The 59,216-nt window shown below is 32.2% G+C and overlaps 2 protein-coding genes and 1 long non-coding RNA gene across 3 annotated transcripts; 2 read left to right on the plus strand and 1 right to left on the minus strand.

Moving 5' to 3' along the window:
* Positions 1-6,608: 6,608 nt before the first annotated feature.
* LOC111637712 lies at positions 6,609-24,224 on the plus strand. The gene is made up of 7 exons (XM_023383275.1): positions 6,609-6,671; positions 17,080-17,330; positions 17,433-17,556; positions 19,252-19,339; positions 23,468-23,556; positions 23,970-24,140; positions 24,199-24,224. The coding sequence occupies exons 3-7, from the start codon at positions 17,439-17,441 to the stop codon at positions 24,222-24,224; spliced, it is 492 nt and encodes a 163-aa protein (XP_023239043.1). The 5' UTR covers positions 6,609-6,671; positions 17,080-17,330; positions 17,433-17,438.
* Positions 24,225-29,566: 5,342 nt separating this feature from the next.
* On the minus strand, positions 29,567-33,586 carry LOC111637713. The gene is made up of 3 exons (XM_023383276.1): positions 33,265-33,586; positions 31,643-32,521; positions 29,567-29,649 (listed from the first exon to the last, which is right to left on the minus strand). Exons 1-3 carry the CDS (start codon positions 33,584-33,586, stop codon positions 29,567-29,569), a joined length of 1,284 nt encoding a protein of 427 aa, XP_023239044.1.
* Positions 33,587-35,766: 2,180 nt separating this feature from the next.
* LOC111637711 lies at positions 35,767-36,264 on the plus strand. The gene is made up of 3 exons (XR_002758735.1): positions 35,767-35,874; positions 36,025-36,111; positions 36,171-36,264. It is a non-coding gene; the product is annotated as an uncharacterized LOC111637711 (long non-coding RNA).
* The last annotated feature ends 22,952 nt before the right edge of the window (positions 36,265-59,216 follow it).

Raw genomic sequence — 59,216 nt, forward strand, 5'->3', positions numbered from 1 at the left:
GATTACTCCCAAAAAATTATACGTGTTTTGGAAATGTTGAGTGGAATTAGTCTAGAATCGGTTAATTTTATAGAAGAAAACCTTTCGAACAGCCTTAGTCCGTAAAGTTCCCACCTATCGGGCTGCGATTGGCTCACTCCTACAACGTAATTTTCGGTTAGCGTGGAACGTATCTAAGCGTTATAGGGGGGTCTACTGTATAAGATTTGGGAATAGTGCAGTTGCAACTGAGTTTGTAAATTACGTTTATTTGGTCCCATATGTTATTATAATTATTATTATTGTTGTTATGTGGGTTTATCTTGTAATTTAAACAAGGAAATTTTTTCTGGTGCTATGGTTGTACTGCAATTGTGTGATATAGATTTGATTCTTTTAAATAAATTTTATTAATATGGAATTTTAAAATGAAATATAGTAAAAAATGGCACCACATACAATTTTATATTTTTTGCCAAGAAAATTACGAAACTTCTTGCTGTATTTTTATATTTTCTTACCGTTGTAAACATTCATTTAATTATTTCAGTAGAGCCTCGATTATCCGACCTAATTCGGGACTGGGGTTGGTCGGATAATTGAAAGGGCGGATAACCGAAAAGTATGAAAAATTCTTTTATTAGTGTAGTATATTATTATATCCCATGTAATTAGGATATTAGTATATCGCTATTAACCTACTTCGCGTTGAATTTTCATCAATGTTAAGCCTAACAAAAATGTTTTTAAAATAATAATCGTCGCTATTGTATCGTTAAAAATTAGAAAGTTAAGCCTCGTTTAAATACTGGCTTCCTTTCATGGTCGATTCAATGTTGCCAGCTAAAACACGTAAAAATAATATTAAAGTAGCCAAGACATAGCCAAATATTGTAGCGCCACATCAATAGCGGACATTTGAAATTTGCCGACTAGGAAGGTCGGTTAACCGAGGGGTCGGTTGATAGGGGTCGGATAATCGAGGCTCTACTGTATGTCTATATTTATGACCTGCATGTGTATTCTGATTGTGAGAACTCGGAATACGACGAAACAAATTCACGATGTCTTCATACCTATCTGGATGACTGTTGTTTTTTATTACCTGAGAACGTCTCGATTTACTGCGAAAGCGACGCTTTCCCTTTCCGTTGACCTCCCGGCCGCGCGTTATCGAATTTAATATCGTAATTAATGGGCAAAAAAGAAGCGGTCGTCGCCCGTTTCACCACGGATCCCGTGTCGCTCTATAGGAACACCGAATACGATTTCCTGCCGATAACTGATTATTATTATCTCCGATTCGCCTCCGTCACGTCCTCCGCCCAAGGAAATTTCCTACTCCTGTCCCGGATACACTTTTCTTCGAACTGTTCCCAGTGTGGTCCGAACTCTTACGTATAAAATACTCTAAAGACGGTCGAACGATCATCTCGTATACAAGCGGCTTTCTGCAGAATCCATGTATTTATAACAACGCAAGATTTCATGTAAACTCTCTCTGTCGTGGACACGTCCATGACACTCTCAAATCCAGTCTTAGTATCTTGCTACCGTTAACCTGTAAATCTAGTACGAAAAATAAACGGGTATTTGGTTGGTTAACCAAGTATCCGAGTGTCTTGCTTCCAACGCCATCTCACTCGCCTCCAGCCGAATTCGATCGCGCGGTACGCGACCGCTCGCGTAACCTTCTTTCTAACCCAAATCTATTTTGCTGTCGCGGCTTCCGTTTCGCACGAGACGGTCCGGACGACGGTCCAGAGTGGTGACGACCCTTTGGTCACACGATGTATACTCGTTTTTCAAATCACATGCATATTTGATCGGTAATGAAGTGTTTAAATAAGAAGTGAGAAAAAGACAATGCTCGACATTTTTTTTGTTGATAAACTGTACAAGTTAAATTTGAATTTACGCACCAGGCATTAGGCTGACAGTTTAACTCTCGTCATTTAAAGTAAAATTCCCTAAATTTGCTTATTTAATTCTTAGATTTTACAGTCTGTACAAATAATCTACAAGAGCGAATAGAAAGAAATAGTGTATATTAAATACGTAATTAGTGTAAAATATCTACCTAAAATGCATTTACTAGAAAAAAAATTATTTAATTGCGCGGTGATTTATTTTTCCCAAATAAGTTTTGAAAGAATACCAAGAGTAACAAGTACTTTAACTACAATTTTCTGTCACGCAATTCAATTTTCTGTCACGCAATACTGTATTACATTTGGCAGCCAAACACTTTGCCCATGGATAGTGAAATAAACAATTATATTTTAAAAATTATAAAAACAATGCTTATAATTTCTATTTTAATATTTATATTTAAACGATAATCGAGTCACTTCGATACCAAAAATAATTACAACATCGAAAAATTATTTTGTAATTTCTATTGTAAAAAAAAAATAATCCTTTAATAAGTTCCAGGAAAGTAATTTTCACTTAAAAGTCAATTTTTTTATAAGCGGGAAATAAATATTTATAAATTTTGTCACGAGAGTAAATGCAAAGCGACTTACTAGTTGCTCATAGAAACAGAGAAAGCTCCGAAAATGCAGTACGAAAGGTTTCTTCATTTCTTCTTACTCTTGACGATATTCTTGTGTTACGCGAAATGCAACAATACAAATCCAGAGGACGGCGAAGATGATTTCCGACAAACGTCGATGATGTTAGAAAATGCGGAGATGAGAATCAAAACGGCTTTCAAGTCTATCTTAAAGCCAAGTCTTCCTTACCTGATGAGAATTTTCGAAGAAGTGAACGTATCTTCACCTTGCGCGAAATCTTCCATTTTCTTGCTGAAAGACTTGATGAAACTGAAAGAATGGCCTCTTAGAAGTAAGTAATCTTCAAGGTTTTCAATTATTACAACTTAAGCTAGGATTTATATACTCAGGTATTCCTGGTATAGCGCGAAAGAAGGTTCCTTAAAAATCGAGTTCGAAAGTCTGAGAACGTGGAGTTTAACAAAAATTTCGTACAAATTTTACACGATATCAATACTTTATTTTATATGACGGAAAAGAAAACAGTCATTCAATTCTATTTTTTCTGCGATGACACTAGTGAAAGGAAAGTTGAAAAGTGGTCGCGTTAATTATTTTATATCCTGGCTGTTATAATATAATGCATAACTGCGCCATGTTATAACCAAGGATAGCATTTCAGAGTCTAAAAGATCAACGAATGGTGCAAAGAAGTGATTTTAAGAATCTATCTTGAGTAAAACTGTACATTTAATTACATAAAAAACGTATTAATTCTTATTTGAAAATTAAAATATGTAAGCTAAATGCAATTAAATACAATATACATCATTTATTAGATTTTATTTTATTGTTTAATTACTTACTTAAATATAGGCTATACCAGGTTGAAAGTGGTTCATTTAATTAAATTAAACAAACAAAATTTTTTATAATATATTACTGTATTTAATAAATTAAAGATGTAAAATATTCTTTAACTACATTTTAAATAATTGTGACCGAAGTGTCGTCACACTATCGGAGATGCCCACGTCAGGACTAACATCACCGCGGTACGTGCTCGAATTCGAAATGTAGGACGTCCGAGAGACAGCGTGTCCGAAAGAAGTGCACACTACAATTGAATTATAAGAGAATAATAGCCGTTTATTTATTTACATTTAGATATAGATATCCATAGGATAACGCATAGCATTTACGTTATAGCTTGTATATAGCGTAACAAAATGGATAAGTCTATGCCTAGCGTAAGATATTTAATAGATTTTCTACATGGCGGAAAAAGTACTATCGAAATTGGACCCTAGCCATGACATAGAGAGAGAGACAGAGACAAAGTTTACATTTCTTCACACGATGATAAATACATTGATAAATTAGTAGTAGTGGTTTGAGTAGCACCGAACACATAATTAATTTTTCAGATAAAAACTTTGTTGAGTAAATTAAATTAAGATTACAAATAAATTTGTCGAATAATAGTTTTTTTTTCAATAGTACAATTAATTTTCATGTTGGATATTTCTCTTAATATTCGGGTACATGACAATTTGAAATAATATAACATCGAAATTATTTTGAAAAGGTAAAAAAGTATTATCCAATCGTAGATAGCCAGAAGTTCTATGTCTAAATAATTGTAGTGCCAGTTTAAAAATTTTTTTTCTCCATTCGTCCACCTTTAAATAAAAACAATTCATTATACGTTGAAAAATAATTTAATAAGTTTTGAAAATTATTACAGTCAATCTAACCAATTATATCCAATAGTTTTTCGTCTATAAAATTTAATCCACGAATGTTTTTGCTAGTCAAATCAACTTGTCATTGATCTTTCGCCAATAATTGATACTTTTTAACAGAATGTAGGCTATATAAATGTCTATTACAGCTTTTATAGGATCGTGTAATGCTTTTATAACCAACTGTCGATAACTCGAAATGCTTCAAAATTTATTAACATCGAATTCTGTAATTTATACAGTAATACCCCGACTTACGCGAACCCGGAGTTACGCGATTTTCAAATCTCGTCGATTCGTCTTTTGTTTGAGCGCCACGCAACCCTCGATTACTCACTCCCCCCACACTATTGTTCAGCTTACATGTTCGGATGTGTCGCGCGGAATCCACACATAGCTACAATTTATTTTCTGTTATTTGTTTCTGTGTTCGTTATATCTACGGAGACTCGAGAGACTTTACTACGTCATCCAAACTAAGTAGAACTGATTCTTCCGCATCAAAAAAGAAAAAAAAAAACTTTATCTTTGGAATGTAAAGTTAACATTGGGTACGTTCGTAAAGTCGAACGAGTTAAACGAGAATAACGTCATCGTTATTCCTATTTCGTTAGACTTTTCGAACGATTCGTTACTAACGCGTTAAACTCGTTTGACTTTACGAACATACCAATTATTAATTAAAGACTTCGATACAAAAATAAAAATTTGTGAATCAGCAAAAAAGTTTGATATACACGAATTGTCGGTCAGAACAATTATAAAAGGCAAAGAAAAATTCTCGAAGCTGTGAAAAATGCTCAATGTTTAAATTCGAGCATCATTCGTAAACGTCACGGTCTTATCGCTGAGATGGAAACGATGTTAAAATTATGGAGTAATAATCAAGTAAATGTGAAAAATTGTAAAATAATATAGGCCTAATTTGTTATATACATGTATATTATCTAAGATTTCATTAAACATTTTTTTCTAAATTATTGTTTTCTTTAGTCTCCAATTCCAATTAAAAATTATTTGTATGTATTTATATGCGAAATTATACCCCGACTTATGCGAACTCGACTTACGCGGTTACCGCTCGGTCCCACCTATCGCCTAAGTTCGGAGTATTACTGTACAAGTAAAAATTAGGATTTGTATTATTGTATATTTAATAATAAAAGAAAAAAAATTTCAGACATGAATATTTTATACTGACCACATAGAATATTCATTAATATACCAAATGTCTTGTATTGCTATTTTTGATATTATATCACGAATATATTCAATTATTTCATCCATTTTATCAGATTGTTAATGAGAAATCAAAAAAAAAATTATTATTTTGAAATTTATATTGTAATTGAATCGAAATAAAACTTATGTTTTTAAAATGAAAATTTAGTTACTAAAATGAAATGAAAGTAAAAGATATAAGAATTTAACTCAAGTCGTACAATAGCAATAATAATAATAATACCAAAAAAAATTTTAATTAAATAAACTTTAAGAATAAATTTTACAACAATAAGGTAATTTATTTTAAAAAACAACTTATTTAATTAACTAAGTTTAAAACATAATAAAATTCTAACACTATCTGTATTACTTATATATTATAATGTGTACAATATGATTAATTTTAAAAATATTTTAAAAATTAATATGATTACATTTATTTATTTAATATTAACTTATTATCGATAATATGATCATTTTAATTAATTTCTTTATATTTAAATTTATATTACTGAGTATTTATTTAAATATAATTAAGAAAGAGATTGAAGAATATTAAACTCGAAGAAAACGAACCTCTGTAATTTCTCAAAATTTTGATTTTCATATGATAGACATAAACTGTATGTAAGAGGGAGAAGGAGACTTTTTACGGTCAACGACCGAGACGGTCTCCGCGAAATAATTGTTAAAATATCAATAAAAGAATTCCCTACCATTTGTTTAACGGTAATTCGATAGACGATAGTGTCAACAAGACGGGAATAGGCAATGTTTCTCATCCTCTCTTCGGTTCCACGTGACACGTGGCTACAGCAATAAATCGCCTTGTTCGTAAAGGGCGACATTTGATATAAAGATGATAGAGATTGTTAACCAGTTTCCAGAACTTATTGTCAGCTGGATGCCTATTTATGGGTGAGAGCTGTCAAATCTATAGAAATTTATATCATAAAATCGCATCTTCGAAATACCAAGATCTATAAATTAAACAAACTTCTCAGTGGCCAGCAATCCGTACTAGCTAGATCCAGACATCAACACCCTAACAGGTATGCGTATAAATAATTAATAGTATGACAGTTCTCACCCCTTCGAATTTGGTGTAAAGAGAGCTCACGACCCTTTTAGCGGGCGGCTTAAAGACATCAGAGAACGACTGGTCAACTTCCATCCTGCACCTGACCGCTGACGACGAACGATTAGAGAAGTAATTCATAACTCAGTAAGTAGAACTCTCTCTTTCCTCTCAGATGGATTAGGACTAGTTAAAGATAAATACAAACAGGGATAACAGCCTTTCCTTTGTCGGAAGTACGTACGGCGTAAGCCCGCTAATCGCCTTCTACAACTTCCGTTTAGAAGTATTATTATTATTTGTAACCGTTAGAATAGTATTTTTTATTAAATCTGTATATTTTAAATATGTGTGTTTACTCGTACATGGCCATCACCTTATCGACTTAACCGCGACCTCCAACTCGATTTCTCTTATTTGTTTTGCCCTTCTAAATCGTCATGCACTGACTCTGTGAGCTGGACTCACATTCCCGTTGTCGGAAACCGGTTTAAGCTCCGACACTTAAACACCGATTCTCACACAAATGTTAGATTTGTTTTTCGAAAAAGACGGACTGATCAGTATTTTATAAAATAAGACACCGATAAGTTTTAGTATGAATCTCTAACCAGTGTTTTAAACGCAGTATTTATACTATTGCCCGACATCAAAATAACATGATATTTAAAAATGAATGGAAAATACATATATAAATAATTAAATATGTGTTTTAATTGTTTTAATTTACATGGATATTAGAAAAATTTATATTTAAAAAGTTCTTATTGCAAATTAGCACAACTTAATTTTATAATATAGAGATGATTACTGATTTCGAGGCAATTACGCTTAACGATGAAAATCTCTGTTTAACACACCGTACAGGGACACCGGGTTTGTAGAAAAACATTCTAAAGAGTTCGTTAAAATTGATTTTTATAATGAGTCTATTATTCTTTAAATTTTAACAGTTAGAGATAATAAAAAAATCGGCGAGATTCGACAATTATTTGCACGGTTTATATGAATTATGTGATAAACAAAATTTTAAGAAATTACAGAGATTCGTTTTCTTGGAGTTTAATATACTTAAATTTTTTTTATTATATTTAAATAAATAATTAGTAATATAAATTTAAATATATAAAAATTAATTAAAATGATAATATTATTGATAGGAAGTTAATATTAAATAAATAAATGTAATCATATAAATTTTTAAAATATATTTAAAATTAATCTAATTACTGAATAAAATCTAGTATCCTAAAATAATAAAATAACACGCAAAGAGAAATACGGATTAAAAAAACGCATTTTACAGAAGCATGAAAGGTAGGCCACGTGATTCACAACGGTGAGTCACACTCACGAAACGCAACTAATGTATCTCCCAAAGCGTGTGTTTCATATATTCGTTTTATATACACTACTTTAATTACTTCACTACATAGTGGCCCCCATTTTGATAGCTTTATTATGAGATAATTAGGCCTAATTGCTTATTATGCGCATCGTTTGCAGGTAGGTTAAACCTTATCATTTCCACACGGCTCAGATCTGGCAATAATAAACCAATCACCTTTTCTCAATAATTTTTAACGTTGGTTACAAGTGAATATTAAACTTAGTTTTCTGTGAACTAATGTTATTTAGTAAGTTTATTTTCACATTTAGTGTACTTTCTGTTTTAATTCAACTTTTAGTGAAAACTGTACGAAAACAGAAGAGGCAGTGAGAGTGACGTCACACTGGATAAATATTTTACGACGTTTTTAAAATTTTCTTTTCTATTGTTTTACTATACCGGCCGTTATGTGTACAAAAAGGGAGAGTTTTGTAATCCTGTCAAATTTGGCTTTCTTTCTTTCTTTATTTTTCAAATCTTTTTGTTTTGAGTTCTCCTGAATGCAAAAGTCATGTACGTAAGTTTGTTGACTTTTAGGGGAGGATCGTTAATCTAGGATCGTTCACGTGTTGGTGTGACAGGGGAGACACAAATGACAAGTATCTTACAAAAATTCGTTTCATTTAACAGGAAATAACTTACACGATGCACAAAGTTTTTTAAAAAATTGAATTGTCGAAAGTTCTAAAGTGTCGAAGATGTTTTTCTACCGTCGCTCAAAGGTTGGGCCCGGGGCAGCGGCAGATAAGGAGATTCCTCGGTGGTACGGCTCTGTAGATGGGCACAAGGTGGAGAAACTCTGTCTTTCGTGGGTTGACACACAGCGTCTCTTTTCTTCCGACTTCGCTAACTGAGTGTCGACTCTTCGAGTGTGTCCGAACCTTGACGATCGAGAATTATCAATCTTCGTTCTCCCCTTTTTTCTATCACGATTGGTTCCACGTTTGTCTCTAATCGAAAGACGAGCCCTGTTCGGGTCCCGACAAGGTTTGTTTCGAGGAATTTCCCTACACCATTCGCTAACTCTGGACAGAAGGTGTTGATTGGACTTTGAACTTGCCCATTGTTGTCTAATTTATGGCGTCTTAAAATTTTAACGACCTAATGCGATATCCTTTTATAATTAACTTTTCTCTTTTTTCAAAACTTTCTATTTTCTAATTACAGTAGAGCATCGATTATCCGAATCGACCGAGAGTCTAGAATTGCTAAAACTCGAATTTTCGGATAACCGATTATTTACGGGAAAAAATATTAACCTTTTCCATGTTAAAATTGGTTCAAATCCTGGCGCATCCTTAAGTACTTTCTCACGGTCGCGCTAGTGCTGCCAGCTAAAACACGTGCACCAACAAAAATAATATTGGAGTGGTCTGAGATACAGTCGACCCCCCTATAATTACGGTCGCTATAATTACGATTCCTATAAAACTACGAAAAAATTGTGACCGGTAACCGTAAAAAACAGTAAAAACCCCCTATAATTACCTCAAACGTCATCGTGCAGCCGAACTACTTTCCCGCTGTCCGTAGCGCCACGCTACGGAGAGATTTCTATCGTCTGGACAGTATTATATAAATTATATATAAATTAGGTACTGTATATATAATTATATATTAACTTATTGTAACTTTGTTATAATTAAATATATAATTTCCGCCGTCTAGTCTGGCGCCACGCTACGGAGATTTTTACGCTAACTATCGTCTGTAGAGTATGTAAATTAGGTACCGTAAGTCTAATACAGTACTGTAATTTTATACATTTTTTGTGAAAGAAACATTTCTTATTCAACGGCGATTAAAATTATTTATATTAATGATGTCTTCGAAGTTCAAGGAACTATTCGCAGAAAAATAAGTTATTAGAAATCGGCCGCGGTTTGCTGAGCTGTTCCGCGATGAAAACAATGTTGACCAATGGCAATGTCGAATGGTGACACTCGGTAAGTAATCCTACAATTTTTTATTTATAGCGTAGTTTATACGGATTATTTCCAAAAAAAATATACGTATTTTGAAAATGTTGAGTCGGATTAGTCTAGAATCGATTAATTTTATGGAAGAAACCTTTCAATCAGCCGTAGTCCGTAAAGTTGACACGTGTCGGGCTGTGATTGGAAGGACTCGTAAGAAATCGGATTCCTAAAGAATGGAACGTATCTATATCTTATAGGGGGGTCGACTGTATAGCCAAAGATTGCAGCGCCACAGCACTAGCGAAAATTTAAATTTGCCGACTGGAAAACTGGCGGCTAATTACAGAACGATTCGGTAGCCGTAGTTCTGTTTTTTACCACGAGATGTCGCTACTTCTTGACGCCAAGAAGCTTGACAAGCATAATTCTAATTTACGGTCTGTTGTGACATCATCGAATCACGTGACAAAACTCAATCGGTTTAAGTTTACCACAGTCAAAATTAACTTATTACAGTACAAACGAAGTTAGCTGTTGTTCTTTTCTCGAATGGCAAATTCGTCTTTTGTATAATATTCAATGTTTAAAAGAATACCATTGTTCATTACTTGTATCAAAATATTTAAAATTATACAGTATATTATAAAAGTTATTCTACAGAATATGTAACTTTCGTTCTTAAATTTTTTTACTCTCAAGATTTTTCTGCTGAATTTTCAATCTCTTACTCGAAATTCTTTTTTGTATTATTTAATAAAATTATTTATTGCTTTTTAGAAATAATTTGAACGTTTTATATTAAAAAAATTGCTATATTTTATTTTACAATTAACGTTTATCTTTGAAATGTTCCATAAAACCAAACTTAAATTTTTTAAAGGCATTTTTATTTGGTTTTCATCAGTTCTTTAAAAAAACCTAACCCTGGAGAGTATCAAGAGTTAACTGTATATCGTGTAATTTGAGTAAAGTCTTTTGAATTCGTTGTTTAAATTTATCAACAAATTGTCATCATCAGTAAAATATTAATGAACTTTTTGTAGCCTCATTTAAAAGATCTGCAATGATTTATTTAAATGTTAGCTGAGAAAAAAAGCTATTCATAAGAAAGATGTTTTCTTTATGAAAAAGATTTATTTAAAATTATACATTTCCAACATTATTACAGTCGACCCCCCTATAAGACGGTAGATACGTTCCGTTTTTTATAAAATTGATGTTTTAGGAGACCTTGCCAATCACAGCCCGACACGTGTGAATTTTACGGACTACGGCTGTTTAAAAGGTTTTCTTCCATAAAATTAATCGATTCCTAGACTAATTCGACTCAACATTTCCAAAATACGTATATTTTTTGGGAATAATCCGTATAAACTATGCTATAAACGAAAAATTGTAGGATTACTTACCGAGTGTGCACCGTTCGACGTCGCCATTGCTTAAGCTTGTTTTCGTCCCGGAACAGCTCAGCAAACCGCGGCCAATTTCTAATATCTTATTTTTCTGCGAATAGTTCCTTGAACTTTGGAGACATCATTAATATAAATAATTTTAATCGCCGNCGTGTGAAGTTTACGGACTACGCTGATTGAAAGGTTTTCTTCCATAAAATTAATCGATTCTAGCCTAATCCGACTCAACATTTCCAAAATACGTATATTATTTTTGGAAATAATCCGTATAAACTACGCTATAAACAAAAATTGTAGGATTACTTACCGAGTGTGCACTATTAGACATCCCCATTGCTAAAGCTTGTTTTCGTCGCGGAACAGCTCAGCAAACAGCGGTCGATTTCTAATAACTTATTTTTCTGCGAAAACTTCGTTGAACTTTGAACACATCATTAATATAAATAATTTTAATCGCCGTTGAATAAGAAATGTTTCTTTCACAAAAAATGTATAAAATTACAGTACTGTATTAGACTTACGGTACCTAATTTACATACTTTACACACGATAGTTAGCGTAAAAATCCTCGCCTAAACTGTCCGTAGCGTAGCGCTGGACAGAGGAAAGTATATATATAATTATAATAAAGTCACAATAAATTAAGTTAATATATAATTATATGTACTGTACTTAATTTATATATAATACTGTACAGACGATAGTAAACTCAATTTACCCGCCTAAACTCTCCGTAGCGTGGCGCTGGACGGCAGAAAGTAGTTCGGCTGCCCGATGACGTTTTACCGATTTATAGGATTTTTTTACCGTGTTTGTACGGATACCATAGTAATTTTTCGCCGTCATATAGGAATCCGAATTATAGGAACCCGTGTTATAGGAGGGTCGACTGTATATACACAATCTGTTATTGAATGTTTTCCTTTTGTAAGTACTGTACATTTCTGAATAGAGTGTAGTCACGATCCCGTGTGCCAGAGCCGCACAAATACAATTTATAAATTCCATGAATTTTTAGACAGTATGACAGAATTAACTTTAGTTGGTTTTCATCTCCTCTGTGGCTTTCCATTCGTAAAAATCTGTCAAATATAGTACATAATATATTTGTTACAACTGACTGAGCTGTTAATATCCATGAAAACAATTATTTTAAGATAAATTAATTAAATACAGCATCTTTAAAATTTCAGAACAGAATTTACTTACCCTTCGTACGCGTATTTTTTAATTTCAGCTTCTCAATTTCACACGCAAATCCATATACCTGTACAGTTCTTTTTCCAAATGTTCACGTAATCGAAGGAAAGTAGAAAATCCTTCGAAACGCGAGGTCTTGCCACAGAATATAGACTTTTCCTTCACCAGGATTTTTTTATGTTCTAAACTTACACGCTTGTTAGTAAGATTTCCTTTTGAGGACAAGTGCTTCTCGCAATAACAAGTATTTTTTGATATATTTGACGGAACATTTTCCATAACGATTTCTTAGCAACATAGCGAGAACACTTCAAAACTAATTATCGATGATAAAGTATGGTTTTAAAGCTGAAATATCGAGAAAAAATTCCAAGCACACCGTACAGTACGAGGTATACGCTACCTGAACGTCGCGACACTAGCGGCATCTCGTGGAAAAAACCAGAACTACGGCTTCGGAATCGTTCTATAATTAGCTGCCAGTACTGGAAAGCTTTCGATTAATTGACGTTTCTGTTAATCGATATTCCGATAATCGACGTTTTGTCAAAGGTCCATTTCTACAGGAGGACGCTTGTTTACATTTATTGCGCCGTGTCTTACATTAATACTATTTTTAAAAAATTAATATTATATTTCAAGACAAAGTTCGTCCAAACAAGGACCACCATTTATTAGCTCTGTGTTTCATACAATATAATCCTGGCGACCGACCTTCCTTTTTAGCCGCCAAAACGTTAAAAAGTCCTTTTAGCCTAAAAAAAAGAAGGTCGGTCTCAAGGATTATATTGTCCGAAACACAGAGCTAATAAATAGTGGTCCTTGTTTGGGCGAACTTTGTCTCGAAATATTAATTAAATTAAAAGAACCATCGGACGAAAGAATTAAAAATTTTTTTCTCGTCTAGGTTTCATATGAGAAGAGCAAAGAATCCGATCTTTGATCGGTTTTAACAATGGAGGCTTTTTCCTCTAGTTTCGTTAAAATTTCTATAATCAATCTTTAACTTTAATTCGTATTTTTCAAACCTCACGTGTATGAGTGTTTGTGAGTTGATGTATATTTAGTTTTATATCTCAGAAGACGGTAATAAGTAATGAAATTTGGCATAATAATACTAAATTAAAGATTAAATGAGATTCATCACACTAATGGTTACCTCTAGTGTGCAGAAATATAGGAGGATACGTCTCATACACTGACAGAAATCGGACCGAATAATTTAGCTTGTTATTATCATTTAAAATCAGTTATAAGATTCATCACTTTCCTCAAAATCGAGAGTTTTGCTATATTACACTGATTAACAATATAAAACGCTTTGAAAATAAGATTTCATGACAGCCGGAAAATTTTACAGTGGACCTTCCCCCTATAACACGGTAGATAGGTTCCGTTCTTTATGAATCAATTTTGTACGAGCTCTTGCCAATCACAGCCCGACACGTGTGAAGTTTACGGACTACGGCTGTTTGAAAGGTTTTCTTCCATAAAATTAATTGATTCTAGACAAATTCGACTCAACATTTCAAAAATACGTACATTTTTGGGGAATAATCCGTATAAACTATGCTATAAACAAACAATTGTAGGATTACTTACCGATTGTGCACCGTTCGACGTCGCCATTGCTCAAGCTTTTTTTTTGTCGCGGAACAGCGCACCATTCATTCATTCATTTTATTCAACGTCTTAATACACATTTCCTGGCCCGCAATTAGCATTACCAGGAAGATATTAAATATACAAGATATATAACGATAATTCAATGCATTGTATAACATAGAATACATAGTATAATTATATGCAATAAATAAACATAATATACAGAAATAATTAATACAGATTATATGTAGTACATAATGGAAATATTAACAGTAAAATAAATATAATCAAATATATACAAATTAAATTTCATGTAATAGAGAACAAAGTTAAAGGTACAGTGTCATAGTAAAGTACAAAGTAATTGAACAATATGTTCAATATTAGAATATATCATAATTACACATTACATATTTCAATTATATTATGGTACGTAGTATCACAGAAATCACATATGATGCATGACATCTTAAATATTTTAGCTACATATGAAGCATTAACGACAATCAATTATCAAACAGAGAATTCACATTTAAAGAGAGAAGTGCTAAACATAGAAGATAATGCAGTCAATACAAAAGTATATCAACAATGTAGTCATCACGAATATATATCAACTGTATAAAGTCATCTGTTGAAGTCTAGCTTTCTCTTTAATATAAACTGGACAATTTTTATCCATGGTGTTATGATCGTTATTGTCTAAATTTCCTCGGGAGCAATTAATACACTTGGGTGGATTCTGCTTATTCGGACAACATTTAAATAGATGCTTCTCGTTACAGTGACTACATATATTTTCTTTTTCAGGGCAACGTTTAGCAAAGTGATGGAAAGATAGACATCTGTAACACTGTATTACTGGAATGTAGTCATAAACACGACATGAAGACCATTGTAGATAAATTTTCCCAGCTTTTATCATCTTTTGTCTGATCTCTGGAGTTACTTCCAGTACCCAGGAGACATTTTCAGTATTCTTCTCATTTAATGAGAACTTAATGTGTACCTGTTCAGCAAAGATTCTATCAGTAAAAGTATCTAATAGATATGCATTCTGCTCAAAAATTTGTAAGATTAGATCTTCTTTAGCTACACATTTAGGTACTGATGCTATTTTTATCAGAGGTAATCTTTTTTTAGGTAATTTTGCACTTAGATTAGGAATTTTTTCTGCATTCTCTTTAAAATATTTGACTTCATTTTTGTGTTGTAAATCCACAGCGATACCTCCATTTCCTATTTTTCTAACATTTCGTACTCCTATACCTAACACTCCAGGATTCAGATTGTCTGTTAATTGCTTTTTTGTCTCCTCACAAGTAGCCTCTTTCTTATTGCTATAAACTAGTACTGTGTATTTTGGCGGAGGCGGTTCACTTACATTAAGAGTTGGTTTTAATCCTTTCTTTAGAACATCCCTATAACTCGAAGGACAAGAGTCGTTGCCTCCACTAAAATCATCTGATATGTTTTCCCTATTGGTAAGCATGGTATATTGAATATCCTTCATAATTTTGCTAGTTTCTTTATTTTGAGTTTCTGTAAATCTTAATAAATCTTCCTTTGTTACTAATCCAGATAATGTTTCATTAATTACATTGTTATTGTGAAGGGTTACCTCAGCAAGTTCGACTAATCTCGAGAATTGTGTTAAGATAAATGATAAGTGGCAATCAGCTCCAAATTTAGCGTTCGGAAATCGGCGAGAATATTGCCTAATTTCGTCCATAATACCATTAGTAGTTTCACGAAACTTCTGCATTATAGATTCCATTTTAAGTAAAATAGTATAAATTTTATTAGAAAGCGAGAAAAACCCAACTTCCGGTTAATGTTCTAGAAGCTTATAGAAGTTGAGGTCAATGACCTTTAACAGGATGTTGAATTTGATGAAATCTAAGAATTGCCGTAATTTAAAAACTATTAGTCCGATGATAACGAAATTTTCTGAGCAGGTTACGTTTAGGGTCTTAAGAGAACTGCCTGAGTATTTTGTGAAAATGGCCCACCGGAAGAAAGTTAACTGAGTTCGAATTTAGACCGGAAATAGTCGATAATTCCGCAAATATTAAGTCCAGAACAATTAAATTTTAAAGTTTTACTCACATACATAGTGCTAATAAAATAGCGTACCATGATCCGGATGATCGGTCAACTAAGTCCGGTAAACCGAATTCGTAAAATCCAAATTTTCAAAATGGCATAACTTCTTAACGGAGTATCCAATTTGAAAAATTTCGACGGACTCTTGTTCCAGATGCAAAACGCATTCAGCAAATGTATAACACTAATATAAAATAATAAGATGCACACAAAATATCATAAAAAATCTCAGCGCACCAAACGGCGGGCGATTTCTGATAAGTAATTTTTCTGCGAAAACTTCGTTGAACTTCGGAGACATCATTAATATAAATACTTTTTATGGCCGTTGAATAAGAAATGTTTCTTTCACAAGAAATGTATAAAATTATAGTACTGTATTAGACTTACAGTACCTAATTTACATACTGTACAGACGATAGTAAACTCAATTTAACCGCCTAAATTCTCCGTAACGTGGCGCTGGACGGCGGAAAGTAGTTCGGCTGCCTGATGACGTTTTAACGAATTATAGGAGTTTTTTTACCAGGTTTGTACGAATACCATCGCAATTTTTTCGCCGTCTTATCGGAATCGTAATTATAAGAACCCGTGTTATAGGGGGGTCTACTGTACTTGTGCAACCACACTGTACTTTATCTTAAATCTTTGGTAATCATCATTTCCTCTCCTCCCATCGAATCTAAATGTACAAATTACGGTTTCAGACACGTTTAAAAATTTACTGATTTTCGGTTTATTGTTAGCACCGACATTTGGGGTTTCGCTTGTGTGCTAGTTTTCTGGAAGGGGTTAACAGCATGTATCAAAGGTTCTCTGTACTGTGAGTCTTCACGGAAAAATATAATTTTTTGTTTCGATTTACTTTTTCAAACAGGTGATACATAAAGATAACTTTAATTATATGTATTTGCTATTTTCAGTGATTGATTCTTTTGGAAAATTACCGGCAGGAATGTTAAAAATGACACTGTGGATATCGGGAGATTATGACCAGTGTTTGGACATAGAAATTCCTCAAAATAAAAAAGTGATTACCGATAAAGGAAAGGAGCAGATTCGAGGCAAATACTGTGCCCTGACAGTTGGAATGCAAGAATCGATGAAACGTATTGCAAAGTAAATTCATAAGTTCGAAAATAATTCATTGATTAAACTAGCAAAAGAGATTATTGTAAGTATTAAACTGTAAACAAAAATTTTGCGACGGATTAGTACAGTTTAGTATAGTGTGTCAGTTAAATTTATTTATACAACGAATTAATGAATTTTTTAGAAACCAATGAAGTATGACGACTTATTGAGAACAGAGTTAGCCTCTACACGAATAAGAATACGTTTGGATGCGTGCATTCCGAGTACATGTAATAATAAAGACTTAAAACACGTTGGGAATTGGAGTAAGTCGTTTGATATTTTGTAATTATGTTATTGTAAATGACCGATATCTGGAAAATGACGATATACTCCGGTGAATGTCAGCATTCACACAGTCGTTTCGTGTATGTACGAAATATTTGCTAAATATCATTATTTTTCAGTTACACCAGCAAATGTCGACATTCAGCATGCACTGATGGTGAATGTTAAATATAAATATTTTTATTAAGTTAAGACAAAAATGCAACTTTTTAATATGTCAAAATTGGAGAAAGCTTAAGTATCAGCAAATGTAAATAAACTGCCGAGCCTTAAACGAACAGTACATTGTAAATCATTAAACAAAATAATACAATAATAAATTTACACATAAATTATGTGATTAACGTTATACAATCTTATTTATTGCAACAACTTCAACTGTTATGGCACTTTAAATTTGACAAGAGTCCCTCGCTTTTACAACTGCATTTATTCGTGGAACACTTCTTTTTGCATTGACAGCGTGTATAGCCTTGCCCTCCACTTTTAGAATTAGCTGCAGCTGCTTCTCTCGGCGATATTTATTGAAAAGAAATCTCATCCATGGTAAATAACTTTTCTTTACAAATCACGAACTGATTATGTTATTACGTCATTACAAACTGATCTGTTAATGGTGTTTTTTATTCGGATATCGCCGACGCCCCCTCTCATCCTCCGACACTCGACCTGACAAACCGATCCCCACCTCACGGGATCAAAAGAACAAAACGCTATCCTGTGCAAAGTGGGCGATTTCCACCAAACCGTTTCCGGGAAAAGAGGTACGATCTTTTCTTACCTCCGGCTACTCACAAAGGATTTGGCGACAGACCGTCGCCTCTCTGTTGACATCGGCTTCTCCGGTGTCGTTTCGACCTTTATCAAAGCTTATCTGTGCTTGTCGACATACACCGGCGATTGTTCGAATGTATAATGATATAACCAAATATTCGGTCATTCACTGAGATATTTTGTATGTATCGACGGTCTTTCACAGAAACAATTATACGAAATACTCTTGTAAATTCGAACATGCGTTAATCAACTATTGATTGAAACTTAAACAATTGTGTTTATTATATTCAGCCAAAACAAAACAAAAAAAATCGCTTTAACACAAAGCATAATAACTTTGTAGAATTAATGCTTATATACACTATGTATTTTAACGTCGATATAAATACGGAATTTAGAATAAAGAATTTTTAAAATTACCATTCACTAATTTGTACTCTTTACAATAACGAGTTCGAATTAACAAGAGACAATTGTATAATATTAAAAAAAAACTAATTTTATAAGGAAGTAGTAACTGTAAGACGTGGAGTGCCCACCAATGTCAGGTTCTGTTAATAATTTGTAAAAAAAAAACTGACGATTCTCTTCAGATGTTTCAGATGAAAGTAGAGGAAGAAAGTTTTTATTGAAATTCCTGTCGATATAGAGAAGCACCGCTTTGATAGATCGGCTTTCTTTTCTTAAAATACTTGTCCTTCTGTTAGTTAAATTTGATTGCACAATATTTCAAACTTTATCCAACAGACAGCCAAGAGAGGAAAGAAATGCATTTGAACGTAATTTTATCTGATAAATTGAAAATGAAATACACTATAAATTAAATTCTCATTCCGAAAAGTTAATAATGAGAACTTATATAATTGTTTAATTACTTTCATTATTTTACTTTTTAGTATTCGGGACAGCGGTAGACTTTAATGTCGAATATTGCAAAATCAAAGATGAACGCATTGAATACACTAACGGACAATTGATATCGTTGTGAGTATATTTTTATTAAGCTAATCATTCTAAATTAAGAAAATCAAAAGTATTAAAATAACTTAAAATTAAAGAAAAATTCGGCAAATTTATAAATAATAAATTTTTTTGTAAAAAACGCGGTAATATTTAAATTTTAATGAATATACTTACGACAAAAATTAATTTAAGAACGAAAATAGCAAATCGAATCTATTTTATTCTGAAGAACATTACATGATATTAAAGAGAAATTTATTTTCTATTTAAATGCGTATCGTTTATCTTGATTTCTGTTTGAAATATTTTAGTTTAAATCATCAACTGTTTCTGCTTCTACTTTTTTTCTTTTAATTCAAAGAATTGATGAACAGAATAATGTAATGTGTTCTAGTTTTTACTATAACTCAGCATTCTATTATAGGTCGACCTCTAAACTCTTATTTTATCTATCATTTAGTCAATACCTGTATTCGAGCGGAATGTCTTAACAGATGTTTCTATTCTGCTAAATTTTTCGTTTATTGTTTATAGTGTTAATTAAGAACGAATTTGGTTTCTTTCCTAAATTTTGCCACTGGATATTTTTTAGTCTAAAAAGTCTTTCGCATTCTTTTCCAGAACGTTGTAAATCCGCGTAATTTGGTATACTTTTTTTGCCTCTTTCAAAGATAAATTTCATGAAATCTTTAAATGTTACCTGAATGGGTTCGAATTCATGCGAAAACATTATGAGATTTCTTTTCACAATCACATTGATGTTCCTGATATTAGCATCTTTTTCACTTTCTTTAACGGTTTCTTTCACTGTGCAGTTCCCGACTTCACAAATCTTTTAAACCTTCTGTCAGATGTTCTCTACACTGTTTAATTGTCTATCTTTCAGTGTTTTTTAAGAATTTCTTTCGATTTTCTCTTAAACAAATCATTATTTCCCTGTTGCATTTGGCCTTTAATACATCATTAAGATTTCACAAAACGTCTTCTAGCTTTCGTTCCCTGTTTGCAACCAGATGTATGAAAACGTAGTGTTTAATATTTTATAGTTTACTTTTACACCATTATTGTTGGTTTTCCTGTATTCATTTATAGATTGTATATAATTGCTGAATAAAATAAGTGATAATTTAATGTTTGTTCTTTCAATTGTATCTCTTTTTACTTGACTCGGTACAGCGTGGTTCGATACCGTAAAATATACTTACAAAAGGTCACAAAACATCTGGTACATTGGAATTTATACGTAACACAATTAAAAAAATTAGAGTAATTTTTGCGAGAGCGACTTATTACTATGGTCGTATTCAGGAGAAATTCTTTTGTGAAATTATGGGATTCTTCTTGTTTATTCTGCATAAGGTATTGTATTTACTGCTAAGCTGTAGATTGAAAGTAAAAATTTCTTCCATGCTAATTATGACGAATGTTTCCGTTGGTGCAATTAGTCCATTGATTTTTCGACTAAAACATTTGTATAAAACTAATCCGCAAATAGCTGCAAAATGTTTCTGAAATAGTGATACGAATATATTGGTTTGTAAAATCTTTCTGCCAAATTCTGCCAAAATACATAAAAGTCGAAAATCTCACAGTTTGTTTTTCGACACTGGTGTAACACAGATTATCGTTCAAATGAAAACAAAATTGTAAAATAAGTATTACAATACAGTTGTGTTCGCATTGCAACTGTTACAATATTGCTGTAATGGATTTCCTAGGATTATTTACCGTTACTACATATTTGGCTGTCGTTATAAATGTTTACATAATTTTTAGATATACACAACGTATTTAAAACAGAGAGTAAGTAAATATTATTAAAATATCTAACTTTATTGAAATATATAAATGTTAATTTTAACTACGTGAGGTCACTTTACATATTTAAAAAGTACAAAAATAGATTTAAATTAATCAAAAGCATTGCAAAATATATTTTGTAATAAAAACGAAAAATTTAAATGAATGAATATAAACGAAATTTTGTAATAATTGTTTTTAGTTTATCAATGGTTAAATCTCAGTATAAAAACGAATAATAGTGAGATTTTCTCCGCTCTTCGATGCACAGCAGGTGATAGTGTTTTATCCCTCACACAAAAGTAAACACAGACATACAATTTAAATTCATTAATTCTGTAAAATAACATGAAAAATCATTAACGTTAATGAGCTATAAAATATATAATATTAAATAAAATAGTTTAAGAACATTAATAAACAAGAAATCTCTTCCTTGGTTGAACAGTCGCTAAATGCGTTAAAAGGTGTCAATTGCGGGAACTAAGTAAAATGAAAACGTTTCAAAACAGAAAAATTATTCGGTACTGTGTTTTGAAATTTACTCGAGTTTCATTCTAGGTTTTCATATTACTGAAAGACAAAGAATTTTGTAAGTATAAGACGTATAAATATAAAGTATGGAGTTTTAAAAGTTATATCTGCGACACTTCCGAACAGTTTTAAATGTTATTTGTCTTCGAAGCAGAATTTTTCGTTTTACTTTTTCGATAAAGTTAATGCAACAGGCAAGTAAACTTCCTCTGAACTGACAATATAATATTGCTTGAAAATTGCATAGATTAAAGACTAAATGAAGATTATAGAATGATTAAAGACGGGCAGTATGTACAGTACGTGTATTCCTAGACACTGAGTCTGTTGGAGCTAGAATGCGACAACCCGTTTATTAGACATACAGAAAGATAAGAGTCTGACAAGTTTTTCAATAGGTCTTTCAGGTTTACAGTTAACTTAGAAAAGTTTAGTACTCTTTAGTCTTAATTGTCTCACTTTTGAAGTTCGATGCGAACCACATGCAGAGGTCAACGAGTGTCTTGATTACGACAGAAAAGTTGTATTCATGCTTGTCCAATGGCATGGTCAAAATCGAACATCTGGGTCTCGAGCCGAACAAATAATGAGTTTTCCTCCGCTCTTCGATGTATAGCGGATAATGGCGTCATGTATCCTAAGATTCTCCATTCTTTAGAATATAAGTTTATCGAGGAAAACTGAATAGACTGGACACGACGGATCAATTGGAATGTTCGAAGAGTGAAAACGTCACACGTACGGAATAATCTGCTGAAAGAGTTACGAGAGATACGTAATGAATCGATGAGACCTTCGAGAACACTTACGTACAAGAGACGGAATCTTTTGACAATAGTTCAATAGGAATTGTAGAAATAGTATCTCCTAAAGAAAGAACTGGAATATCAAAATTCAATTTGTCTTTTTCGCACATGTTTTTTCTTGTTAGTTATTCTTCCTCGTTGATGTTTTTCGATTGGTTTTGAACCAGTTTTCAGGGAATATTCGGTATCAGCTCATAACTTCGGAAAGGTAGATGTCAACGTCTGATTCGACACCAAATTCCAAAATCGATAGGATTTAAATGTTTGTCTGTCCCCATCATCGTGTATCTTCAAATAGGAATTGTTTAATGATTTTTGGTAATTTAGATCTAAAATTTCTAAGAGACAAATTTTGCTGGCGATTCGGATCCAGACCAGAGCTTCAAACTACTCTGCACATTTGCCGAGAAGTGTGGCGTACTCTCCCCAAGCAACAACCTGCCAACGACGAACTACTAGGTCAACAACGTCGTCACAAGCCACCACCCTGCTCTTAAATTCTGCTGTAATATATTGTCCTATATGGATGAACAATGCGAACTCTATATATAAACTGTTCATCAAATAAAATGACACTTTTTACTGTATATTTATACCAGGATTATTTTTATTCATTGTGATGCGGGTCAATTATGAGTTCCTACCTTCCCTCATCCTTCCAAGCTTTCAACTTTCATTCTTTACTCTCTCCCTCTCCTCTTCCAGTACACACCCTCCTTTTCTTCTTTCCTTATTTTCCTACATGGGTTAAGTCTCACTACAACCTATAAACTAAACTCAACTAAAGTCCGAAGCTTCACAAGTGAAAAGTCTTCATTAAGCAAGTATTTAAGACATTTGTAAACAATCCAATTTTAATATAGCTCTTAAGTGATTATATACACTGAAATGATATATATTCGTACGTTCAAACAGATATAATTACAATAATAGTTACTTAATTGATTGTTAAATGATATAAATTATATTTAAGTAAATTAATGTGAAACTATTAATTGCCTTAATTTAGAATTGTTCTCGGCATATTTATCGCATGGGTAGGATTGGCAACGTTAACAGAAATATTAATGAGACTTCATATTATTCCTTTCAAAGCAGGTAAAGGTAACTCTTTAAGATTANATATCGTAAAGAGAACAATGCTTTTTAAAATATTTGTGGTAATAACAAATTTTTTAATATTTTTCAATCTTAGACACTAAAAGAAGTTCGATGTCTAAATAATTGTTGTTCTAGTTTTTAAAAAGTTTTTTGTCTATAAAATTTAATATATGAATTTTTTGCTATAAAATATCCTTCATACTTTTTAACAGAATCTATTTCAATGTCGATTACAGCTTCTATATGACTTTGTAATGTTTTTATGGTCAACTGTCGATAACTCGAAATGCTTCAAAATCTATTATCATCGCATTCTGTAATTTATATAAATAAAAATTAGGATTAGTATATATATCTTTTATCAGTTAACTTCACCTAAATAATAATTTATTAATGTTTAATATTTTTAGGTAGATTTTTTGGGTATATTCTCGGAGCTTCACCTTATAAATCTTTGCATAAATTATATTCGACGAATCTTGACGAAAGTACAAAATCGATTTGCGGAGTAAAATTTCTTCTAGTAAATATTGTGGTGTTGGGACATTTAGGCGTGACAGGAATGTTCCCCACAATAATAGGTATTTTTCTTTTACTGTAAGATATAATATTTAATATTCATAAATATTTATGCCATAGTATATGCAAAAGGCTCGCTACCGTAACACAATTTTAATTGTTCTATTATCGAATTAGTTCACTGTCACAGTTAATATGATAAATTTAATTATATTATGACTTTTAATTAACTTTTTAAAATGTAGACTATCGTCTTATAAAACAAAAATTTCCAACCTTAATATTTTTTTTTATTCTGTTATGAACCTACGATGATCTATTTGATATTAAAGTTTTTTATACACATATATGTGAGAAGTCAGAATATAATTCCTACAGTTTAACGGAATGACAGATTAGTATGGTCCAGTCGCATCAATTATTCAAATTTTTATCTTGTCGCTTATTTAAATTTATGTAAGAAACAAGACTACATCAAACTATGTTTTGTTCTTTATTATTCCCAATTCGAAAATTTAGTGTTTCGCTTATATAAAAGCAGACCTACGTTACATGATTGGATTCATTTTACTCTGTCAGAAAAAAAATATTTGCAATTAGTGTTCGATAATGTTATACTAACGCTAATGCATTATATGCTCTCTGGTGAATTACATTGACAAACAGGTAAAAACAATAGGGTTCAACGATCGACTTCGTTGTATAGATAATACGCGGCAACTGATCAATTGTACTTTTAGTATGACATTGTAAGATTTGCTTTTAAATGCAGTGAAGTACAGTATTCCTTTAAAGGATTAAGCTGCGATGAGTACGGTGGTAAGTATTTGTAATTTATGGACTGCTCCGTGAAGTATCACGTAACAATGTCAAAGTAATGAAATTTTAGGTCATCCGTTATTAAAAATAATCTTAATAATACGTTCTCCTTATCGTAACAATACTCACTTAGAAAGGACAGAAATAATTTCGAGTTGTACGAGCCTTCCACTGCCTTATTTCTCACAATTTCGGTAAAAACCGGAATTGCTACGAGACTTATATTCCTCCCAGTATTCGATAGACGGGCAAATAAATACAGGAGGAATAAAAAGTATTCGATATAAGGTACAAATGCGATGGTCGCATTTGTACAGTACTGTACCTTCCTAATACCCATAATGTTGGCGGGTAAGCACATTTATTTCTGCGTTATCTAATGTATACAATAATGTACAACCAGTGTTTCTCAACCATTAGCCCATTACTTGTTTTTTAAGTACCCCTTATATTTTTTATGCAATTTTATAATTACTGCGTTAGATGTTAGTAGTAGTGGTTTGAGCAGCTTTGATCACAAAATTAATTTCAGATGTCAATTAAATTAAAATTACAAATAAAAATTTGTTGAATGGAATTATTTCAGATCACAAAATTAATTTTCCAATCATAAATCTTAATTTTATTTTAACAATAAATTGCTGGCCAAGTATTTGGTAACGAGAAACATAATTCCAGTTTAGATAATGTTTTAATACGCTTAAAGTCGTAGTTTTTAATCGTTGCTAATTTAAATTTTTTTATATCAGACTTATGTATGTGTTGCTTAATAAAATTATTTGAAAGATTTTGATATTCAGTGACTTCATTCCAATCAAATTTAAAGTAAATTAACTTTTCAATAAAAATCTTAATCATATAATTAATTTCAGATGTCAATTAAATTAAAATTACAAATAATTTGTGGTGTATAATTTTCATATTAATTTTTAAAGTTATAAATTATTTTCAGAACAAATATTTCTTAGGTAAATTAAAATTATGTGTAATTTTATTCTCAAATTTTTTTAGTTTCCTTATTTAGAAAACTTTACAATTCATTTCATTTTTTAGTTTTCATTAAATATCTTGAAACAATAATTATTTCAGATATAATAATTTCAGATCAAATGATCAGCAATAATAATTTTAGTATTTAGAAAACTACTCAATTCATTTCGTTATTTTGCAATTTGTTCTAATATTTAAGTGAATTAAAGCACAACAACTTAAAATAATATTTTAACAATAAGACAAAGTAAAATAGGGAAATAGTTAAATATAATAATTTTTTAAATTATATTTGTTACTTATTTATTAAATATCGCAAAACGAACGATGCTTTTTATAATATTTCTGCCAATAACAATTATTTGATGTTTGACAGCGAAGAAGTTTGATATCTAAATAACTGTAGCTTCAGTTTTTAAAAAGATTTTTTTGTATTTATTTACCGTTAAATAAAAATAATTCGTTATACATTGAGAAATGATTTAATAACTTTTGTAAATTACTATGTTCAATCCAACTAGTATATCCGATGTTTTTTATCTATAAAATTTTGTCCATCAATTTTTTTGCTAGTAAAATTGACTTGCCATTTATCTTTTGCCTATAATTGATACATTTAACAGAAACTATATAAATGTCTATTACAGCTTTTCAATATAACAAATACGTTTTTTTAAATGTTATAGGAAAAAAAGTTATGTATATATTAGAATAATAAGTCAATGAACTTTACTAAACATAAACTTGTAAATTTTTCGAAGATNAATAGTTTTTACTGACCATATAGAACGTTCACTGATATACCAAATGTCTTTTATTCCTTTTATTGATATTACATATATCACGATTATATTTGATTATTTCATCTATTTTATCACATTGTTAATGCGAAATCTATAAAAATATAACTTTTAAAATTTATATTGTAATTAAATTGAAACGAAACTTCTTCCTCTGTTCAGCCACACTGCCCAATCTCAATGAAGATATAATTGTGATCACTGACTCTGGAAATTGGTGCCACAGCCCAGCTTTGGATTATCCTTAATGCTCTGTTGTTACATATTGTTATATCTATCCAACTTTGGCCATTTGGGCCCTCAAAGGTGGGCAATGAATCTGGATCCTTTAAGATGTGCATTTCATTCGAGCTCACAAACTCAAGCAACAGTTCTGCTCTTTCATCATTCTCTGGATCTCCCCATATCTGAGAATAAGCGTTTAAGGCTCCTCCTATTATAATGTTTTTGTTCTTAAAGTTTTTAACCAATTCATCCAGTTCGCTAAGAAATGGTCCCAAGTCGTTTGTTATCGGGAAATAGACATTCACCATATTTACACTGTTGTTTCCATTTCCAATTTTTATACAGGTCATTCCTCTGTTGCTCCACTGAGTGTAGTATAGCACAGGGATGGAGTTGTCGTTGACAATAGCCAAAGTCTTTGGTCTTTCACTTTTGTCATATAAGGTTCGATAAGAAACCCTTAGACAACCCGGTGTACTTCTCAGGCAGTAGGGCTCCTGAACTAGAGCAACATCCATCCTTTCCATTACCTTACAGAGTGCAGATGTAGCCCCAATTGACCTTTGTGTATTTACTTGTAATACTTTTATCCTTTTGTTTCCTTCCTGACTAATTGTAGCCATAATCTATTTTGGTCATTATCATACGTCTTACCTTTTGTATTTGGGGGCACTTTTTGTCGCATGCGTTATGGTTCGTATCTTTCAGTCTCTCTTTTCTACAATTACAGCAGTCAGCTCTTGCTTTATTTGGGCAATCTTTGAATTTGTGGTTCTCCGCATTGACTACAGACAATGTCTTTTTCCACAATTTTTTTGCTATATGCCCAATTTTACAACACTTATAGCATTGAGTGACATTTATGTATTCTTCTATGCCACACCTTGACCAGCCAAGGTTAATTTTCTTTTTAGTCATTAGTAATTGACGGACTCTTGGGCTTATTTCAGCCACCCAATTCACCGTTTGTTTCTCCCGACTACCGTACTTGAATTTCAGTTCCTTTTTTTCTGTATTCATTGATATCTATATTACTTTTTTTCTGTATTCATTGATATCTATATTACTTTTTTTCTGTATTCATTGATATCTATATTACTATTTATGATTTCATTTTGTTCAAATAGACATTCTTCAACTTCTTCTTTTGGGGCATCCTTGGTCACTCCGTAGATGACAATGCGAGGTCGTCTCTTCACTGGCTCTCTGGTTTTCAGGCCAGTCTTTTCTTCTATTTCTTCCCTCAGTTTTTTCGTTTCCTCTGCCGTGTTAACTTCAATCGCTACCCCGCCTCTTTTTAATTTCCTCATTTCTTGGATCCCAACTCCTAGTTTTCTTGGGTTGATATTCTTTTTCAGACGCTGTTTGGTCCTTTCTGGGTCTCCACCCTCCTGTTCTAACTCCACCAGTAGAATTCCTTTAGGCTGCTGCTTCGCCTTCTTTGACACTACTTGTGCGTAACTCTGTACTGGCTTTGTTGTTGGTGCTAAAAGTACTTTATCCGACTTTTGGTTGATGGAGTCCATCACAGTTCGATGGAGTTCATCACAGCGGATCCTCTTCACTGTCTCTTAGGATATCGATGATCTTGTCGATCTTTTCGATGATGAACGTTGTGCGTTTTACCGTCATCTTGCCTGAATTGTTCGCCATCATATACTCTTGGATTTCGTCGCGGATACTTTCCGCTAGCAGTACTCTCTCTGCTTGGAGAGACACTTCCATTTTCTGAGATGACGTCTCGTCATCCGTTTCGGAAACTTTCGGCCTCTTGGCCATAGTCCTTAAAAGGACTCTTTGTAACGTTTTGAACAAGCGCAGCTACTGATTAGTTTCGCCCACTAGGGGTTACTCACAGGCAGGACCAACTGGGAGGTTCAGCAGCCGCTTCCCCTATGGCCTCGTTAAAGCGCAAAATAATATAGCACAATCTAAAGGCACTGAAAAGCCTAAAATAGACGCACAGAACTCGCAAATTGGCGCAAACGAAACAAATTGGGGCACCCTGCCCTCTGGAGCGATATAGTAATCTCTCCATAATTAGGCAAAATCATTTTATTAAATTGTGGAAATCGTTTTCTCTAATACCGCACAATGGGTCGTGTTTCGTGCCATGCCGTACACTGATGGTTAAATCCTTCTTATCATACGTGCAATCAATTTGATGATTTTTGTCACGAGTTCTATCATTCGTTCAATTTGTAAGTTGCTTTTTCTACCTCCAACTCTTTTGTGAAGTTAATCTGCAAATACTTGCAAAGTGTTTCAGTATTGGTGATACGCATATGTTCATTTCTGAAACCTCTTTGCAAAACTCAGCGACAGAGTGTAAAAACATAAATGGAAAAATATGTACAAGCGAAGAGAGAAAAACGACTTGGAGACTAGATGTTGTAATTTGTTTACAGCACATCTCAAACCTAATATACAGACTAAATTTTAATATTGCAAAAGAAGGACGCGTGTTTCTGCAGAAGCACATGAAAAACTACTGTACCGAATACCGGTAAGGCAGTTCCCGAAAATAAGGTACAATTTTTTATAGAAATTTAATAACGAGTTACGTTATAAGTTACAATTATTTGTTTGAAAATAGATGGAAATCAGTATACAATACAAAAAATTCCGTAATTCAAGAAAGTTTCTGGTGAAATTTAGATCAGAAGTAAATCAGGATGGACTCGAAACATTAGAAAGTGAATACGAATATTCAAAAATTGGTTGATGAAAGAAATCTCTAAAAACAAAAAAGTACTCTTAAAAAACAAATTATTAGTTTTTCATACGAATTCTGTCTTGTGTTAAAAAAATTTACAACGCAAACTCATGGGTGACACTCACTCGATTACTTTGTAGACTAAGCATTTCGAATTGCTGAGAGGAAAATGATTCAGTAAGATTATTGAAATTGCGTTATTAAAAAATATGTAAATTAATTAATTAATCGAAGTTAGTTCTAAGTTATTATTTATTCAGGATTACGAAGGATAACCGAATATACTTGAGTATCAAATGTTGCCTTTATTCAGTTATATTGTTTTAATTCGATTTTGAAAACTCGAAACCAAAGCAATCGACTAAAAATCCACTTGTGTTTTCTTAATTCTGTGCAATTCCCTTAGTTTTTGTATAAAATTTTCATCAAATTGCAAAATCCGCGCTAGCGAAGCTGCGGGTATAGCTAGCTAATTAATACAGTAGACCCCACCTATAAAACGGGTTCCTATAATTACGATTCCTATAAGACAGCAAAAAAATTGCGACGGTATCCGTAAAAAACAGTAAAAACTCCTATAATTACGTAAAACGTCATCAGGCAGCCGAACTACTTTCCGCGCCGTCAAGCGCCACGCTACAGAGAGATTACTATCGTCTGTACAGTATTATATATAAATTAGGTACTGTACATATAATTATATATTAATTATATATAAATTAGGTACTGTATATATAATTATATATTAACTTACTGTAACTTTGTTATAATTAAATTTATAATTTTCGCCGTCTAGCGTAGCGCCACGCTACGGAGATTTTACGCTAACTATCGTCTGTACAGTATGTAAATTAGGTACCGTAAGTCTAATACAGTACTGTAATTTTATACATTTCTTGTGAAAGAAACATTTCTTATTCAACGGCCATAAAAATTATTTATATTAATGATGTCTCCAAAGTTCATTGAAGTTTTCGCAGAAAAATAACATCAGAAATCGCGGCCGCGGTTTGCTGAGTTGTTCCGCGACGAAAACAAGCTTGAGCAATGGCGATGTTGAATGGAACACACTCGGTAAGTAATCCTACAATTGTTTGTTTATAGCGTAGTTTATACGGATTATTTCCAAAAATATATACGTATTTTGGAAATGTTGAGTCGGATTAGTCTAGAATCGATTAATTTTATGGAAGAAAACCTTTCAAACAGCCGTAGTCCGTAAACTTCACACGTGTCGGCAGAGCCGTAACCAGCCATTCCTGTGCCCTGTGCAAGAATTTGTATGTAGGCCCCTTAATTTATTTGGTTTGGGAAAATAATAAAACAAATACATTACAATAGATTTTTAATCAAATTTATCTTAATTGGACTTTTCTGGCTTTCATTTCAGCAAATTCATTAATTACATCATCATAATTAATATTTTCAACTATATTGTATTCTACTGAAATAATAGAAATATTGGATAATCGCTCTTGTCCGATAGTTGATCTTAAATAATTTTTTATTAATTTTAACTTGCTAAAACTTCTCTCGCACGAAGCAATAGAAACGGGAAGAGTTAGAAATATTCGAAGAGCGACATTGATATTTGGGTAAAACTCAAACCAAAATCACGAAGAGCCTGTAGAATATCAACCGGAGATGCATGCAGTTTCTATATTTTGTATAAGAGTCGTTACTTCAAACTTAAAACTTTCAATTTCGCTTGTGAATTCGTACTTTTTAAAATTCTTGCTATATTTAATAGCGAGATCTGCAGCCGATTTTTTTAAATCATCAACACTCATGTATTGTAAAGACGAGCCGTAGAGAAAGCAAAAATCGTCACAGATAGTTTTCATTTTTTGATAACGCCAATCTATTTGAAACATCAGAGTGTCTAAAAACACTGTAAATTTGTATTTTAAATAATTTTTCGGGTGTCAAGTTATTTCCTTCATTTGGTGTTTTATCTATTTCCATTATCTTAACTTTTTTTTTCGTTTATTATTAAGAAATCCATTTTCTATACCCATTTCTTCTGCCAATTTTTGTACTTCCTGCAAATTTTGATTAAAACCTGTATCTCGAAGCCCTTGTAATGTACCAAGTAATCCAGCAATTAATTTTGTTTCACAATCTATTGACAAATCTTTCTGTTGTAATGCTTTATTTGTTCGATCGATGCATTGCAGAATTTTATTCCATATAGAAAGAGTACAGATAAATTTATAATTAATTTGCAAAATCAAACTTTTTGCATTAGATACAACTTCCGGATTTGAAAAATCATTTGAAATCGTTTGCAGTCCTTTCATTACTTCAGGTAATTGTAAATACAGCGCCTTTATTGCACTGGCCTTTGATGACCACCTTGTATCAGAAAAACTTTTAAGTGACAATTTTAGGCACTTCATTAAAATGTCCCAACGTGTTGTTGAGGACGAGAAAAAATTAAATAATCTATGCACAATACCAAAAAAAGTAATCATTTCTGGAGTTGTAGGTGCAGCGTGGACACCAGCTAAATTTAGATTATGAGCTGCACAAGGTACAAATATTGCTAAATTATTAATTTCCAAAATACGTGCACTAACTCCTTTATATTTGCCAGCCATATTGGCACCATTGTCAAATCCTTGCCCCCTGAAATCCTGAATATCCAATTTATCAACTTCTAGTTTATTTAAAATTTCAGTCGATAAACCTTCTCCCTTTTTTTCATGTGACTGAATAAAGTTGATGAAGCTTTCTTCAATCATTAACTTTCCATTACAGTCAACATGGACATATCTTATCATCTGACTCATTTGTTCTTTTCTTGAAACATCGGGGGTGCAGTCGAATACAATGGTGTAGTACTTTGCTTTCTTAATTCTGCGTAAGATTTCATTTCTAGTTTTGTACCCAACTAAATTTATTATTTCATTTTGAATAATGGGTGAGAAATAAGAAACTGAATCTTTTTTGTTTTTCGATATGTTTCTTTAAAGTAGTATTATAATGGCTAGCAAATTCAATCAAATTTTAAAAAATGCCGCAATTTGGATCTCCAATATTTTCATTTGAACCTCTAAGAGCAATATTATTTTTGGCACAGAATAGAATAGCATCCAATATTATTTTCAATATTTCACGCCATATCATTTTTTTCCTTGTTAATTGAATTAACTACATAATCATTGATTGCATTTCCTAATTTTAGATTCTTTTCCATCACTTTCCATTTCACATACGAATTTCGGTGCTCCGGAGAATTTTCATGTAAAGGAATAACCGGATGAAGATGCTTCCAATCATGAAATCCTTTTTGTGGATCTGAAAGATTATGTGATTTGTGTCTAAAAAGCATGCAAGGAAAGCAAAAAACTGCATTTTGATTAATGGAATATAAAATCCACTTTCTTTTAACAATTTCGCCATTAATTTGTTTAACATAAAACCAGTCTTTTGTAAATTTGCGCCCTGAATCGTCTGCTTTCAACGTGTTAAAGTTAACGTTGTCGCCTTGATCCGGACAATGTATGACAAAGGAATATATTAATTTATTTGTAATAGTAGGCCAGGAATGGAAATCGTTGTAATTTAGCAGTATTTCTTCTGGAACAGTAGAGCACATATTTTGTACAGTATTTTCGATTTGAGAGACAGTACTTTGTGCAGGCTCGTCCTCTTTTGAATTATTATGGGGCAACTGTAGTAAAATATCTTGTGAAGTAATAGATTTTACTTCTTGCAGTGGCTCCTTATTTTTGCTTCTCTGAGAATTGTCGTTCATTGAAGGGGTAGATGTCAAATGTAGTGTTGAATCATCAGCTTGTGAAGCAGTATTAGGTTTGACCTCTTCCGCACTTCCTCTGTTCTCTAGTGTTTCTGTACTTAGCCATTTAACAAATTGTTGCGACATTGGCTTGCATTCTTCTAATTTTCGTTTCCTTATATTTCTCTTTTGTGCACCCGACAGTTGCTTAGACATTTTTAAACCAGAACTAAACGAAAATATTATTTTTAACATGTTGCCTGTACAAGTATAAAACTGTTATAAGATACTGTAAACTGTATACTAGCTATTATTTATAGAGCAAATGTGACGAAATATCATTTGCTTAGATGCCCTCGTATCTAATATTCCTATGTTTTTTCCAACCAAACATTTTACAGAAAATAATAAAAACTAAAAATTCGTTGCATATAAAATTAATTATTAAAATTTTACTATAAAACTTAAATGTACATAAAAAAAGTACTAAACGAAATAGTCTACAAGTACATAAAAACTTAACATTGCAAATCACTTCACTATACAAATACAATAGTACAAAATTACCTACAGAAATAACAAAAACCCAACATAACAAACTTGACAGGGTTAGCCAGGCACGTTAGTCATGTGTCTATTAATGAAATCTTAATATTATATTAATCAAATAATGTTAATATTATTATTTGCATTCCTACCTGTTTTCACAAACACGAGTATAGTGACTACGTTGCTGTATTCACACTGTAACCTAACTGTAGATAACCTGATTTGAATTAAGGATTTTGCTCCGCCGATTCGTCACACAGAATCGAACAACCAAATGCCGTAACACAAAAAAAACTTTAAGCTTTAATTTCGCTTTCGGACTCCACCACTTCACTACTGCTTCCTCTCTCTCCCGATCTTCTACCTACTCTCCTGTCACCCTTTTTCGCCTTTTCTTCCTTCCCTTTTATGGCCATTTTCTTATTACCCTTTATGACTGCATGCAAATAGATTGCACCTGGACCAACAAAACCGCAGTTGAGGGAGGATGTGGAGTTCCATTATCACTTCACTAACCTAAGTTAAACAAATTAACATAGGCACGTTGAAAATATCAGTCTAACATAGGCAAGTTGAAAATATAGTTCTGCCATTCATTAGAATGTTCATGTTGGTGAGCAGCAGTGTTGTCAAACGTTCATAAATAAACGTCGCTACATTTTAAGATAAAAGTCGCTGATTTTACCACAGATATTTAGAAAAGTCGCTACTTTGTCGCTACTCAATAAACGAGTTATTAATTCAGACTTTGATGTTGAAAAGAGTTTGAAAGGGTAGCAGTAAACACTTTTGCTTCTTTCTGAAAATATCAGCCAATTTCTCTTTTCCACAATTTTATTTGACTTCTTTCTGTAAAAATGATCATAAAAAAGTCTTTTGTAATACACTTTATCTCTGTCTTTACACACTGATTTCAAATTCTCTATATTCCTAATACTTTTTAGTTTTTTAAAGAATATGATCAATAATAGCATCTGTTAATTAATATTGTTAGCCATAAAACTATCATTTATTACCTCCATGTCTATATCGAAGCGTTTTTCTGGACTATTTCTATCTTCTGCATTTTCGCAATCCCTTTTTTCAGTAGCATTTTAAAGACCTCGAGGGCCCTTTCGGGGCCCAACAGAATAGCATAGTTCGTTTACCGCTTAATCCGCCGTTGAGGTATACACCACATATGCAAACCACTATAAAACAAAAAATTATGTCAGGATTTCTGCACGCCTTTTACAACCTAGAGACTAAGATTTTAGCTCTGCACACTAGAAAAAGCTAGAAATATAGTTTTGTATATCGTAAAAATATTAGTCGTTGCCAGAGAGCGCTATAAAGTAGAGAAAAATCTGTAAATTTGAAAACTATAAACATAAATTTAAATTTCTCAAAAAAATAAAAAATTTCAAAAGTCGCTACACCACATGGCTGATTTTGGCTGATTTGTCTGTGGTCTCTGCTACCTCACTAGGTCCCTCTAAAAGTCGCAACAGTTGGGAAACCGGTTAGCAGACATCTAGGGTCTAAGTAAGACAAAATGTAATCGCCAAACCGCGCTGTAAAAAGACGGAAAAATTTTAAATTTAAAAATATAATTTCTTGCGAACAGCAGTTTGGGCCCCCTTCCAAGGGGGCCTGGGCGGGTGCACCTGTTGCACCTGCCTAGTTACGGCTCTGCGTGTCGGGCTGTGATTGGAAGGACTCGTAAGAAATCGGATTCCTAAATAATGGAACGTATCTACTGTCTTATAGGGAGGTCGACTGTATATATTTTATTTCATCAATTATTAAAACTCATATTTGATACAAAACATTTCTTATATTTATCCATTATTAAAAGAATAACAATACTTATATTTTAAAGATAAATATTCCAATATGTTCAAGCATGTGGATCTCCATTTATTCGAAATTATACTCCAAGGTCTCACTGTGATGGAATCATTCTTCTTCTGCAGGTAAAATCATTTTAATTTAAATGTTACATCTAAATACGATTTCGAAGAATATTTACATTTGCTATCATAATAATAATTCTAAGATTTATAGGTTTTTTGCAAAAATACTTTTGCGTTTAAAATTAATAACGAATAATATTTTTTGTCCAGCGGGTTTATGGTAATGTATCTGAGACAAAAAAGTGGACGAAACTCTGCGAAATACTATATCATGTTTACAGTCAAGCGAGTTATCAGGTAAAATACTTAAATCTTACTGTCACTGCTTCGTGTATTATATTTTGTTTGTCTTGCAGATATACACTTCCGATATTCTTCGCTTTGGGCTTCACAATTCTTCTGCCTCTTCTTGGAGATGGTCCTCATTGGCATATTATAATTAGTCAGGGAAAACACGTAGAAAACGAATGGTGGAAATATATAACCCATATTCATATTTACCAAAACGATGTGTCGATGGTAAATGTATAAAAGTTGAAATTTAGTCTTTGATTTAAGTTTTAGACATTATGAATGATTACGCAAAATTATTAAAATTTGCATTCACTCAAGCTGTATTGAACAAACCGATGTATTAGATATATGCTATTTATCGTTCAGGCACAAATGTTTTTAATGTGTAACATCTTAGGAAATTTGAAAAATCCGTGAACTTTTCTTCACTTTAAACTGTTGTATAACTATGTATTGTTTAGGATGTTTACCATTTGACTATCCTAATGTCAATTGTTTGTTAAAAGAAACGGAACTCGCTATAAATTTTGCAACTTGTACGAGTGGGTGAATTCAGTAGACCTATAAATGTGCTTTTCGGGTGATACGAAAAATGTCTAAAATTGCATTTCAATTTGTTTCGTTTAAAGTTAACTGTTTTATTCAATTTTTAAAAGTTTCTTTATAAATAAGAACATCCTTTAGGAAATCATTTTAACAAATTAATTATTATAAGAATTTTTCGATAATCAATCGTAATGCAGATCAACACCAGCGTATCTCTAGTAAAGGTTGCTGTTGCTTCTGCAATTCCTGTGTCTTTGTTGCACGTTAATGAAATTAGCACAGTTTACCCGTCCCAGAAAACAGATATTATGTAAAGGAAAGCAGTATTATTGAACCACCAAGACCGTTGGTTAGTTTAATGGTTACATAAGGATCCGTTCGGAGAAATTCTCTCGTTATTGCTTCAATCAGGGGATTTATTGATTTATTATTAATCATATTAAGCTGTAATGTGTAGAAAACTAAATATTATCTGAAATCTATGATATTTGTGACCGAAGGGTCAGCACCTCTTCGATGCCCTGTCAGGATGACACTGCCGCATCTCGGCTGACACGGAAGCCGCGCTAACTAGGCCACCCGAGCGGTCGCGTATCGGAGCGATCAGATTCGGAATGGAGGGAGAGACAGCGCACCGGAAGTGACTTACTCAGAGACGGGTTAACGTAACAACTATTTAATGGGTAATTATAGGCCATACAGGACATACATTTCGATTTTAACGATACTAGATTTTAAATACACGGGGTACGAGGTTATTAGATATATATATGATTTTAACATTAATGTTTTTGAATTTAACATTAATGATTTTAACTTGGGGTTGAGATTAAGATCTTTAGGGTGAGGATTTAGATCGTTGGACTGGTCTGGATCAAGAAAGTTCTATTCACAGGTGAAAGTAACGGGAAAAATCCGACAGAGTACTGATTGAGCATAGAAATTGTCTTTGACACACGGAAAATTTCGATGACTTTAATCCAAGAGTGAATGGCGACGACTGCGTCACTTTGTTGTTCTGTTCTAATGTTGTACTGTTGAAATCGAGATATTAGGTGGAAAGGTGATGAGAAAGCGTCGTTACTAGGCCTAAGAACTTAACAGATGTTTAGCTCCCAGTGGTAAAAGTTGACAGTTATTTAACGAAAGTATAACTACGATGTGATATTAGGAGATAATGATATAAAAATAGTGAAAGTCTGAATTCGGATCCTCACATATTTTATCTTATTGCATAGATTATTACTATTTTTTTATAAAGGTAAAAATATAAAATGAGGGACATTTAAAAATAGTGAAAATATTTAGTGTTGCATAGTAATTAGAAGAAATGGCTTTAATAAATTGGGTTTATTGTATAAAGATAGGGAAACGTAAACTTGTCTTATTGTTTCAAGTCTATAAATATTACTTGTATTTGTTTGTATGATACATTTATAGATAAATCGAATAAAATTAATTTTATTAGTTTATAATTCGTCAACTTTGTAAAAAATTTTTAGGTGTTTTTCGACGTAATATGGTTCATCAGTGTGTTGCTGCAGCTTTCCATCTTAATGTCACTGTTATTATATATTGTTGACAGGTAAGACTTGCAGTATTTATTTCTCATTAATACGAAAAATGTATTTATATTTTTGTAATATGGTTTTCTGATATAATGCTAAATCGATCAGATAAGCTTTAGTGAAGTGTTTCGACTTTTTGGGGAGTGTTTCTTCCATATGCAGTAATCTCTATTGGTCCGCATGAAAAGATCATATATGGCCGTGATATTACAGGTCGGCTAAGTTCGTGAACTGTATAGACTTATAAAATATATTTGTTCACTGTTTACAAACACTACAAACCGAATATTACTCAAGTGAAAAAATTTTATAACGCTTCCAATTATTCTATCTCTTAGCCACTGGTAGAGAGCTATTTGACTAAATTGATTGTTTTAAGATTTAAAAAATAAAGAATATTCAATGCGATATTTATGTACAATATGTTTCTTTACAAAGCTGTATTAAATTTTAATTTTTTAAAAATTATAATCATATCGACAGATTTTCAGATATAAAATTTATAAAATTTTTATCATGTTATTAACTAAATAATATGAAAAACAATTTTCAAATTATTTGAAATTTATATTATAGATTACGTAGCGAAATTTAATTTTTAATTTTTAAGTAAATTTTAATAATTAATGTCTATGTGAACAAAAATGAATGTACTAAAAGAATAATTATATGATTTAATAGAGAGGTTGCGGTTGACGTTTAGAACGCGAAAACCTGTATGTCGGACACTCAGCGACACCTTTCTGTAAGCTTAGAACTTACAGAATGGTGCCGCTGTATAAAAACGCCAGTATTATAATAACACTGGTGTTTGGAACGTCAGTGTTATCATGCTCGACGTTTCGAAAAAGGAATAATAATAATCACTACTCGAGCGGCAATAAATTTTAAAAGCACCACGATTGGCCAATATTGTTTGTGCTATTGTCGTTTCGTTATTTACTCTAAGTAGCTGGTAAGCCTGGACTAAGTCAAATTTGGAAAACATACAGCTCTGCAGATGAGGTTTAAACTGACGCTTATAACTCGTATGGGATAAGAAATTGATCGCCCGTCTTTATTCGGAATACTTTTTAATCCCCACAGATCCTAATTGTTCCTTTCATGTTTAAAATTGGCACGATAGGAATACCCCACTCCGAATCAGCTATGTGGAGCAGGAAAAATTTTGAGCGGTTCATCTCTAACTCGTCATGAAGCTTCTGACGAATACCCAAAGGAACATCTTTGGGTACGACTGATGCTGGTGAATAATTCCAAGTATATTGGTTTTTCTTACATGTACTTACTCTGCCTTTTCAACACGTATGGACTTATTTCATAATGGTCCGAAATGGATTCTCTTTGAAGAAGTAGATTTTAGAGAGTGTAATCTTCAAAGTCGCTCACAGTTAAGAGCTTTCGATTCATAATTAGGGTAATTTTCGGAATTGGTAATACTCGAAAAGTGACTTTTATCGAATTCGAGTTGAAAAATTTGGCAGCTTCCAAACACTATCAAACCGTCGGTCATATATCGCTGATAAATTAGGTTCGGCCATTAAACGCATTATTCTTTTCCTTTACGTTTTACGTCTTCAGAATGGACACATATTGAGCAGTAGCTTTTGCAGCGTTACTGCCTCTGTATTTCATGAATTTTAGGCTCGTATACAATGTTTCTTGCTTGCAGCGCCAAGAGCGAAGTAGTGGTAAGATTTGATACTAATTTTTTAAAGAATTGTTTTTAGCTTGTTAATAAATGTGACACCAAAGTAAACTTGGTTGCATGTAAAACCCAAAAGATTTGTCAAGATGTCGTTGGATAGGGATACTTTATTCCTTTAGTATTTATAAAAACCCTAAATATTATTATTTAACAGATGCTTGGTATTTTTAATTTCTTTACAATAGATTGAATACCATTTTGCAGATGGCCCAGATTTGGAAGATTCGCCATAATTGCATCAATGTTAACAGGGGTTATCATGTATATAGTTGATGTAGTTTCGAACAGATATTACGCGATGTTTGGAATACCTGCAGCTATTGAGTATAAACTTCTAATTTCTTTATTATTTGATAATGGATGATTATTAATCAAATAAACTAATTTATATTTTTATTTATTATTTTAGGGAAACCTATAAATATACTGTATATAATTATATTAAACCGTATTATTCACATCTTGGTACTTATTGTTTTGGTGCTTTAATTGGAGATATATTAAGGAATAAGAAACAGGTCACATTTCGAAAGGTATACTAATTTTATATTATTTATTATTATTAATATTTTGGGTTTTGTGGGTTATACTCGGTTGACACCGGTGGCTGTGCACTATGCCGGACCAGAGTCTAGGCATAGCAACCAAAAACAAAAATTAATTAAGTGTGTCAGTGTCTGTATTCAGGAATTTCCTAACAATGCGGCATGTATTTAATATAGTGGCCTTCTGTAGTGTGATGTATGTATTTCTATTCAATTGTAATGTTCCCAAGCTTTTGTGTAGTGTGTGTGGTATCACACCTGTAGAGGAGATAACGACAGGTACAATAAGCATACTTTCTATCTTCTACAGGTGCCTTATTTCCTGGGCGAGTTCTGTGTACTTACTAATTTTTCAGTGAATGTGTTTTGTATATTGTGAGTGTTTGGAACGGATATGTCTATAATGTATGTGATTTTATTGTGTTTGTTAATGAGTGTGATGTCTGGTCTGTTGTGGTAAATTGTTTTATCTGTAATTATGGCTCTGTCGTAGTACAGTTTGTGCGTGTTGTTTCCAATACTGTCTGTTGAACGTATTTGAAGTATGGTTCGTGGATGTCTAATAATTTGTGTTTCTTTGCAAGCTCTTCATGTATTATATTCGCTACTTGATTCTGTCTACTTAAGTAATCTGTCTGTGCCAAGAGCTTGCACCCAGATGTAATGTGTTGTATAGTTTCTGGCATGATGTGACACTTTCTGCATGTGTCATTTGTGAGTGTTGTATCTTTGAGTATGTGTTTTCTGTAGTTTTTAGTATTTATGACCTGATCCTGTATGGCAATCATGAATCCTTCCGTCTCCCCAAAGAGGCATCCCCGATCTAACCAGCTATTTTACGCAGTTTTGGCAACAAAATCCTGGGCCAGGTCATAACGATACCTACCATGGAGTGCCTTTCGAACCCACGATTACTTGATGGTGTCTATGCTTTTTATATGTTGTGTCATGTCTGTACGATGTGAGTGTAAGTTTAATGCTGTGTTATTTGAGTCTGCTAGAGTTACTGCTTTATGTAATTGTGATGTTTCTTGTTTCAGGTAGAAAAACTCTCGCAGTGACTGTATTTGTTTGTAGTGAAGGTTAGCTATGTCAATCAGGCCACGTCCGCCATCTTTAGTGGAAAGGTTAATCTTTCTGTGGAGGATTTAGGGTGATGTTGTTTATGCTTAGTAAGTGTTGTTCTTGTTTTTCTTTGGAGTTGCTAATGATCTGTGTGAGTCCAATGTATAACTTCAAAAGAGTATATGAGTACTGGGATGACATATGTGTTTATTACTTTAACTGTGTTCTGAGGATAGCATTTAACCTACTTTGGTATTCTTTAATTAATCTTTGCTTTATTTGTGTATGTTCTGTTAGTTTGGTCTGTTGAAATCCTAAATACTTGTAGAACTCGTCCTCTTCCATGGATTTAATAGCATCTCCATTTCCAAATACAAAATCTTCTTTCTTCAGGACTCCTTTTTCCACGTGAAGTGTTTTGCATTTGTCTAGGCCCAACTCCATTTGTATGTCCTTGGTGTATGAATGTGTGATTTGTAGGAGCTACTGTAGTTGTTTTTGTGTTGATGTATAAAGTTTTATGTCGTCCATGTACATGAAATTTGACAGCGTAAACTGTGTTGTTTTTTCATACTGCGTGATATTGTAGCCATATTGCGTGTTGTTTAACATGTTGAATAATGGGTTCAGAGCTAGGCAGAACCAGAGAGGACTCCAGGAATCTTTTTGAAAAATTTTTCGCCTAATGAATATTTCGTTTGTTTGTATGGAAGTGTTGCTAACCCTGAGATGCAGTGTTGTTCTCCAGTGCTGCATGGTGTTTTGGAACAATGCAATGAGTGATGGATGTATTTTGTACATGTGTTATATGTAGTAGCCAACTGTGCGAAACGCTGTTGAATGCTTTTCTGTACTCTGTATATGACATGTGTATGTTTCTGTATTCTTTGTGTGCTTGCAGTAGAATGACTGAATCTATGAGTAACTGTTCTTTGCATCCCGTGTAATTTCTATGGCAACCTTTTTGTTGTTCTGTTAGAATGTCGTGTTCTTCAACATGTTTGTATATTTTGTTTGCAATGCAAAATGTCAATAATTTGTACAATGTTGGAAGACATGTAATTGGCCTGTATTGTGTGGGGTCTGTTGTTTTGTTGTTTTTAGTTTCATGTAGACAGAGCCGTAACTAAGGTATAGCCAATGTGGCCCTATCATAGGCGCCGATTTAATAAAGGCGCCAACGAGAAGGTTTCGAAATAATATGTATTTGAAATTAATAACACGAAAAAGTTTTTATATAGTATTTAAATATCATTACATAATTTTTTTTACAATAGCATTTTTTAGAATAATATTACTATTGTATTTTAATAATAAAAATTAAAAAAGCGTCATTTTTATTCTTGGCCATAGACGTCCAAAATCCTAGTTATGGCTCTGCATATAGGTGATGTACTGAGTAAGAAATTCTGGCATGTCTTGTGAATTGATAATGACGATGTGTGTTAGATGTTTAGCTAGTTCCTGGTGCAGTGATGTAAATTTTTTGTACCAAAAATTGTGAATGTTGTCTAAACCAGGTGTCTTCCTGTTATGTGTTCTGTTAACAGCGTAGCGGATATCGTGTACGTTTATTTCAGCACAGGGCATAGTTGGTATGTTATGCAAGTTTCTGTTCTCCTCCTCGATCCAGCCTGCATTAGCATTGTGCGTAACAGCACTGGACCAAAGTGAAAACCAATAAGTTGTGAGTTCTTCTTCTGTTGGTGTGCCACTGTGCTGTGTATCAGTGTTTGTTTTGGTACTGATTTGTGTGCAGAAAAGTTTTTCATTGTTTTTGAATAATTTATTTTATTGTTTTCGTAGTGTACATGTTTTGTATCGTTTGAGTCTACGTGCTTTGGCTGCGAGTTTCTGTTTTAGTGTATCGATGTATTCTGTAATGTGTGTGTTGTGATNTCTTTGTGTGGGATCTGTGCCTGTATATTCAATGAGTGTTTTTTGAAATATAAGTGAAAGTGTATTAACTAAATCTATATCTATGTTATCAGTGATGGATGAGGAAGTGCCTGTATTATCATTACTGGTAGTTGTTGTATGTGTGCTATTATGAATGCTTGTTGCTGAATTATTCTGACAGGTTACGTGATCTTCATAAATAATGATTTGCACTCAGCAGAAAGCGACGAATATATTCGTCAAGGGCAATCGTGTGGCAGTGGTAAGGGACGTATATATAGGTTAAATGTTTGGGGGTATCGCCAAAAACTACCGCGAAAAAAATTCAAATAAAAAATGAATTACAAAACAATTTTAAAAAAGACTTTTCTTTAATAAATATAACTATTTAAAAAATCTTTTTTCGAAACAGTAATGAGAAAAAATGGGTGGAAAAATATTGAAAATTTTGCACGTTTATTCACTCTACTAAGGGGTAGCACCATACCTGACTATTCAGCTGTTGAAAGGTTAAATGTTTCTGTCTGTTAATGTATTTGATAAGTTCAAGTGTTGTTTGTGGGATAAGGTTGTTGTGATTAATTGTTTTTTTTTTTATCAACAGCCCTCTGTTCGGTGACAGTGAGGCGAGGATATTGTTGTGTGAATCTATGATGTAGTTGTTGTCTGTATGCTGTCAAGTTTGTTTCGAGTCTTGTGATGGTGTAGTAAGTACGGATAATAAACTCGTTCATTTCTGTTGTCCATTTCATCCGTTGGCGTGGTTTTCCAGCCTTTGTGGTCTGTGGATGCATTGCCACAGAAACACCAAGGCTAGGTTGGTTCGTAATATCTGTTAAGGGCATTGCAGTAGCCATGCTTGAACCGATGTTGCTTTAGCCATCAGTAAACAAGAGAGACTGTGGCCTATTTTTCGAACCTGAGCTTCTGCCTAACCCACAAACGCGGACCTTGTTAACCCGAACGTCGCCAGTATCATACTTAGATCTGGTTACTACCATGATAAAAATCTCCACAGAATGTGACTGTGGTCACTCTTAGCTTCATTTCTCTGCATAGACCTTACTGGCATGGGTGTCCCTACCAGGAGCTTGTGCTCCAGTCTGCATTGCTCTATGGTTAAATAAAATTACTGGGCTCTCCCACCACGACCAAGTGGTGACCAAGGAAGAGTAATTATTATTATTATTATTATTATATATACGAGTTATTATTTGTTTTGACATGGGTGTAATTCCGGTTGCAATTTCTAATCATATTATGTTTTTAATGTATTTAATTTAAAGCATGTAATATTCAATGGATGCTTGATATTTTGAATACTTAAGATTAATAGTGATTTGCCCTCGTACATCGTACTTTCTCTTTAACGATAGATTTGTGGTTGTCATCTAACTCACTTCTTTCGAGAAAAAAATCTTAATTGGAATAACCTGACATTCAGTTTGTATCGGAAGTTCGGAGTGGTAGTGGTTTGGGCCATACTGATCACAATATTAAGTTTTTGAGTAAGTTACTATCGAATAAATTAAAATTGCAGATAAACATTTGTTGAATGGAATTATTTCAGATCACTAAATGAATTTTTTGAGTAAGTTACTATCGAATAAATTGAAATTGCAAATATAAATTTGTTAAATGGAATTATTTCTGATCACAAAATTATTTTTTCGATCACAAATCTTAATTAAATTAATTTTATTTTAACAATAAGACAAAGTTTAATATATTCTTTTTAGTTATTATAAATTAATTTGCAACAATAGTAATTTCAGATCAAATGATCAGCAATTATAATTTCAGATTAATAATCTTTCGAATAAATTAAGATTACAAATACTGTATTTAGAAAACTTTTCAATTTATTTTTGTTTATATAAAATATCTTGTAATCAGGCTGTATTAATTATTAAATGTTTTAATATCGAATAAAATTGAAACACAATAATTGTATGAAATAATATAACAGTAAAACAATTTTTTTAATTTTTACACGAATTGATCAAATAAGTTTTATTTTATTTAAGCTTTTTCAGTTTTTTCATTCACTTTATCTAAAACATGACATACTCCGGGTCTAATTTCTGATATTTTATAAATTAAGATTACACATAATTTGTTAAGTAACAGTTTCATCATCAATACTACAATTAATTATTTTCTTGGTGAATATTTGTCTTAATATTCGGGTACATGAGAATTTGAAATACAGTAGATCCCCCTATAAAAGCGTTTCCTATAGTTATGATTCCTATAAAAATTGTGGCATTATCCGTAAACAACGGTAAAAATAACTCCTATAATACGTAAAACGTCATCGGGCAGCCGAACTACTTACCCGCCGTCCGTAGCGCCACGCTACNAGTATCAATTATATACGAAAGATAAATGGCAAGTCAATTTTACTAGCAAAAAAATTCACGGATTAAATTTTATAGATGAAAAACATCAGATATAACTGGTTGGATTAAACATAGTAATTTACAAAAGTTATTAAATCATTTCGCAATGTATAACAAATTATTTTTATTTAAAGGTGGATAGATAGGAAAAAGAAATCTTTTTTAAAAACTGGAGCAGTTATTTAGACATCTAACTTCTTCAGTGTCAAACATCAGATAATATTTAAAAAAATTGTTATTGCTACAAATATTATAAAAAGCATTGTTCTCTTTGCGATATTTAATAAATAACAAATATAATTTGTATAATTATTATATTGAACTATTTCCCTATTCTACTTTGTCTTATTGTTAAAATATTATTTTAAGTTGTCGTGTTTTAATTTACTCTGATATTAGAACAAATTGTAAAAATTATTATTGCAAATTAATTTCATACTAATTAGAAAGAATATATTAAACTTTCCTTACTGTTACAAGATATTTTATGAAAACTAAAGAAATGAAATAAATTGAAAAGTTTTCTAAACATTTATAATCTTAATTTATTCGAGAAATTTTTGATTTGAAAATAATTTACAACTTGAAAAATTAATTAAAAAATTAGACACCACAAATTATTTGTAATCTTAATTTAATTGACATCTGAAATTAATTTTATGATCAAGATTTCTATTGAATAATTAATTTACTTAAAATTTGATTGGAATAAAGTCACTGAATTTCAAAATCTTTCAGATAATTTTATTAGGCGATACATACATAAGTTTGATATAAAAAAAATTTAAATTAGTGTTATATTATTTCAAATTCTCATGTACCCGAATATTAAGACAAATATTCACCAAGAAAATAATTAATTGTAGTATTGATGATGAAACTGTTACTTAACAAATTATGTGTAATCTTAATTTATAAAATATCAGAAATTAGACCCGGAGTATGTCATGTTTTAGATAAAGTGAATGAAAAAACTGAAAAAGCTTAAATAAAATAAAACTTATTTGATCAATTCGTGTAAAAATTAAAAAAATTGTTTTACTGTTATATTATTTCATACAATTATTGTGTTTCAATTTTATTCGATATTAAAACATTTAATAATTAATACAGCCTGATTACAAGATATTTTATATAAACAAAAATAAATTGAAAAGTTTTCTAAATACAGTATTTGTAATCTTAATTTATTCGAAAGATTATTAATCTGAAATTATAATTGCTGATCATTTGATCTGAAATTACTATTGTTGCAAATTAATTTATAATAACTAAAAAGAATATATTAAACTTTGTCTTATTGTTAAAATAAAATTAATTTAATTAAGATTTGTGATCGAAAAAATAATTTTGTGATCAGAAATAATTCCATTTAACAAATTTATATTTGCAATTTCAATTTATTCGATAGTAACTTACTCAAAAAATTCATTTTGTGATCTGAAATAATTCCATTCAACAAATTTATATTTGCAATTTCAATTTATTCGATAGTAATTTACTCAAAAAATTAATTTTGTGGTCTGAAATAATTCTATTCAACAAATGTTTATTTGTAATTTTAATTTAATTTTATGTAATTTTAATGTAATCGACATCTGAAATTAATTTTGTGATCACTATGGTCGAAACCACTACTACTGTTTGGATACAATTAATTGGAGCCTACTGCTTAGAAGGTTTGTGCATCGAAAACAGTTTACAGTTTCTAAATTTTGTCTTAGCGAGACTGTATTATACTGAAACCGTTTTATATTATATTCGGGGCTGCTTCGTATTAATAAAGTTCAACTTACGTTAGTAAAAATTTACTGTATATTTTGAACACTTTCACATATTTTCTATCGTAAAATAACTCCATCTCGACATTTTTAGTTTCCTGGCTGTTATATGTTACAGAGGAAGGGTACGGCGATCGGTCATAAATGATCTTTCTTTAATATTTTTACATTTTTGGACTTAATACATCCTGTTACTGAAAAATTGATATAATTCCAGGGGCGCTGTTACTGTGTTGATGAACGTTAATATTTATGTGAGTGTTTATTGCGACGTTCTTCAACTCCTTGAAGCTTAATTAATAATTCTTGTGCTACGTAATACGTCTTATCTTTCTGAAATTTGGTAAGGACGTTTCCTTATTATGGAAATTAATTGTATTAAATTGCTGTGATTAAAAGTCGAGAGGGAATACAGAGAGTATCTCGTGTGTATCTCGAGTAGGTTCAGACTTATTGACGATATTACTTGTTATTGAAATTTACAATTTTCTTATAAAACCTATTTCTATTCTTAAAATTAAGCTTTACGCCATTTTGTAATACAGTAGTTAAAAATATAAAGTGGTTCAATAAAATATCATAACAGATGACACCACATAATGTTGTCGGGAGAGTTTAGCAACTCGTTGCTGATGTTTAGAATTTGTTTTTGCAAGTTTAAAATTTTTATTTAAAGATTTTTCGAAGACGATGTGGTTGATCTATCTGAAAACGTTACGAAAAAAATGAATAGTATTATTAATTAATTTGTTATATTTGGGAAAATTTATATCTTACGATTGCTATGTTTAAAGTTTTTTTATGAAATAAGTTATAATTATTTTTTATATTCAAATTAATATTTAATATTATTAATAAAAATTCACATAAAAAGTAATATATTAAATGGAATAAATACTGCGTTTACTGAAGTATAGTGAGCGTCAAATTACTTCCAAATAATTCAGGAGAAAACCAGAAAAACTGCAAAATGTTTCAAAACTCGTTTAACACGAAACCCCTAATACGTAAGATGCAATATACATATAATGAAATAATAAATGTTACAATTACTTGAAGAATGTAAAAATTTTGTCAATAATAGGAACGTTCAATGTACTGTAACTATGTATTTCCGAAAATGTTGATGAAAACAAAGATATATATCCTATTTTTAGGATAATTCTTAAGTATTTAATTCCTTTAATAGGATAATTTTTTAACATTTAAAGGCAAAAAGATACTGTGTAGTATCTTTTTGCCTTTAAAAGTTTTGTAATGCGATCGTGCATAAAAATACTGTAATAACTTTCTCGCGATCGTGTAATGTTATTTTGTTTCTCTCATCCTGCACACGTATTGGCTAATGCTTTCGGACACGGCAACATAGTGAGATAAGTGACGTTTAAACAAGATAAGTGAGATAAGTAAGATGCATTCCATTTGTTGAAAAAGGGGCGACTTATAACGCCAGCCTAACAAATTAATATAATGATCCATAGGACATACCATCGCCCTCACGGATATATGTTTTGTATCATTATTTTGCTGACAAATGAAAGAGATGTCAATGTGCTAATAGTCAACAAATTACCGCGATGGTATCTAACATTTAAGTGTAAATAACACTATACATATTACTAGGTACAGAACATAGTATTTCGGGCTGAAAATAGGTAATAACACTGGGGATCGTGAGGCCATCCCTACCAAATTTCAATATTATTTGTAGTTCTAGCTCAATTTCAGACTTCATTGATGTGGTGTAGACCACATCGATGAAGCTAAAATTGAGCTAGAACTAGAAATAATATTGAAATTTGGAAGGGGATAGCCTCACGATCCCCAGTGGACAAAATGAACAGACTTCATCGATGTGGTCTACACCACACCAATGAAGTCTGTTCATTTTGTCCATCTCGAATGAATCCTATTATGTTTCGTGTTATCTGACTATTTATTCCTATTTCAATTTTCGAAGGTGAAGTCTTTGCAGTGCTTCATAAAGTCAAGACGTTTCGGTTTATTTGATTTGATAAGTATAGACTTTTTATACTTAATTGTAGCTTTTAAGTTGTTACGTTTCAGGTTTCTGTGAATAGTTGTAGTATTCATGTCCACTTTTATGTCATGTTTCAATTCTCTCTCATCTGTAATGACAAGTCGCAATGTCCATTGTTATCAAACGTACACAGCATTTTTCTGTTTGGTATTCAACACCTTTCTTCTTCCAGTCTTATATTTTCTTCATATGGTAACTCACTCTTTTTTATTGTTGACATACTGGAACCTTCAACACCAATTTCTGAAGTTGCATACTTAATAGATAATCTGGTCTTTAAATTTGATGCTCACTGTTTAGTCCAAATATACGACGTTGAGAAAAATGTAGGTTTGCAAAAATTAATTTTACATTTACGAGTTTTTATTTGTTCGTACATTTGTATGTAATATAGTTATTTTTATATATATAAAAGACTGTGTTTCTAAGTAATATAGAATCTAGCTTTAAGGACCCGCTTCACTGGGCAAAAAGTAACGATAGTGAAGATTAAGATAATTACATTACAGTATAGCCAATCTTACCCGTTTTCACAGAATGCAAGAATAAGGTCCCCCGTTTCCAGACTAATTAGAGACCTGGTCCCGATTCTATTTCTGAACGTCTCCTGTTCACGTCCAGTCAAACGAACTATTATCAACGTTTCTGGAACGTTTACAATCGTTCTATAATCGAACCAATATTCGAATTTTATGTTCGAATTTAATTCAAACAAATTCGAACAAAACATTCGAAGTAGAAAGCCACTTTCAACCACTTTCAGTCTCATATCTCCCGCACCCTTAAAGCTATCGAGACGCAACCACCACTATGCACGAATAGAGACTTGGGACTACCACCACATACAAACACCATTCACGTGCGATGTGTAGTTTTGGCGGAAAAGTGAAATATAGGAACATACATGTACATGTATATATATATATATATATAGATAGATATAGATTTTTTTTTGTAAATGATTTCATTTATAGTATAATCAAATTTATGAAAATGAAAGTATTTGAATCGTAACTCTAGTGCAGTGTTTCTCAACGGGGTGATATCGCCCCTATGTGGGAGTTTTTCCATGATGAGGGGACGATTAGTAACAATTTATATTTTGGGAGGCGAAAAACAATTTTTTGGGAGATATAGTAAAACAATATATTAAGAATAATTAGATATTTTATTCGTTATATCGTGCAATAATTAAACAAATAACATTATGCTAGTCACTATTCTATTCAATGCAGTATGAATTTGGCGTTAGTCTTGTCCCTTGGCATCGGAATTTTGTAGTGCAGGGCGATACTACGTTGAAGGGGGCGACGATTCATTAGAGGTTGAGAAACAGTGGTCTAGTGTAAAGAAATTTTTTCAATTATTCCTACTTAATGTAAGTCGGAGAAGATGCCACTAAACTCATACTTTGTTTACCCGCATACAGAAATCAGCGCAGTTTATTTGCAGTAATTGCTATTTACGTATGTGGTATAAGAAATGAAAGTTACGTTATAATGTTTTTTTACTGAACTTCTGAGTAAATTTGGCATATCCTTTGCCTGACGTAATCGATATATTTACATATTTTTAGAGAATTGTATGGTCTGGCTAACAAAGTGTAGATGATGCAGTTTGAGGACTAGGCAGAAGTGACATTTTTTGAGGTTTCAGATAAGTTTCCACATTGTATTTGATATAATTGTGATTGTGTTGAACATTTTTATTAAAAAATGGATTCATTAAGTTTTTGGACAGAGATTACTGTAGAAGTGCTCGTACATGTCCTGTTTAGATGTTTTTAAAGTTAATTGAAAAAATAATAAATATTGTACGAGAAAATTTAATAAAACGCGGTAGGATAAGCTTACAAAAACACCAAGAAGTTGGAGGATTTGGCATCAATTAATGTACGAACTAAAACAGTTCAAAAATAGTTTTTAGTTTAACTACTTCATAATTCATATAACTGGCACCTACCATGTACTTCTTAATATAATATCGGCATCTTAACCATATTTATCATGAAAATTTTACTTACATAACATACGAAAGTTTAGTTTGTGAAAATCTTAGAATTTTTTATAGAGCAGTGTTAAAGGAAAAGCTCTCAGTTATCCTTTCAAAATTTTTGAAGATAAATGACTTGTAGTTTTTAGTATCTTACGACATATTTTTTAATAATGCCAATGTCCCCGATTTGCCTAATATTTGTGTTTGTACAATATTTTTTTTTCATGGAAAGTAATAGATTTTATTGACTTTTTAAAATAAAATATTCTTAGTTTGGCATTCTGAACTCGAATATTTATTGTTATAGATTAATTTATCGAGATTTTTTTCTAAATTTTATCGTTGAAGACTGAAATGATGAGTGAGGGCGAGCTAGATCTATTTTACTTAAGCTTATCATCTGCAATCTTAGTAATTTGATAAAACTGTCAATTAAGTTTGTGTTTATCAGTAGTAGAGTGAAGCCAAGAACTTTGACCATTACAGTAATTTCGATCAGCCCATATCTATAAACTTGGCAGCTCATATAACATGGGTTATTTTTTGCTTGCTTTTTTGCGCTCTTGCGGGATGGTTGGGCATAAAATATGATGACTATTTCGCCCTGTATTTACGTTTTCCAGAAGTGGAAAATCCGTAATTAAGTGATGTTGAATCATCGGTTCTGTGGTGATCTGTAGCGAGAGACACCTTTAACTCTGGAATAAACTTTTTTTTAAACTTTTTTCCGCCCTGTGGGCACTAACAGGGCTTCTTTTTTAGCAAGATTGTTATGGATTTGGCCAGGTTCATAATGGGGCGGCCGAATGATGGAGGTCGGGGCCAAAATATCAGGACTGACCACCGGGTTAAAATCCGGAAGGGGAGATTAAATTATAACATAATAAAAGAATTGTTAGACTTGTGGTACCAATATTTTACGTTTAGTAAACATTTACTATAAAAAAAAGTACAGTATATAATTTATTACAAGCGAAGGTAATAACTTTTTTGTATAATGCTGTAATTTACATTTTAACTATTTGAAGCGAATCTTTGAACTGAAACTAATGTAAAGCCGCTATTTCGTTAATAAATTTACAGTTCTGTTGGCGGCATTTTCAAATTATTATTTTGAGCAAAAAAGTCTGATGATGTACGCTTCTTGTTTATTTTTCTCGTGACTTATTATATTAAATTGTGACGGCTGTTAAATTAACACACCTTACACTAATAAACCAAGTTAGTCACCTCTTTTGAATAGAACAGTGAAAATCCACGTAGGAGCTGCATAACTTTTCCGGCTAATATGAGATTTTATTTAAAAAAGACTTTTATATTATTTATTATTATTACTTAAGTTTAATTTTGAGAACAGTGATGAGTTTTAAAAAAATGTTGTAAATGATAATAACGAGTAAAATGTTCAATAAGTTTGACTTCTTTCTATCTTCTCATTCTATAAACCATTTTAACCATCAAAACATCATTTGCTTTATATACAAGTTACCGTGGCAAGTTTCGTTTCTTGGTATTTACCCTATCCTGATTCATTAAACAAAATAGACGTTCTGTTCACTTAGACGTTCTGTTCATTTAGTCGTTCTGTCTTTAAATTTGTAAACATTTATTTTTAATTCACAGAACGTATTATCACCAAAACTAAAATTAAACTTTTTACGTAGTCCGTTTATTAAGAATTTCCCGTTTAAATTCTTAGATTACCCTTTTACTTTGTTGGACCGGATGCATTGTCTTAATGACATTATCAATTTTTGGAGTGCGTAATTACAAGAAAAATATTATGGCCAACGAAAATATAATCATCGCCTTTCAGTGCATTGCTCCATTTGCTTAGACCGTAGGATTAGCTTGGTTGACAGTGGCTTGTGTCACAGGTCACGGAGGTAAGGAAGTTCTCATTATGTAGTGTTTATGATCTTTTTTTTCATCTAAATATAGTTACGAATAAATACATTTACAATGCTTATTCTGTTTTTTGTTTAATCTACTGTAAATTGTAATAATAGCAATTTATATTAGCATTATAATATTATTAATTGCGATTGTGAACTTAGTTTAAAGCTTCAGCTCAAATAAAATACAATTTTCTATATTATACATCGCCTATCTACTATATTTAGGTAAATAAATACGATGACTAAATTAATTAGTATTATTTAGATAAGTATTACTGTCATACCGTAAAGTACAGTGGGTGATCGGTTAACGAACATAACCATTCCAAGACTTTGTTCGCTATCCGAATTGTTCGTTAACCGATTATCAATTTACCATAGGTTTGTATGGGAATTTGATTAATTCGTTCTGCAGACCCCAAAAAATAAAAAAATATATACTTTCTTACTACGTTAATTTATATGTAATAATGAAAATACATATATACGCAGTCTTGAATTTTTATTAGTTATGTGTTTTTTGTTTGTGGGAGTTAAAGAATCTGTCTAAAGTCGGTTGCTTTTCTCTCTTCTTCAGGATTTTCAGAAGTAATTACAGTAATAGCATTGTAATTGTAGAGATCCCCAAGCCTATTAACCTCAACCTGGTTTGTATGCCATTCTAAGATCGTTGATCTGACATCCCCCACTTTTTCAAAATATCTTTAATTAATAGCAGATATAGCAATTAATCCTTTTTTATAATAAAACATATCTCGATGAGTTTCTTGGCGTTCTTCTGTCGTCAGATCCGTTTCAGGTTCTATTATGAGCTCTTCAATATTCTTTATTTCTCAGAAGTGATTTTTGTTACTCCTTTAGCTGCTTCAGTCTTCCTGATATACTGTATCTTTCTTAGATAAGATTGAACTGCGCCCTACTGTAGATTTGTTCGAGCCATACTGTCCAGCAACATCAGACATCTCGCGAATACTATAAAAGAATTGTTTCTGTCAGAAAAATAAAAGGCTGCAATTACAAGGGAAAGTTTCAAAGTTCGGAGGAATACTATCTAATCAGTATATTCCGGGTTCAGCGTCCATCTTGACGTCTCCATCGCTTCGAAAAGTTTCGAATTGTTGCCTGAAGACAAGGGAAAATCAATCGGTACTTGCTATTTTCGTTGCTTCTTTTTTTATGTTTGTTCAGTAAAGTGTTCGTTATCCGATTTGTTCGATAACCGATCTGTTCGTTAACCGATCACCCACTGTATATTTATATTGTAGCCAATCTATTCTATATTACATGAACAAGTTCACTAACTTTGCCGATACCGTTTTACTGGATATTTGTAGTTAATTAAATTAATAGTCTGGAAGTTATACTTAGTTCAGTTTAATTTTCAGACTGTTTTTACTAAAATAATCCGATTTTCCGTATTTTTCGAAATAATCCATATTTGTTTAGAAGTTTTTATTTATTTGTCCCTCGAAAAAGATAAAATAATCACTTTACCGATACTGTATTTTGTGTACATTTACGTTTTTATTAAAGTCTAATCGTCACGTTATAAAAATGTTAACTTTTTTTTGTTTATTTTCAGGAACCGTCAATCGTGTGTTATCTCTTCGTATTTTTGTGGTGTTAAATAGTCTGTATGTTTGGATATATCTGCTTCACTTTTCAATCATCTTTTACGTTGATGGCACTATGAGAAAGGCTTCAGGTGTTTTACAGTTTAATTTGGTAAAGTTGAAAAATTTTATGTTATGGAATACATTTGCATATCTGACTTTAATAATTCGCAAGTTGACCTCTGCACTTCCATTCCCGTGATAATTTTGGCCATTCTTAAGTATAGGACATATAGCCATAAAAATTCGTATAAGGGTAAAAAATAGGTACAACACAGGCAAACAATATGTACAGTATTTGAAGGTTGAAAATAGACAATTCAGCAAACGCTAATACTGAAAGCAACAATTATTTGTTTTATTTATATTTATCCATAGAATTTGCGGCATATTGCATAATTTTAAAAGTAACAAAACTAAGGTAAGAAATACATAGTAGATAAAAGAATTTTCTTATATTTTATTACAAGTATTTCGAAATCGTTCTTGCGATTTCGAAATACTTGTAATAAAGTATACAGTACTACAGGTAATTTTTCCAAATTAGTATGACGTTGTTCGCCAACAAAATGTTCAGCATTCGCAATCGTTGCGGTCACCTTCACGAGAAACCACAAACGATCAAAAATGTGCTGCGCACGTGTTTGAATGGGCTGTTTATATCTTTTAACGCCTCTTCTGGCTGTGATGAGAAGTTCACATTTCGGCCGTAACATTAATTTGTAAAAATGATCACTTGTGTTTGCATTGCTGTTTAAATGAGAGAAACTAACTCTAAACACTGCACAATGTGATTGCTGGATGCTTCATTTCACCGATTCTACTTGGAAAATATTTATAATGAGCTGTAGTTGTGCCCGTTCCTGAAAAAATTTCTGTAACTTTACTTATTGTTATCGAATTTGAATTTTTTTTTTTTTTCGTAATTAGCTGCAATTGTGACAGAATCTGTGAGAAGACTGTACTTAGTTTTATTCAGAATATCAACAGTTCTCACCCGCAACAGATTTTTTTCTCTACTTCAGCAATCTCACTTTGGTGGTCTCACCACCACTTGTTGCTGTATCTACTTGAGCGTACCAGCAAGTCCCACTGACTTAAGTTCAATACCACCTTCTACTAGACATTATGTACTATTATCATAAAGGTCAACCTATAGATTAGCGGTATTCACATACAAGGTGTATTATATATGTTACTGTGAAAGACCGAAATTAGAGATGTCGGTATTCTCTGGTGAATGTCGACACATACAAAATATCTCGGTAAAAGACCGAATGTTTGGTTATATTATTATACATTCAAAACAGTCGCTGGTATATGTCGACAAGCACAGATACGCTTTGGTGGAGGTCGAAACGAGACTCGAGAAACCAATGTCAACAGAGAGCCGACAGTCTCTCACCAAATCCTTTGTAGTAGCTGGAGGTAGAACAATGTCATACCTCTTTCCCAAGCAACGGTTTGGTAGAAACTGCCCACTTTGTCACAGAATTGGGTAAATAAGTTCTTGTGGTCACGTCCGGCTCACCACTTTGGAGTCTTGATTAAATAATTACAGATTTCAACTAATAAAACAAATTTATTAAGCGCTCGAATACAGAGTGCCGGCAGTACCGTGCACGTGGTCAGAAAGACTGTCTGGGAAACAAAGACTAAAAGCTAAGAGCACAGTAAGTGTTGCCAAGTTGTCCACAAATTATTACATGTTGTACTTCACCGCATATGGGAAGATTGTCTCTAGCCACTTCAGATAAGCTAGTTCTTTTTGTATACTCACTTTCCAGCTGTTTTCTAATGTTACCCACATTTCTAACATGTGTTTAAAGCGCTTTATTATTAATTACAAGGCCGTGTATTTTTTTTCCTTGGAAATATAGTCAGGGGCAGTTTTACGTAGGAACTAACAGGACTTAAGCTCTGAGCCCTCAAGTGTAAAGGGCTAACAAAAATTGAATTGCTATAATAAATTTTTAATACTCTTTCATTAACAATGAGAACATATCGTATAATAAAAAATAGTTAATATTAATAATATAACAATTTATAGAATTAATTGTTTTATTGTATTCAATGTAAAGATTTTTAATCTAACAAAAAATGGGGTCCCATTGAACTTCCATAAGCCCTAAGGTTACTCTGCTAACTTGTTCATAGCACAATATACTTATATGTAGCGTCATTTGATGCATCTTGTCTATCTCATTTAACATATTACCAGATATAACACTCTGAGTACTAAATAGTTGTACGATATCCTCTTAAGTCCATTCTAAGAAGGTTATCCAACATTACCTTTACCTCCTCCAACACCTCTCACTTTACTTTTAGATTTAGTTAAGTTTAAGTTATAATCTATACTCGAAGATGTACTGGGAGAAGAAAACGATTGACTCTGGGAGCTGCTGTGCTAGAGCAAGGCTAACATACAACGAACTTTTTGCCAGGTCACCCATGAGATCGTTCACGACAGCAACATTTATAAGATGCCTAGGACCATCCAGATCTGGGGTCAATGCCATCCATCTTAACTTACGCGAATGTCGCCACAATCTTACATTTCCAAGTTCACTTTCAGAGCTATAGCTCTGAATGATGACCAGGATACTAAGCCCAGATACTTAGCAGATGTGACTGATGCTTATATTGAGGGACTCTAGTTCAGCAATATAATTTAGAATATACCAAAATTTTTGCACCTATGCCAAACAGCTTTAATTATGCAGCAAAACATTGCAATTTTTGTTGCCCAATTACAATGCTTTTTTATGGTCTTGCAATTTCACTTTTCAGAAATTATTCATAACTGATTACATTATTTTTTACAGTGGATGGGACATTCTTTTGTTATGTTCTTGTCACTGATTGCTGCTCTGTTCTTCTTTGTATTCTTCGAATTTCCATTGAGCAGTCTTCTGTCCAACGTGCTAAGAAATAGAACATCGCAAGAAACGGTAACTACCAATGAAAACATTACCGAAATGAAGACAGGAAAGGATTCAAAAATTTTTGTTGTGTAATAAACATTGCAAATTATTTTAACATCATATATGTTGATAACATAAGACTATGTTAATTAAATAACTTTAAGTATACTGTATTTAGTATATGATTTATTATGATAATGTCACCCGTCTCGCTAGCGGCATAAGGTTGTGCTTTTTTATACTTATATAATTTCTTATTCTAAACTTGGTCCATACCCATATGTAATCTTTTTATAATTTTGATGACTGTTATGTTTTTTAATATACACAGAAACTGTAACTAAAACTAAATTTAACCTCTAATGGGCGAATAAAATCTTAGGGTACTACATTCATTGAAGTTATATAATTGTTTGTCTTTGTTTATTCTGAAACTGTGTCTTTTTTAATTTGTTTTTTCTGTCACAACGAAGGAGAACCTTGTAAATACGGACATCACTGCTGTGATCTAAGTGCCGTTCAGTGTTATGCTGAGAAAGGTTAACTTTACAACTTTTTAAATGTAAATATATGTAATTTTTAAGCAAGATGTATATTAATTAGAACCTTCTAACAATATATATCAGAAGAAAAGTCGAAAGTAGAAGAGCGTATACCTAAAACGTGTATCGGCCCACAAGAAATTTTTGAATATAGAGTAATGTCAAAGATATATAGCAGGGGTGGCCAACCTGCGGCTCGCGAGCCACATGCGGCTCTTTGAAGGATCATTTGTGGCTCTCGATAAATGTACTCGAGTTCCCTTTTCATTTTTGTGTTATTATATTTTAAAAAATTATTATCGTTCCGTATGTGTTTCAAAATGTCTTACTAACAACAAATATGAAAGACTAAGTGCAACGTTGTAACAAATTTCATTTCCGTCCAAGTTAAGAATGATATGACTCATCGAAAACTGCGCGAACGAACATAAACAGTGGCGTAATCGTCCGTTATCGACCGACTTCAGACCGATTTTGAATTTGTAAATTATCATTGCAACGAACAGTTGACATTGTGCTCTGGAGGAAACAATTTGTATCACTCTTGCTACGGATATAATTTGTAATCTGGAATTTTT

The sequence above is a fragment of the Centruroides sculpturatus genome, unplaced genomic scaffold (assembly GCF_000671375.1).
Source record: "Centruroides sculpturatus isolate CEXI.00-Female unplaced genomic scaffold, Cexi_2.0 scaffold1097, whole genome shotgun sequence".
Classification (NCBI taxonomy): Eukaryota; Metazoa; Arthropoda; class Arachnida; order Scorpiones; family Buthidae; genus Centruroides; species Centruroides sculpturatus.

Coding starts and splice junctions, on each gene's coding strand:
- LOC111637712 (XM_023383275.1), top strand. CDS start 17,439: ATGAAGTATGACGACTTATTGAGAACAGAGTTAGCCTCTACACGAATA. Junction 19,340..23,467: donor AACGGACAATTGATATCGTT/GTGAGTATATTT, acceptor GCCTTAATTTAG/AATTGTTCTCGGCATATTTA. Junction 24,141..24,198: donor AATGTTCCCCACAATAATAG/GTATTTTTCTTT, acceptor TTTATGCCATAG/TATATGCAAAAGGCTCGCTA.
- LOC111637713 (XM_023383276.1), bottom strand. CDS start 33,586: ATGTCTAAGCAACTGTCGGGTGCACAAAAGAGAAATATAAGGAAACGA. Junction 32,522..33,264: donor AGAGGACGAGCCTGCACAAA/GTACTGTCTCTC, acceptor TAATAAATTTAG/TTGGGTACAAAACTAGAAAT. Junction 29,650..31,642: donor AAAATTGGCAGAAGAAATGG/GTATAGAAAATG, acceptor TTTTGTTTTTAG/AGATTTCTTTCATCAACCAA.